At 31.9% G+C, this 62477-nt stretch overlaps 5 protein-coding genes and 1 pseudogene across 7 annotated transcripts in view; 5 read left to right on the forward strand and 1 right to left on the reverse strand.

Moving 5' to 3' along the window:
- LOC118042551 (protein DETOXIFICATION 40) overlaps positions 1-2794 on the forward strand; it is a 19916-nt gene extending 17122 nt beyond the window's left edge. The window contains exons 5-7 of the mRNA XM_073412559.1: positions 1319-1437; positions 1807-1893; positions 2720-2794. Coding sequence (XP_073268660.1) covers positions 1319-1437; positions 1807-1893; positions 2720-2779 — 266 coding nt within the window. The 3' untranslated portion in view covers positions 2780-2794. The remainder of the gene's footprint in view (positions 1-1318; positions 1438-1806; positions 1894-2719) is intronic.
- Positions 2795-9797: 7003 nt separating this feature from the next.
- On the forward strand, positions 9798-16169 carry LOC118031258 (protein DETOXIFICATION 40). 2 transcript variants are annotated; one of them, XM_035035613.2, is made up of 7 exons: positions 9798-10248; positions 10361-10992; positions 12078-12134; positions 12333-12571; positions 13878-13996; positions 14224-14288; positions 15706-16169. In XM_035035613.2, exons 1-7 carry the CDS (start codon positions 9844-9846, stop codon positions 15728-15730), a joined length of 1542 nt encoding a protein of 513 aa, XP_034891504.1. In that variant the 5' UTR covers positions 9798-9843; the 3' UTR covers positions 15731-16169. The 2 variants fall into 2 exon arrangements, with proteins under 2 accessions (XP_034891504.1, XP_034891503.1); XM_035035612.2 differs by having other exon boundaries at positions 9801-10248; positions 14202-14288.
- A 12923-nt stretch (positions 16170-29092) lies between these two features.
- On the forward strand, positions 29093-32748 carry LOC118031264 (protein DETOXIFICATION 40). The gene is made up of 7 exons (XM_035035619.2): positions 29093-29485; positions 29645-30276; positions 30594-30650; positions 31045-31283; positions 31518-31636; positions 31811-31897; positions 32530-32748. The coding sequence occupies exons 1-7, from the start codon at positions 29144-29146 to the stop codon at positions 32593-32595; spliced, it is 1542 nt and encodes a 513-aa protein (XP_034891510.1). The 5' UTR covers positions 29093-29143; the 3' UTR covers positions 32596-32748.
- A 6964-nt stretch (positions 32749-39712) lies between these two features.
- LOC118031263 (protein DETOXIFICATION 40) lies at positions 39713-43147 on the forward strand. Of its 2 annotated transcripts, XM_035035618.2 has the most exons (8): positions 39713-39852; positions 39952-40361; positions 40561-41192; positions 41342-41398; positions 41916-42154; positions 42402-42520; positions 42617-42703; positions 42805-43147. In XM_035035618.2, the coding sequence occupies exons 2-8, from the start codon at positions 40020-40022 to the stop codon at positions 42868-42870; spliced, it is 1542 nt and encodes a 513-aa protein (XP_034891509.1). In that variant the 5' UTR covers positions 39713-39852; positions 39952-40019; the 3' UTR covers positions 42871-43147. The 2 variants fall into 2 exon arrangements, with proteins under 2 accessions (XP_034891509.1, XP_034891508.1); XM_035035617.2 differs by lacking the exon at positions 39713-39852 and having other exon boundaries at positions 39859-40361.
- A 3433-nt stretch (positions 43148-46580) lies between these two features.
- Positions 46581-50751, forward strand: LOC118031259 (protein DETOXIFICATION 36-like; annotated as a pseudogene).
- A 5870-nt stretch (positions 50752-56621) lies between these two features.
- LOC118031248 (uncharacterized) lies at positions 56622-56963 on the reverse strand. The gene has a single exon (XM_035035600.1). It carries the CDS (start codon positions 56961-56963, stop codon positions 56622-56624), a length of 342 nt encoding a protein of 113 aa, XP_034891491.1.
- Between the last annotated feature and the right edge of the window lie 5514 nt (positions 56964-62477).

The raw sequence follows: 62477 nt of genomic DNA on the forward strand, positions 1-62477 counted from the left end.
TAATAAAATTTCAGTAATACACGCAAGCCATTGTTGTGCTGATATTTCGAGACTCCATTAGCGTTAATTCTTCACTGAAGGTGAAGTTGATTGCTAAAAGCTGCCTCTGACCCTCTCCCCATTCCTTATGCTGTTACATAAATCATACTAATGTGTTCAGAAGCCTGTTCTATCTGGTAAGTTCAAATGGCGGCAAGGCTCTGACCTCAATCATTGTACATAAGAGTAGAACTCACTTGCTCTTTTGTTTCTCAAGTCTTATGTACTAGGAATTAAAACCTTTGCTATACCTCACATTGTCATTAGCAAACAAATTGTGTCTCTCAGGACAAAAAAATCTTTTAAGTGTCTTTTCATAAAAAGAACAAGTAATTGCATGATTCGGACTTTGATAACCACGAAGCGGAGGTAGCATATAGAATCGCTATTGACATAAATCGAGGAAAGAAGAAGGAACATCAATGTTGTCATTAACAGGCAAATAAGCTTTGACGCACTAGTACGGTGTCGAGATGAAAAAATATCCACTTTCAAATCCTAAAATTGTATAGTATCATGAGAAAAATCAGGAAAAAAATAAAGAGAAGTAATAATTTTTGTTTTTTATTAGTGAAAAAATGAAATTGAAAGTGTAATTTAATATATTTGATCATTAAGAACGTAAGCCAGGTCTATAAATTAGGTACGAGAATGTGGTTCGTAAAGTATTCCAAGTTACGTCATAATTTAAGGTAAGAGCTTCCAATTGTTTTATTGTATGATAATATTTTAAGATCTTGTCGTGTTTTCTGTTGTTGGTTCGTCACTATTATGGTTTTAGAAAAGTTTCTCAATATCGATAAAAAGGAGATCCTTACTATTATTTAGATAAAACCTAAATCGTTCTGACTTCAAACAAAAAACTTAATACCCAGAATATAAGTCTTACATTATAAGGTCGTAACACTAGATTATAAAAGAAACAAAATAATTTTTTTTTAAATTTTTTAAAATAGTGGACTTAAGTTAGCATTATTAATAAACTATTTATTAAACTAAATGCATGAAACAAATAGTTTTTTTTAAAAATGTTTTGATGAAAACTAAAAAATATCTTTATTTTTATGTACAATAATACAAGTAATTTGCATGATTCGGAAACCAATAGGGAGGTAGATGTTGGACAAAATCGAGGAAAGAAGAAAGGGTAAACATCAAATGGTTGTCATTACCGCAAATCAAGCTTAAGTGTTCCGTCGAAGATGGAACTTCACGTGGTCTTCATTATGATATATAGTACAAAATCTAACTGTTTTCTTAAATTTTGTGTGTGCTGAAGGGGTGGCCGTTGGATGTGGATGGCAAGCATTTGTTGCATATGTCAACGTAGGATGCTACTACCTTATTGGTATTCCACTAGGGGTGCTTCTTGGTTTTAAATTTGACCTCGGTGCCAAGGTAATAATATATTATTCCCTTGGTACATTTCTGGATTAGTTTTTTCCATATGAAATTAAATTTATTTTTGTTTTTTATATTAATTCTCATTACATTCATCTTATTCCTTTTGAAAATCTCTAAGAAAAGATGTATATGTATATAAGTATTCTTGAAAAGTTAGTTTTTAAAATTATTTTTTCTAGGTGTAGTAAAAGTAAATGAGGTGACTTTTAATTTATTTTTTGTATCATTTTTAGAGGATTGATATCCATTTAAAATTCAATTTTTTACATTCAAAATGATTCTAAGTATAATGTTTTTTTATATTAAAACCCTCTGAATTAAATTTATCATGAATGTTTGTTATATAGTTATTGTTTTCTACAGGGCATATGGTCAGGCATGTTGGGGGGCACAGTTTTGCAAACTTTGATTTTGCTCTGGGTTACTTGGAGAACAGACTGGAATAAAGAGGTACACTGTTTAATTATAAAAAAAAAAACTAAAACGCATGGGGTTTTTAGTGTAGCTTCTCCCTCGCTAGTATGAACCAGGGCATAGAACATGGTGTGTCATTTTTTTCTAATTTTTTTTACAGGTCTAAATTAATGCGCAGTTTAAATTAATTTCTTGAGAAAGGGCAAGTTTTAAAGTCGGCATGAAAAGTTAGCTTTAGTTCTTCTACTTTTTAATTGATAAATTTTTGATCTTTTTAATTTTGAAAATTCTATTTTCGTACAAATTAAATTTTATTTTTATTATTTTTTAATTTTTAATTTGAGAGATAAGATAGAAATTTGTTGGATTTTAATTGGAAAAAAAAAGGTTCTCAATTGACACCACCATGAATAGGTGGATTTTTATGTCAACAACTTCCTTTCAATAAAAAGAGTTATACTGGGTATTATTTAGCCTTTCCATCATCTAAGATGATATATCTAAGCAAAAGAAGTTGTTGATTTTGGATTTTTAGATAATTTTAGAGTTATTTGAGGTTATAAATCATTATCTCTATAGGATGTTTTTAATAAAAAATGATTGAAAAATAAATTTTTTAATTACTCTTCGGTCACTGAATTCTAGGAATATAGATGACTTGTTTGTTTTTTTTTATTTTAAAAAAAATAATATAAAAATGAATACTGTTTTGATCTTCTATATTCTTTTCATGAAATTTTTATAGCATTATTTTATAATATTATTCAGCGTTTTTTTTCGAGCCCTCCACAAATGGTTTTTACCCATGATATAAAAAATAAATTTGACTAAAAAACATATTTTATGTTGCTGTAACTTTCAGGTGGAGGTTGCGAAAAACCGGGTGAGTTCATGGGATGACAAAAGGCAGCCTCTTCAATAGAATTGAATGGATTTTGGGAAGTCTGAGCTTGTGATTTTTAGACTTTGGACACATTAACGCATGAATAGTCTTGCCTCAACTATATGCTAATGAGTTTCAAGCTATTTTGAGCACTCTTGGACCCAATCAATGTCACTCTTATTTTTTCTTTTGTTATATTACATTTTGGTTAGTTTCATATTTGTTATATTGTATTGTTTTATATTGTGAGTTGAAATTAGTATTATAAATTTTTTATTATTTTTTCAGTGTGTTTTTAAAACCTGTATATTTATCATAACTCAATTTTTGATTACCAGTTTTTTATATATATTTTGAAAAAATAGAAAAAAAATCCAAAAAATATCTTTTCAACAATCTTAGTTAATATTAATCATTTCTTTATTTTCTTTGTTATTATTTAATTTTTGTGTGTTAAAAAAATCTTGAAAATCATAAAATATACAAAATTGAAAAAAAAAATACAAAACAAATGTAAAAATAACAAAAAAAAAATAGTTGGGGTTGAGATTGGACCGATAATTGATTATCATGAGCAAAAATAAAGTTTGAGAATTTTTGAGCCATGATCAAGGTTTCAATCAGCAATTTAGAAAAAAAAGGGGTTCAATCTGATTTAATTTTGCTAAGAGTGAAGGAGATTTGAAGTTCAAGGATGATTTTGAAATAAATTAAAAACTGAAAAGTTGATTGAGGATTTAATTAAAAAAAAATTGAAATTAAAAGTCAATCTAGCTTAAAAAAATGAAGGTTTGAAGAATCAAAGACTAATATGAGAGGGCACATTGTAATTCAATCATGGGAAAAATTGAAAGAAATTAAGAGAAAGAGTTGAAAATTGACCGGAAATAAAAGAATTGGAAGCCTAAAGACCAAAACACAAAAGATGCTAAAATATATAGACAAAGATTAAGTTTGGCATGATTTGAAATTGAAAAACCTTATTTCAATTAAGGTCAAAAAATGATATCGTTTCACATTATTAGAAATGACGCGTTTTGATCAAAAGCAGGAAGAATAGAGGCTAAAAATTGGAATGAAGCATCACTCTATGAAAAATCTCCATTTCGAGATATTCTATTCAAATCTCTAAATCTTTATGCGACATTCTCCTTAAACAATACTTTAACAATAAAAAATCAAAAGAATAGAGGATGAAGATTGGAATGAAACATCACTGAAACAAGTAAATCAATAAAAATCATCATTACCATAATGTATTTTTTTTCATGCATTTTTGTTTGTTAAAGTCTTCTAAACATGTTTTTTTGAAAAGATATAAAAATTATTTTTTAACCCCTTGTTTTTCTAAATCATTTTCAAAAATACTTATGATCATTATTAATTAGACTTAATAGAATTTGATCAATCCTTTATTTTTTTCTTAAGATGGAGAATTGGATCGAATCATTTTTCATGACCAAAGATTTAGTTTTATAATCAATGTAATCACTTTTCATTTTTTTTTTTATCAGTGAATAAATATCTTCACTTATATAACTTAGATGTCTTGTATTTCTTGAAAAGTGATTCGATTTCTAGGATTTTGTATGATACTTATGAGATCGATTATATTTATCGCACGTGTGCAGCATCACAACGAATGAGTCCACTCTTGGTATCTGGAAATCGAGAAATGAGGGAGACAAGGATTTCTTGTATTATCAGTGGGAATAAGGAATGAAAATTGCCACCTAGTATTTTAATAACTAGAAACCCTAATTGGTTTAAGAGATCGGGCACAAGGACTAGTTGTGTAAAGGAAATATATTAACACTTTAAATATGCCCTGTCTAAGGTAAGCTCTATGATTAATTGTCTGATACAAAGGTATTCTAGTGTTTTTTAATTCTTAGTTTGTCTAAGGTTTAAGAAAAGTCATTCTCGGTAAGGAGATCCTTATTTTATTGGGTAAAACCTAACTATTCAAATGTCAACAAAAAGAACAACTACCTCTTATTTAATATTAGAAATACATTTTACGTATAAGTTCATAATCTCATATATTAAAAGAAAACAAAATAATTTTTTGGTATTTTAGAAATATTGGCCTAGTTCTCATGGATTTAATAAACCAGTTATTAAAGCAAAAAAATACATGCTAATACATATATAAAATTTTTTTTTTTTGTTATATGAAAATTCGATATGATTTTTGTACCTTGAGAGACTTATCCATATGTATGAAAACAAGATATTTTTTTGTTGTTTTCTCATATAATTTTTTTTTGCAATGTTTAGAAGAAAACCGATTATTTTATTACCAGATTTGTATCTTTAGAACATAAAAATACAAACCAATATTAAGCAAAATTGATAGAAAAAATATATAGAAAAATCACAAATTTCTTAAATGAATTTTTGTATTTTTTGGTTGCTTTTTTTGTTTAATATATAATATAATATTTATATATTATTATATAATAAAATAATTGTTGAGCCCAACCCAATTATGTGGGCTGAGCCCACCCTGCTTGGGTTGAGGTCAAACCCAAAAAGAAACCCACATTCTTTCTCTTTTTTTTTTTTTATATTCTTTAGCACATAAAACATGGAGAAAACTCTCTACATATGAACTGAGAGAATTAATTTACTCTCACATTTCATTTATAGAACCAATCACTACAAGATTTAACAGTTTTACCGACGGACTTTTTCCGTCGGCGTAAGACACATATTCCATCGGTAATTAATTTACCGTAAATCACCGACAGAATTTTTGTCGGTGAATCTTTTGTCGTAATTTTTTGTCCTTCAGTAAAACGGATTTACCGGGACGCCGGTTTTTATTACCTTTACCAACGGATTTACCGAAAAGCATAAATCAAACATTGTATAATATATACTCAAAATGCTTGGAAAATCAACTCAAACAAATTTGCATATGAAAAAAATGAATGCAATGCTAAAAATTTAAAAATCTATAAATAAATCAACTAAAAATTGATCTCATATGAAAAAAAAAAAAAACTAACATTTATACAATTATTAAATCTTTCATGAAAAAATAAGAGAAAAAGAAAGACTTTGAAGCTAAGGAAAAAAAAAAATTCGTGAAGCATATTTTTTTTAAGGAAGAAGAAGACATACCGAGCATGGAGAAAGAGAAGGAGATTACATTTTTTTTTAGTGAAGAAGAAGAAGAACAAGTAGAAGTAAAGTAGTAAGAAGAAGAAGAAGAAGAAGAAGAAGAAGAAGGACGGATTCTTGAATTACCAGTTTTTTACTATTTTTTGGTCTGAAATCGCCAAAAATTACCGATGATTTTTTCAACGGTGATTCGTCTGTAATATTTAAATAAAACAGTGTAATATTAATGAAAAAAAAACGCATTTTCTCCTCGGTGATTTTGTCCTAAAACAATTACCGACATTGGAAGTGAACAGTTCAGCTCTCTGTAAAATACGACGGAAAAAGTCGGTAATTCCCTTTGATTGACATGATGAACAATGTTCACTACGGATTTCCCGACTACCTCCACATTTCATTCCCTTGGTATATAGAATAGTAAATCCCTCGGAAAATTTATCGACAGCGGTATTTCCGTTTGTATTTATTGATTTTCTGGTAGTGAATCACGAAGTAGAAGAGGAGCAGGAAGCTGATCTGCGGTGGCTCACGATTGTGTTCACTGGTGGCGGCGGCAAGGAAAGCAGGTGGTGGCTCATGATGTTCATCCCTTTTTTTTTTTTTCTTTTCTTCTCTTTGTTTCTTTTTCTTTATGTTTTTTTATTCTCTCTTCCTCCTCTCCTCTCTTGTTTTGGTTTGTTTCTCTGTCTTTTTTTTTTTTCCTGTTTCCTTTCTTCTATGTTTTTTTCTCTTTTTCACCTCTGTTGTTTTTCTTTTTCTCCTCTCTATTTTCCTCTGTTATTTCTCTCTTTTTTTTCACTTATGTTTCTCTTTTTTCCTTTCTCTCTCTCTCTTATTTTCTTTGTCTTTTTCTCTACTTTTCAACTCTTAAATCACCCCTTTTTTTTCTTTTCTTTTTTTCCATTGTCTCATTTTTTTTCCTCTCTCAAAATCCTCTAAAATTTCATCTCTCTCTCCCCTCTCCTTTGCTTCTCTTGTCCCCTGGTATTTATAAGGGGGAGACAGAGCTACTACCCCTGTCCAGTCATGGCACATGGAATGGGTGGTTGAGGCGGCCTCTGTGCAGTTGCCCGCAGGGTATGACTCTTATGGTTTTTTCATTATGAGGGTCTGCCATGAGGGGGTGTGGGTTATGTTAAGTTTTTTGGCAAGTGGAAAGGAGAGGGGGAGAGAGATAAACAAACATACGCTATAAAGGAGGGGAAGGAAAACCTTCTTCCCCTGCCTTTACGCGTTAAGGGAAGAAGATTGCGTATAATGCCATTTAAAACGACATCGTTTCATCTGTTTTTTTTTTTTTTAATGAACAGTGCATGAAATGATGTTTTTTGTACAAAAAAATGACTTATCATTTAAAAGGAAAATGGTGCCAAAAAATCTAATTTTCAAAGCAGTCCTTAATTTTTGATTTGTTCAATCAAGTCCTCAATTGCAATTTTGATTTTAATAATCAATTCAATTGCATCCCTGTGAAATTCAAATCTTAGCTCTAAAGTTAGCAGCCTTTTTTATTTTGATCCTTGGTCTCAGATTTATGTAATTTAATCTCTAATTGACCATCAAGCTTTTAAATATTTTCAATTTAGCCCCTGATTCTTATCAATTTTGTCCTCAGAGTTTGACGCCTTTTATAAAATTGTCCATTGAATGTAAATTTCTTCAATTTAACCCTTAATTCGACCTAAAAAACTTTGATTTTTTTGCAATTGTACCCATGATTTCAACCTATTCACTTGGTAAAAATTAAATTAAATTTTTTAAAATTCAATCTTTTCAATGAAGCCCAAATTAGGCTCTCAAACTTAAATTTTTACCAATTAAGCCCCTAGTAAAATTAATTTGATCTATTTAAAGGATAACTAAGTCTTTGTACTTGATTAAATCCTTCAATCGGACTCAAATTAATTCTCAAATATAATTAAACTTCAATTTGGCCTATAATTAAATTAAATTAGCCTATTAGAAATATAATTATGCCATTGGAATTAATTTCTATGAAGATTTCATCCAATAATAATTTAATTTGACCTTGAATCTGTATTGTTTTTTCAGTCTTGGGTATAATAAGGTACAATTAGGCTTTGAATTTCATCCAAAATTATAGTTTGATTTTCCCATATGTTTGAGATCTTCCTTGGTCTGCTTTCTCTGCTTTGTCAGTTTTTATTTTTTTTTAATTTTTGTTTTAGAAGAAAAAGGAGTGAATTTGGGGAATAATAAAAAAAATATGTTATGACAGTTGCCCTATCTTTATAATGCTTACGATAGAGAAAAAAAATGGGCAATTTCTTCTCCTGATTTTCAGAGGATATTAGGACTTGAAAATGATGAAATTAGGGTTAAGTTCTTTCATAAAAGTTGTAGTTAGATATGTTGAGCTTTCAATAATCATAATCGTAATAATTGGTTTCACTTTTTATGATAATGATATTTTGTGTAAATTAGAACTTGCAGAATTTTAGATAATAATATAAATCATAACCTGATACCTCACTTGCTAGTTTAAGTTATTGAGTTGAACTGATTTATTGATATAATATGAAAACATTATTAACGAAATAATCACGAGTTTGAGTTTTACTATCCTCATTCTCTTTTTTAATTAAATTAAACTATTGAGTTGAAAGATAATTCTTTGCAAGTTTCAAGTAAAAAAAAAAAAAACTGGATTTTACCTAACAACTTATAAAATTATTGGGTTGAAATGATTTTTGACATAAAATAAAAATAAAAATTAAGATATGAAGTTATAATGAAATGAAAATATAAATAATATATGATTTTTCTATATATATATATATATATATTAAAAAACATATTAGATTTTGAGAATATTTTTTGAGAAGAAATATTAAGGTTAATTGATAATGAATATACTAATGGAGAGATTCACTAATGTTAAAAATATTTTTTGGATTATATTTTCAGTCTTCGATTATATTTTTTGGAGAGTTACATCTATTAATGTTAAAAATAAAGAAAACATGATAAAAATATTTTAAGAATATATGAGCCCTTAATTGAATCATGATTTAACGTAGGATCAATTTGTAGGTTTTATTAATATAACGATGTATATACTTTTTTAGATTTTCTCTTACCATAATTTTTTTTGTTATTATGTATATAGAATGAATCTGGTTACAAAATGGTTATAATATTAAGGAGTAAACTATAACTTAATTTGTCTCTATAATTTAATGAAATTAATTAATTTCTCTTTATGGTTTCAAGTATTGTATATATTTGATCCTTTGTGTTTTTAAATTTGTATAAAAGTCCTTCTGTCAAGTTTATATACATTATTTTTCAAGTGCCTTTTTTTTTTTTTGAGAAAAAGAAGGTTATTTTTGAGGAAAAAAAAAGAAAAAAACAAAGAAGCAAAAGGGAGTAGATGAGTTGGAAACTTTTTATTAGAAAATGTTAGAGATAATATAAATTATATCTTGCAATCTTACTTAACAATTTAAATTATTGGTTAAGATGGTTTTTTGATATAATATCATAATCTTGATAACCAAGTGGTTACAAGTTTAAATTTCAACCATCCTTATTTATTTGATAAAAATTAAGCACAAGGTAGTGAAAGTTTATAAGTTTCAAGCTCAAAAAGCTTTCACTTGAAAAGGTTTGTTAGAGAATAATATAAATCATATCTTGAAACCATATAATAGTTTAGCCTATTAGATTGAGATGGTTATTTGACAGAAAAAAATATACTGTATTTTGAATCAAGACCTTGAAAACATTATAATATGTTAATCAACATTATTCATATCTATAATAAATTTTTCTTCGTTATTATATAGTCCTCAAATTTTCACATCACATTTGAGCAAGATTCCGAGTTATTATATTTAATAAAAATCATCATGAATTTGTTAGATGGATATTCCTACACACATCTTTTTTCTAGTGGTCATCCTACATCCACCAGCACACTCCACTCTCATTTTAAGCTAAGCCTTCAGTATATGTACTTAGCCACCCATACAAAATCCTATAACAAAGAGTGTGAAACACAAATCATGTCCTCCAACAGTATTGAAAACACAGTAGATGACTCCAGTACTGGAAATGATGAGATTCATCAACCCATGTTGCTAGACAAGCAACCATCCCAGGAGCCAGTAATCAGTTCTGAACTCGAAGATGTACTATCAGATACAAGTTTGTCATACTTTAAGCGACTCCAAAGAGCCACCTTAATTGAGTTAAAGATACTCTTCAAGCTAGCAGGACCAGCAGTTGTGGTTTACTTGCTCAACAATGTGATTTCCATGTCAACCCAGATCTTATGTGGTCATCTTGGCAATCTTGAGCTTGCTGCTTCCTCACTTGGCAACAACGGAATCCAAATTTTTGCCTATGGCCTTATGGTAACTAAACAATCTCAAGAAAGAAAAAACTTGGTTTGGTGTTTGTCTTTTTCTTTCTTTCCTCGTAAAACCTTGAGTTCGATGATCTGATAAAATTAAAAACGGCATGCAGTTAGGGATGGGAAGCGCGGTGGAGACACTATGTGGCCAAGCATACGGGGCACACAAGTATGAAATGTTGGGGATATATCTTCAGAGATCAACAGTACTCCTCATGGCAACTGGGATTCCACTTATGATGATATACATATTTTCTAAGTCTCTCTTGATCTTACTAGGTGAATCAGACACCATTGCATCAGCAGCTGCAGTATTTGTGTATGGCCTTATTCCACAGATATTTGCTTATGCTGCCAATTTTCCCATACAAAAGTTCTTACAAGCTCAAAGCATAATTTTCCCTAGCGCATACATATCAGCTGGTGTCCTTGTGGTGCACCTTTTACTGAGTTGGATTGCAATTTACAAATTGGGATGGGGGTTGCTTGGTGCCTCATTGGTTTTGAGCTTGTCATGGTGGGTTTTAGTGGGGGCACAGTTTGCTTACGTTCTAGCAAGCCGAAATTTCAAGCACACATGGAAGGGGTTTAGTTTACAGGCCTTTTCTGGCTTATGGGAATTCTTCAAGTTATCGATCGCATCAGCTGTTATGTTATGCCTTGAGACTTGGTACTACCAGATTCTTGTTTTGATTGCTGGTCTACTCAAAGATGCTGAAATTGCCTTGGACTCTCTGACAGTTTGGTAAGAAAGGAGGCTCTTATACTACCTTAATAATTAAGTAATGTCGGTTTGTGAGTGAGTTTGAGGAGATGTCTAGGATTGCTCTTTTTTTTTTTAAAAAAAAAAAAAAAAAACTTTCGACACAACAAATTCAACGTTCTTTTTCAAATTATTTTTTGTTTTACGAAAGTTTTTTTAATAGTTTTCATGTGTTGTGTTGATATATAGAATAAAAATAAAAATTTTAAAAAATTATTTTAATATATTTTTAATAAAAAAACATCATGTTATCCAACCCACCAAGCATACAGTACCATTTATCTCCGGAGATATCTTCATGATCGTATCCATGTCAAAGTCGAAGCTCTGCAAATAGGGTTATATCACAAAGAGTCGTCAACGACAGAGGCAGAACACCTCTACATAAAACTTAAGATTTTTGATGAGGTGTACCAGTTCTCTCACCACTTGGTCGATCTTATGTTCACAATTAATGGCTACCACGATCGACGATTATTAAGTTTTTGTCTCGAGGCTCTTGGGTCAATTCCAAGTGGCCAAGTAATTATATCTTTATGCGTACACACTCACAGTTCTTGTCGCGCATGCATGCCTAATTTCTCTATGAAGAACAAACGTTCACCATGTACGCTTGAGCTACCATTCCATGTAGGGACGACTCTGCACTATCACGTTTAATTCGAGGGCCGGATCATAGTACTTATTCAAAATAAGTAGGTTGCATTATTAGATAGCACATGAACTTTAAGCACTTCGCATAGAATCATTGTATAGTTGATTGATTGACATGGAAGTATGAAATGATCATATTTTTCTAGAGAAAGTTTTTAAATATATGAATGTTTATCCATAAAAAAAACATTCGTTTGTTAATTAAAGCAAACTCTGCAACATATATATAATTATGCTCCCACTATTAATTAATTTGTTAGTGTAGAAATTTCTCTATCAACTTAATTTAGCTAAAAAATTTCGAAGGAAAATCATAAAATCTAGCCTGATTATGTTTCAAATTCCTTGATTAAGTCACTTTTTATGTGTGCATGATTCACACTATTTTGAGTATTTGCTTTATTTGAACGCAGCATGACAATATCAGGATGGGTGTTCATGATCTCAGTTGGTTTCAACGCAGCAGCAAGGTTAGCTTTACTTGTTATAACTACTAGCTACTAGCAAAATGATCAATGAGGTTTGGTTTTTTTTATTTTATTTTAAAAATCATTCGGACGAAGAAGTTAGCATAGTGATTGACATACAAGTTGACATAGAAGAAAATAATTTGTAGGTGGGAGAATTGTTTTTCAGAAACATTAAATTTAGTTAATTGTTAAATGCAGTGTAAGAGTAAGCAATGAATTAGGAGCTGGACATCCCAAATCAGCATCATTTGCTGTAGTGGCTGTAACTTTAAGCTCCTTCATTATAGCTCTGGCCCTAGCTATTGTTCTGCTCTTCCTTCGCCATGTGATCAGCTACGCCTTCACTGGTGGTTCCACAGTTGCCGACGCTGTCGCAGAACTCTCTCCTTTCTTGGCCATCTCTATTTTACTGAATGGAGTCCAGCCTGTTTTATCTGGTAAGATGTTCGTAACCAGTAACCTAAGTAGTAGCATCTGCTTTCTATGACCTTGGTTTTAAATTATGCAGGGGACAATCGCATAAAAGTAAGCATAATGGTTTTGTTCTTATAACATAAGGCTCCCTTTGCTCTCTGTGTGTTTTTTGCTGCTGCGAAAGAGTTATAAATTATAATTTTTTTAATCTATATTTTAATAGAAAGCTTTAATTAGGATCCTTATAGTATATTAATTAATTAAATATTTTTAAAATTATCAACCCAGTTTCAATTAAAACTATAGTTATTAAATCTAGTTCGGGGGTTGATCCGACCAAGAAGCCGGGTCCCGGGTTTCATGGATCAATCCAGAAAAATTAAAGTTTTAATATTTTATATGAAAAAAATCAAGAAAAAAATCCATATAAATATAGGTTATACATATTGTAAATAATAAAATTTAAAAGAATATTTTAAAAAGTTTTTTATTCCATATTAAAAAGATATTATATTAACCTTTTAAGTTGAAGTATTTAAACCAAAAAAGTTTTTTTTATCTCAAATAAAAAAAAAACATAACTTTTTTTCTTGAAAACATAGAGTATTTATACTGATGGGTTTCAAATCCCACATTGAAAAAAGATAAAATCCCATATTAAAAAAACATAGTTTTTTTTTTCTTGTGAACATAGAGTATCTATATTGATTGGTTTCAAATCCCACATTGAAAAAAGATAAAATTTTATATTGAAAAAACATAGTTTTTTTTTTTATAAACATAAAGTATATATATTAATGGGTTTCAAATCTCATATTTTAAAAAAAAAAGAGGTTTAACTCTCGAGTTGACCTACTAGATCAATCTGGGTTTAATAACTATGATTAGAAGTACCTATGCTACCAAACCGACTCAAAGTTTATAGGTTCAAGATAGGGGTGTGATGCAAGGTATTACCGATGAGAAATATTTTTGTTTTTTAACTTCATAAGGAAATCTGTCTTCTTGGTTTCTATGATTTTATTTTGTGAATGCCAACTTCAAAATCACTTTATTTAATTAAAAAATAACTAGCTGTCTAATCTGATTGTTCAAGACTCTCTCTCTCTCTCTCTCTCTAATATTTTAACCCAACATTTATCAAAAGCAATTAACCTCCTCCATATGTTATATGGGCGATCCTTTTCTGAAAAGGATTTATGTTTTTGTCCAAAGAAGTAGCAATCAATTCTTACAATCACAATCATAGGCCAGTAGTTATACATTTCTTTCTTTCATTTGAGTATTATTCTTCCTAAAATTGAATTTATTTTGAGTTCTTATATAAAGGTGTAGCTGTTGGATGTGGATGGCAAGCATTTGTTGCATACGTCAATGTTGGATGCTATTATTTTATTGGTATCCCGTTGGGATGTGTTCTTGGCTTCAAGTTGGACTTTGGTGTTAAGGTACCTAGCTTGAACCATACCTCATGTGATGGCCTGAGAGAGAAATCGAATCAAGATTGAATTAGCAAAATAATGTTTAATATTGCCGTATATATAACTCATCACTCGTTAATAGGAAAACAATTCGATTTGCTTATGGAGAATATGGTTTCTATTTTATGATTATATATATATGTGTGTGTGTGTGTATATTGATATATAACAGGGAATATGGTCTGGGATGATAGGAGGCACGCTTATTCAAACTATCATATTATTATGGGTTACCTTTCGTACGGACTGGAATAAAGAGGTAAATTTAATATTTCTTTTTCTCATTTTCTTTTTTAATATATACATTTTTTTCCCTTTTCTTTTCTTTTTGGGATATTAAGTGGGACATTTCTTCGATAACGAATCAACTATCAAGCAAACTCACATACATACAAAAAGTGTAGATAAAAAAAAAGAAAAAAAGAATAGAAAACTTGAGAGAAAACTAGTAAAAATTGAATAATACAATTTATCAATGATTAGGGGATGAGTCTTTTCATATGCATCATTTTATATCTATCAAAATCATTTAAATTTATTTAAAATTATATCAAATTAATAATTTTTTAATTAAAATCCTTATATAAAGATTATCTTGATGATTATTTGATGTTAGAATATTAAAAAAATCTAAAAAACTTCAACTTGACGCTTTTTAATAATTAGACAAAAAACACTAAAAAAACACTTTTAAACACATTATCAAACACATGTTAAGATCCAATCTAAAACAAACTTAATTTTAATGTATGAAAAACTAGCTCAAGTATAATAATAATAATAATAATAATAATAAGTTGTGTTGATACATATAGAAACAATTAATTAGGCACAGGGAGATGACAAATAACACATAATAATTGAGAAGCGGAAATATACAAGGACAATTCGAAAGTTGGATAAATAATAGGCAACAAGCCTAACATTCTTATTGGACTTTGCTCACTGCTAGAGCGTGTTAGCCTTTTGAAATGCCTTAGGTTATTGTAGCATATTGTACGTACTAGATATAATTCTCGCGTTAAGCTGTCATGAGATCAAATTTTATTTACATGTAGAAAAATAATATTAAAATTACAATAAACTCATAAAAAATAAATTAAAATAAATTATAAAATATAATTTTCAATAATTATATTTTTTAAAAATATTTTATTTAATAATATAATAAAAAATAGATGCTAAAAAAATCGAGCACCAACCTCTTACTGGTACATTTTTATAATATAATAATAATCCATAAAAAATAAATCAAAATAAATTAAGAAATTTAATTCATAATAATTAAGTTTTTTTTTTCAAAACAATTTTTTATTTAACAATAAATAGACCATTTTTTTTTTAATATTATGATAGAAAAAAATAATAATAGTAAAACTAATTAATAATCCCATGTTGAGATATTTTTCCTATAAAAAAACCAAAATAAATAATAAATTTTAATTTTCAATAAATTGAATATTAAAATACGAAAAAAAAAACATATATTATTCTAATAAACAGTGAGGAGGGAAACTCCTTGATTAGTTCTTTTCAATAATAATTAATGATATATGCTATCTACCAATTTAATTTTATTGTGCGTATGATCATTGGGCTGGCAGATGGATAATTTTATTGAACAGTTTTGGAATGTTTCGTAAGAACATATGAATGTTGAATTTTGGATTGTTCAGGTTGAGAAAGCAACAAATCGGTTGAATATATGGGACAACATCAAGCAGCCTCTTTTGAAGGATTAAATCAATTTGTCGTTTCATTAGCTAAAAACTGTTATGGGAACATTAGCATCCGGCAATTCTACGAGTTGAAGATTCCTGATCACAATGATCGGTGCCTCCATTGTGACAAGGTGCTAGTTAATGTCATTTCTTGTGCTATTTTTGTGTAATAGCAACATCTCGAACAATATCAGCAGCTGTTGCCATTTATTTTCTTTAATTTTCTCCCAAATCAAATAAAAAGTGAAATGTGATTTTTTTGTTTTTGTTTTTGGTTTTACGATGATAAAAGAGTGATGTCTATTGTGATGTATAGTTTGAAGTTTGAACGGCGATGTCTGATGAGGGAGCACACCTCAATATTTCCTTGTTCTAATACACTTTCAAGAATAAAAAACGGAGTACTTGTTTTGTTTTAATTATGTGCTTCTTTAAGCTACAGTTCATTAGTCTTAATTAATAACGCATAGAATTAATATGATTTGTGAATAATATATGAGGAAGTTATGTTACTTATTTTTTTTGTATGCTTGTTTTTTATGCGTAGATCTTAAACAAAGTCTCCAACCTGTACATAGAACTTCAACTCATTTCTAGTCTCAATTAGATCCCCAACATATTTTTAGATTCGCAGTCCTTTTGTTAATTTAAATTAACATAATGGATAAGGAATCATGTAAAAATTCTTTTGATTTCTCTTTCTCTCATTAAAAACCAGAACGAATTTACTAAAAACTATCACATCTTGCATGCTGTAGAACAGATCATATAAAAAAAAGAGCTGCATTTTTCTTTATATTACCTGGTATATCTTGTTAGTTTTATGTTATTCAAGCATAGGTTTAAGGAATTCGTTGAAATTCATTGATTTTAAATGCTGGGAAAATTCTGGGTTTTGAGAGTACACAAGATTTGGCGTTATGGAAGCAGATATTAGAAGACAGGTGGATAGGGAGGTGAATGATTGGACTGCAACTCAGTAATTGCAGTTTGCAGCAAAACTGGGTATGTCTATATATGAAGAGGGATTCTATTAGGACTATGTTATTGAATGAGGATATTGATGTCTGTTACTCACTTGAAACTAGGAGGAAAACATGCTCTGATAGCCTTGTCACCGCTTTATGGAATAAGAATTCTGTCAAATGGTTCTCGGTAGATTCTGTAAGCAATGCAGGTGGGATTTTAGTGTTGTGGAATGAAAGTACATTCAAGGTGGATTCAATTGAATATGGAGGGCAATGGTTAGGATCATTTGGGTTGCACGTTCAACTGGACCTCAAATGCGCAGGGAGTTCCATTGCTGAACGCAGGATTTCATGGGAAGAACTTGTAATCCTCCAATCTGCTTTTGAAATCCCGTTGTTTCTTGGTGGGGACTCTAATGAAACACTACATCAAGAGATTCAGTTCTTTCCATTCATCTTGCAACTTACTGGAATACCCTCTCAGTGGTCATCGTTACACAAGGTTCAGTGGACACTCGATGAGTTGTATTGACAGAGCATTTGCCCCTCCTGAATGTCACTTGAAGTTTTCAATGCTGACTCTCACACGTCGTTCAAGGGGTCTATCTGATCACTGTCGAATGATGCTAGGAGTGCAAAATCAGGATTGGGGCTGGAAACCATTTAATTCGGTCCTTTAATTGTTGGTTTCTCAACCCATGTTTATGAAGACAGTAGAATCGTTTTGGCATGAATGCTGTCTAGAACACATTGGCGGATCCAGAATTGTACGAAAGTTGAATCTTATGGCTAATAAGCTTAGGAGGTGGATTTAATAGCACTGACTTTGGGAATCAGGATAATCAGTTGTTACAGCTACAAAGTGCCATTCAAAAACTGGAAAATGATATTAGGAGGGGAAGAAATAATATCACCAGGATTCTTCATCATGGGCTCATCCACACCTCTCCAAAGGGTAGTAAGGAGGCTGCAATATCTTTTTTCTAAAAGGGTCAGCATGGGACAAGCAGCATGTCACGCAATATCTTCCAATCAAGCAAGGTTACTGGAGCAGGAGGTCACAATGGCAGAGGTCAAGAAGCAGTATGGGACTGTGATGGTCCCCCATGGCTTCACATTCAGTTTCTAGGCTTGGCACTTGAATTGAGATGATATCTTTGATATGGTGACTGAATTTTTCAGAGTTGGAAAAATTCCCTAAAGGGACCAACACATCACATGTAGCATTGATCCTTAAAGTCAACGGAGTTCAGACCAATCAGTTTGATGCATGGACTGCATAAGATACTTGGAAAATTACTCTTTATGAGATTGAAAGCTATCTTGCCAAAGCATAATCAGCCCTATTCAAACAGCTTTTATATCAGGATGATAAATATTAGATGGATTCATGATGGCAAATGAAGTACTTCATGGGGTGAAGAAGAGTGGGAAGAATGGGTTTATTATGAAGGTTGATTTTCATGAGGCGTTTGTCGACATCGTTGCTTGGGAATATTTGGAGGAAGTAATGTCTTACATTGGATTTGGCAAGAAGTGGATATGTCTTATTTCATAATGTATTTCTGGATCTAAACCTATTACCATTATTGTTTGATATAGCAGTGGAGGGGCTGACATATTAGAGAAAGCTATACAAGAAAAAGAAAGCTTTGTAAGATATCTAGGTGCGGGCTCTTTACAAGGGAAAAATAAGGCTTTGTTATTTGAGTGGTTATGGTGTCTAGGAGACCCCAATTCTAAAGGGTGGCAGGACATCATTGAACAGCAGTGTAAGCCTTCTTTTGTCCATGGACTTCTAGTTTTCAATGTTGCATTATCTCAGCCTTAGAAAGGAATATACTCCATTTGTTAACTCTGATTCGACAGCTTCAAATATCTTAAAGAATGAGTGCTTTTTCAAGGTTTGAACAGATAAATGGCTAGAAGCAGGGACTTTGCAATGTTGTTTCCCACAACTTTATGAAATTCCACCCTTGAAAACAAAGACACTGGAAATGGGGGATTTCAGGGCAGATTCTTGGCACTGGAACTTTAAATGGAATCGACGATTAAGAACTTTAATAGTCAATCAGCCTGCTCTATTTGCAATACCGATACAGAGACTGTGAATTTGCTATGCAACTTGGTGTTTTTAGCAGCGTTTAATGAATTGGTTGGGCATTAATTGGTGTCAAAGTCTATTGATCATGTTATTTTGCAATGGAGTGTTCAAGTAAAAAGCAAATTCTAACCACGAGCACTTAATTAATATGTTGTCTTATTAGATTTTGTGGAATATTTGGAATGTAAGAAATATACTGATTTTAAAGGATATCATGCGAGTTTGAAATACAATTTTTAAACTTATTTTTCTAGTTGAACGCTACGAATGCAAATTTTTCATATATTGCGAATGATATATTTAGAAGTCCTGATAATATTTTAGAGTGAACAAATAAGTGATGATCCAGTATTTTTACATTTCAATTCTTTTTATGTATATTTTTTGCATTCATCCTTTATATATCTTCGCAAATCACTACTTTTACCTGTATTTTTAATAGTTTTTTGTAACCGGGGTACCATTGTTCCAATGATAGACAGTTCTTTGAAATAAAACACCTTGACTATTATTAAAAAAAGAAAAAAAAAAAAAAAAAAAAAAGAGAGAAGGTCTCTCCACTGTTTTGAGTTAGATGATAATATTCATCCCATAATAATTGACACTTTCTTTTTTATCATACAATAATAATGGACACTTTTCAATCCATAATTAAAAATATGTACAAAAACCTTAATTATTGAAAATAATTATTTTAAATAAAAACTACGATACTATTTGTCAAAGAACCATCTCAATCCAATAACTTAAACTGTTAGATGAGGTACCTTGTGCTTAATTTTTTTATCAAATAAATAAGGATGATGAGATTCAAACATGTGACCGCTTAGTCATCAAGGCTCTGATACCATGTCAAATAACAAATTCAACCCAATAGCTTAAGCTATTCGGTGAGGTTCTAATATATGATTTATATTATTATCTAATACATCCTCTCAAGTGAAAGCGCGTTAGACTTGAAACTTGCAAAGACTCATTTTATCTTGTGCTTGATTTTTTATCAAATAAATAGGGGTAATGAGATTCAAACTTATGACCATTTGATCATCAATATTCTGATACCATGTCAAAGAACCATCTCAACCTAAGAGTTTAAATTGTTAGGTGAGATCCCGGTATATAACTTATATTATTCTATAAGATTGATAAGAATCATTTTAATGAAAAAAACATAAATTTTAGTTTAAACATGCGTTTTATTTTACTTTGTAAAATTACTTTAAACATGTCAAGTAATATCTTTTTATAAATAGAAATGAATAGATTTTTTTTTTTTTTCTTTGGATTAAATTAATTTTCTTAATAAAAATGAAACGGCTTAATTTCAAGGATTGAATCAAAATTCTTTAGAAATAGACTGTAAGACAACATTATTAAACGGTCCTCCAGGATCCGTCAGGATCACACATGAATCATGTAATACCAACACTACCACATTAGAAAAAATGAAAAGGGCCATTAAAGCTGATCTCCGTAGATTTGCCTAGCTCAGAGGTCCTAATTTTGACAGTCACGTACGCACGACTGGTAGCTGGGATCGATGTGCACTTGTTGTTGAGGAAGATTGATTATTTTATAAAAGATACTTTGATATATTTTTAGTTAAATGTTTAGGACAGTGACTAGCCTTAATTTCTTTTTAACTTCAAATAACTATAACTATATCTAGTTTAATTTGTTTTCCTTTTTGTTTTTTTTTTTAAAAAAAAAAACTCAATTATGAAAACATAAACACTTTAATTACTTTTTTATAATAGTAAAAAATGCAATGAAATGATCACATTTACTATAACCTCTTCTCTTTCTTTTTTCTTTTCTTTTTATATAACTCCAATAGGTATCTTAACAACTCAATATGAAAAATTATCAATCTATTGTAGTTTTCACTAGTTTTCAGCCTGCATTAAACTGTGATTTAGATTAAAAAAAAAAAACTTTTCAATAAAAAAAAGTTCACACCCTAAGAAACTATTTATTATTATTATTAAACTTGATCCAACTTGTCAAGATTGTATTCTCCTGACATGACTCCTTGCATAGCCTTGACTTGACTTAAAATTAACCCATGCAAGTTGCCCTAACATGATCCAGTTGACTTTGATAAGTGCAAAGATAACTCGAACGATTAGTTAAAAGCATGGTATGTCATTTAAAAAAAGTTTCAATTGTTGGGTTTCCTGAATATCATAATCACAATATAAATAATAATAAAAAATTATTTGAGAATCTCTAGGATTCTATTAGACATATTTAGAGTTGTTTAGAGATTTATTATTCGAAGATCTGCTTTATTTTTTAAAAAAAATTCTTTAAAGGTTGGTTTGTTACAACCCATAAGTTGTCCAATTATCCAACTTCCAATAATAATGCACATGAACCACCAGTGAGAAATCTCATAAATCTCTATTTATGAGAGATTGATAGATATGTCTAGAGTTCCAGTCTATATTTTTTGACCTATGTAGTTTTTCTATTTAACAAACAATTATACTAAATAAGAAGCATAGCTTATTATTTATAAGGAAATATGAAAAACCCTTAGAAATTAACTAAATCAAGTCTATACTTGATTTTTTTAGGTCTAAAAATATAATCCATATATTAATTATATTCTAGTCCTTAATTTCTAAAATATTTTTTAATCAAGTCATACTCAATTTAATTATCTCAGCTTAATTTTTTACTAATGGTTCTTAATGTATGTGACTCATTAGGTTCCTAACTCTTTTGAAGAAAATACAACTCATTATATTGCTTGTCTAGGCTAATTGTCCTTTTCATAACCATGTCGTGTATAACACATAAATTAGAAAAACAAATATCACAATACATTTTAGTGCATGAGTAAGTTTGCTAACTAATAACAAATTTACTCAAAACTTTGGGATATGCAGGACCCCATCGAGAATAAGATCTAATGTAAGTTTTGTAGAACCAATGGAAACTATTTCAACCTAGTCACTGTTAGACAAGTTCATATAATCATGATCGACGATCTTATTATGTGTTGGTGATGACTTGGTGATATATTTCAAAGGGTAATATTTGTTGTGCAGACTAATGGGAGTGTGCAATCATACCTATCATGTTTACAAAGGATTGGTTATTACTATTTTCTTTTTCTAGTAAAGACATGGTCTTATTATGTTCCTTAACTGTGAACATGGCTTGTTTTGTGGTTAAGTCTTTGGATGGCTATAGCGTGCTAGCTTGCGTATTGTATGTAATTATTTTCTCTCTCTTTGCCTTTATATTCAATTTGTGATCAACTGGAAATCCATGGAAATATATAGAAACATTGATCAATCAAGTGACCATCGCGATTACAATGACTAAATTTAAGGTGTTACCTCATATTGTCATTGTTCCTTGTTGAAGAATGCCTATTGATCTATACAACTTGACATGACCATTGAGAATGGCTTAGCTGCATATCATGGTACCCATTGTTTGTTTCACGATGAGAGGCTTGTTATGTATGGACACTAAATGATTGTTGGCTACCATGTCAAACATGGCTGCATGGTGAAGGTTCAGAGTGGTTGCAATTAGGTAACCAAATATTAAAAATGGTGGTAAGAGTGGTTTCCACAATTGATTAAAATGGGGAGAATTATCTCTCATATCAGCTATAAATAAAGGGAGCTAATGAGAGATGGATAGTATATAAAAACAGAGAGAAACACTGAGAGAGAGCTAAAGAGAGTTGAGTTGAGTGGAGAAAAATTTTCTCCTCCTCTTTGTTTTGTTATTTGTATTGTTCCCAACTTGATTAATACAAACAATTAGCTCTGTGGAGTAGGCAAGTTGCTGAACCATGTAAATTGTGAGTTTGATTTCTAGAATTACTTAACAATTGGTATTAGAGTTAGTTATTAGAAAAAAAAAGGATGTTTGATCCAAACCCAGAAATCAAAGTTTTCAAAATGTGTTTTTGAACATACCATTGTATAGGGGAGGTAGATTGGAGTTCGATGGTGAATCTCTGGCTACGAACCGATGTATTGCATGTCAAAATGCGCCACCCATAAATTTGCTAAAGCGCACAGACACGTTACACCTACCTCATGCTCCTTCTTCATCCATTTCTAATCTGGGTTGCCTTGCCACATCATCAATAGTTAGTTGACACGTTCACGGATATGCACAGTTAACTACCATGTCTAGTGTACAGTTAGAGTAACACGTCATTTGTTAGTATATGCCACATTAGATACTGGGACCCTTTGTTCCTATGTGTCCGCCATGTCATCAAAGCCACATCATTATTGAGTTTTTGATTCGGTGCAGTAAAGCCATCGTTTTACTTGGCACGTGGCTTGATTTGAAATATTCATTGACCCAAACTTTGATTGATTAGATCTAAGTCATCCAAAGTCCAATTTGGGTGATTTCAAAGTCGTCCCTAACATATTTGACCATTCCAGACACAACCGTGAAGTTGGATTTAGAAAATTCAAATTTAAAGATAGTAAAATGACAGATGAAATAAAGGTTGTTGGAATTGAAAAATTTGACGAGATAGATTTTGGATACTAGAAAATACAAATTGAAGACTATCTATATGGAAAGAAACTTCATCTTTCTTTGATGTAGAGCAGACCAGTTAATATGGAAGAAGAATGGTTAATTCTCAAGCTAGCCTTGAAATCCATCATATTATTGAATGAGAACTAAAAAGGATGAGGTTTTGAAAGAAAGTGGATTTGTTAAGAAATTGGCATGTGCAAGAGAGCCTTGGTCCTTGGGTAGTTTTATCCTTTCTGACCTTGAAGAAGGATAATAGTTGGCACATATTAAAAAAAAAAAAAAATAGTGCACCACTAACAAAATAATTATGGGTTACAAGATTTTGATTTTTTGATTATATGACATATTTGATCAATTATATGGAGAGATAATTTGTAAAAAGATTTATTTAAGAAATGGATACCATTAAATTCAAATTTTTATTTGGGAAGGAATGGAAGATGACCTTTAAGATATAAAAGAGATTGTATGATTGACTGATTATTCCTTTTGATTTGTCTAACCATTTTTAATAATTTCATATGAAAAACATAGTTACACCAATTATTGAATGCTTGAATAAAAGGGATTTGAATTGAGGAGAAAAAGAAAAAAAGATATTTGATTTGATAAAAATATAATATCAAGCATTGCTCTATGTTTAGCGCTTTCAAAATTTAACAAACTATAAAGGTCAAATATGATGCTTATGATTAAAGTGGTTCCCATGCAATTAAGAGTTCCATGTTGTTTACTCTGAAAAGGTAAGAGTACTATGTGTCACACCTGGACATCACGGCGGCCTTAAAAATTATAATTCTTTGGAAAGAATGGATTTCTGGCATCCTGTTCTTTAATGTGGATATTCTTTATTTAAGGAGTCGCCACCTAGTATTATGGTCACTAGGAACCCTAACTGGTCAACAGAGATTCTATGGTTCGGGACTGGTTACGTAAAAGGGAAGATATTATCACCCCTTAAACGTCCTGCCTGAGGCAGACTGCATTGCTGGTTTCGTCTTAAATTGCTAAATGTTTATTAATTTATGTTATGAAAATTTGCTTATAATATTCCTGACTCTTGCGTCAGTGAATATTTAACTACGAATATTTCCAACTCTGGCGTTGATAAATATCACGTAGCTATAAAAATAAATTTAAATCATCATTTTTTTATTCCTGACTCTGGCGTCAGTGAATAATCAAATAAAAATCAATTTATTTTTTACGCTTACACATTATTTTTATTTTTTAATGTAGCTAAATAAAAACAAAACAAAAATAAAATAACATAAATTTACATTAGTATTTTTTTTATTCCCGACTCTGGCGTCAGTGAATATACCAAACAAATTTATTTTATTTTATCTTAAGTTATTATTATTTTTTTTGCACGCACATTTTTATATAACCAAGTAAAATACCATGAAATAAATTTAAATTGGTATGTTTATTCTGATTCTACGTCAATGAATAAATAAAAAAACAATAAATTTATTTTATATATTTTTTACCTACACAATTTTTTATTATATATATATATATTTTTTTTTAATTTTTGGGCTGGGCCCGGCTGGCCTGGCCCGGTTATTGGCTCAGGCCAATAACTGGGCCATGCAATAGGCACGCGTGAACTGGTTCACGCGTGCCCCTGCACAGTGCGAAGGTAATTAATTTACCTTCGCACTGTTTCGAACATCATTTTGAAATCTTGAATTCGCAGAGCTTGAGGAAGAGAGTTTACCTGGGTGAAGACAGCGATGGGGAAGCAGACGGCGTGATGATTCTAGCTCCTGCCGAAGAACGTCCTTCTCCTCCTTTTTATTTTCAAACCCACTCCCCTCTGTTTTCTTGTTCTTTTCAGTTTGCCTATTCTGCTTGAATCCGTGGACAAAGACAAGTCTGGGTTTTGCTTGTTCTTTTCAGTTCTGCCTATTCACGCTTGAATCCTTGGACAAAGACAAGTCTGGGTTTTGCTTGTTCTGCCTCCCCTGTTGCTGACCTCCTGCCTCGGTTGTTTTTCGTCCTGGTTTCTTCCTTGTGCTCCTTTTTTACTATGATTTATGCTCTGTTTTCTCTGGGGTTTTTCTCGGTTTCTTCCTGGGTTTAGCTTCGGTTTTTTTTCTGTTTTGTCCCTCCTGTTTATGCTGGGTCTCCCCTTCACTGTTGTAGGCTTGTTCGTCCTCCCCCCTGGTGTGCTTCTACCCTGTTTGTTTTAGCTCTGGATTTTTGCTTTTTGTGTTGATGTTTCTGTTCTTCTCTATTTTTCTGGGTTGTGTTTTGATTGCTCTATTTTTCTAGGTTGATCGCCCTGGCTCCTCTTTCGTCTCTGTTTGTTTTCTCCTTTTATAGCCAAACTCAACCTCCTCCAGTTCTGTTTTTGCAGGACTGTATTATGCATGGTTATCGGCAAACGACTTGGTCCAAGATCAAATTTGTTGCAGATTATCCGCTCCCCTGATGAATCGGAGATTCTCCTGTTGAATCGTGATGGAGAAGAACACACGGCTGTTCCTTAGCAACGGTGCCGTTTTGGCTGGAAACGGGAGTTTTCAATTTGACCCCTGAACTTTGGAAATTTTTGCAATTGGACCTCTCAATTAAATAAAAATTCCTTTTAATTTTGCCCTTTTCTGGATACATTTCAATTAAATCCCTCAATTGGTGCAATGTTTACAAAACATTCCTTAATTCATGGATTATTCAATTTGATCCTTAATTAATTCTTTTAATTTTTGCCCCTTTTGGATAAATTTCAATTAAGTTCCTGAATTTATTTAATTAATTAAATCAAATTTTAATTAAGTCACAAACTTATTAATTCTTATAATTTCATTAATTAAAATAATTCAAATTTTAAGTAAATTTCCAAACTTATTAATTCTTCAATTTCTGACCAATTTATTCTCAAATCTGATAATTTTATCCCTAAACTTCAAGATTTGTTGTCTTAACCCAATTATCAACTATATTTAATTTTTATTATTTGTTCAAAAATTTGGTTATGACACTATGTAATAGGTAAGAGATTTTTTTTGTATTCTAATCAAGAGGGGATAAAATTTTTACATAGTTAGAAGATAATTAGTGATGGTATGCAAGTGAGATGGTTAATTTGTAGCATTTTTTAATCAAAATTATGTACAAGGTTAGAGTTTATAACAAAGTTGTTGATGCTTTAAGTAGAATACCAACTATTGTTACTTTACGAGGACAGATCATTGGGTTTGATTATTTGAAATAAATGTACAAGGATTATAAGGATTTTGATAAGTTATGAGAGAATGTCACAAACTTTAAAGGTTCTTGATGACAGTTAATTAGCTTGACATTCCTCCTTCATTACGAGATAATGTGATTCAAGATTTATATGGAGGAGGCTTGGATGATCATTTATGGCAAAAAAAAGTGTCATTTATGAAGAAGAAAAAAAAGAGTACTAATGTTGTCATTTAAAAGTATAATTTGCCTCACTTGAAATGCTATATTGATAAGTTTGTGCAAAATGTTATATTTTTTAAACAACCAAATGGCAAGCATAAAATAAATGTTTATATATGTCTTTTTCTATTCTTAAAAATACATGTAAGGACTTATCAATGAATTTTATACTTGGATTACCCTACATACAAATGAGAATGGATTGTGTATTTATTATTGTTGATAAGTTCTTAAAGATGGTGTATGTTATATCTTGTAAGAAAACAAATGATGTTCTTTTAATTGCTTAGCTTTTATCGAGTGATGGTTTATTTGCAATAAGTGCCAAAAATAATTATTCCTAATCAAGACAATAAGTATTTTTGTTATTTTTGGTAGACTTTATGGAGGATATATGACTCGTTATTACAATTCATTAGTACAACACATTCATAAAAAAGAAAAAAAAAAGAAAAAGAGAAAATAGAGTTACTAAATCAAACACTTGGCAACTTGATTTAAAGCATATATGATGATAAGCCAAAGTAGTAGGATTGTGTACTTGTATAAATAGAATTTATATATAACAATGTTAAACATAATACCACTGCAAATCACTATTAAAAATTATGTATTTGCAATATTCTAGGCTTATGCGAGATATAACATTGCTACCAAGAATATGGCTATGGGTGAGAAAGCTATGATTGATGATATGTGATATAAATTGTTAAAAGTCAATGCCAAATATAACAAGGCTACCAATAAGCATCATTGTGCTAAAGTATTCAAAGAATGAGATAGGTTATTGTTGTCTTTATTAAAAGAGAGATTTTTGATGGGCTGTATAATAAGATGCAGTAGAAGAAATATGATTTTTATCCCATAAAACAATATTATTGATAAAGCTTATATTATCAATTAGCCAGATAATATGAGTATTTCCAAGATCATTAATGCTTTCGATAGTTATCTCTATTGTGATGATGAGCCATTATATTCAAAATTTGATATTTACTCGAGGTCAAGTCTTTCACAAGTGAAGGTGAGTGACATAGAACATGTTGTGGGTACATGTATTGACTAAATAAAAAAGGCAAAGCCTAAGAAGAAGTTTGGATGCGTCAATCACCTAGTCTAACAAAAGTTGCCATAAATTAATGGGAGCATGTTCCCATTAATTTGCTTTTGCTGGATGTTGGCGGAGTTTATTTTGCTTTTGCTATTAGGGTAGCAATTAATGGCCCTTGTGTGTTTCAGTAGCCGTTGATGGTTATCTTATGTTTCAGTTGCAAATTGCGTTAGCTATTGGATTTTCTTTTGGATGGTATTCTTTTTGGTTGGTTATCTTTGGCACCTGCTGGATCCCGGGTTCCTTAGCTAACCAATGTGATACTTTTGGTTCTCTCTCTAGATAGTTGTCTCCTTGTATTTTTTATGAATGAGAGCATATTCCCTTTTTCTTTTGATTTTGTATATGTATATATATGACTTGCTAATTTCCTGACCTGTTTCATTTTGATCTTTTATATTTTTACATTTAATATATATATTATATATAAAGCAGCCATAAATTTAAATTAACTATTGAATCAGACTAAAATTTGATTAAGAGATTCTACAAACCTAATTTTTTAGACAAGGTTATAGCTAGCTTTGGTTTGGAAGACCCTCGTATTAGATCCAAAATTTGTTATTTTTTATGTTTTAATTATTTTTCTAATTAGTTTTTAACTTTAATTACCTTTTCTATTTAGTTTCGAATTGTGGGTTTTATCTCTAAATAAATAGTTGATATGCTATATTTTTATTATAATATAGTCTTAGAATTTCACACCTTATTTTTTAGCTGAGTTATGCTTTGCGTGATAACTCAACTACCTTTCATTGAAGCTCACAGATACTAGCGGTTAGACAACACTTTTTGGTAGTGGGTTGTTGACTAAAGGATTTATCTGAATCTTGGATGTGGATGGCAAGCATTTGTTGCTTATGTCAATATTGTTGCTTGTTACTACCCCACTGGGTTGCGTTCTTCCTTTTACGTGAACGTTAACATGGGCACTAAGGGATACCTATTTATTAACCATAATGCATCAGTGTTAATGATGATTGAGAAAAAAAATTATGTCCATTTATGATGATTGTTAATGTGAATATTTTCAATTTGCTCTTGGGAAACAAGAATAATGTAACCAATACCAAATATTTGTCTACTTTTTACAGGGAATATGGATTGGAATGTTAGGTGGCACAGTAATAAAAATAATTATTCGTTTAATAATTTTGATTTTTTAAGACAAATATTTCTCTGTAAGACCAAGATTTTACCTTATAAATAACTCCGCTAAATTAGCTCATATAGAGGGGGGGAAATCAGAGACCAAAGATCATGGCCACCTCCAGCGACGACAACAGGATAATTTATGCTGAAGATGAGTCTTATCAGCCAATATTGCATGCCAAGAGATCATTCTCCGCGGACACAGTGAGTTCTGAACTTGAAGATATATTATGTAACATGGAATTATCCCGCTCTCATCGAATCCTAAGAGCCACCTGGGTTGAACTGAAAATCCTGTTTCCTCTAGCAGCGCCAGCAATCGTGGTTTACTTGCTCAACTTTTTTGTTTCCATATCCACTCAAATGTTTTGTGGTCATCTTGGCAATCTTGAACTTGCTGCTGCCTCTCTTGGCAATAATGGCATCCAAGGTCTTGTCTTTGGAGTTATGGTATGTTCTCAACTGATCCATTCTGAAAATGCGTTGATTACATGTTCTTGTCAGAATTTTCTAAATGTATCAATCACTACTGACACATCTATCTGTTTCAATCCATGAATCAATTGAGATATGTTTTTAAAAGAAAGACTTTTTTTTTCCCCAATGCAGTTGGGAATGGGAAGTGCAGTGGAGACACTATGTGGGCAAGCGTTTGGAGCAAACAAGTACGAAATGCTAGGCGTATACATGCAAAGATCGACGATTCTCCTCACTTTAGCTGGGCTTGTACTTATGTTTATATACATCTTTTGCAAGCCTATCTTAATTGGACTACACGAATCGCCTGCCATTTCATCTGCAGCTGCAATTTTTGTCTATGGTCTAATCCCTCAAATCTTTGCTTACGCTTGCAATTTCCCCATACAAAAATTCTTGCAAGCTCAAAGTGTGATTTTCCCTAGTACATGCATATCAGCTGCTGCTCTTGTGCTTCATCTAATCCTATGTTGGGTTGTGATTTTCAAGCTTGGAGGCGGTTTGTTGGGTGCGGGACTGGTAACGAGTTTTTCATGGTGGGTTATAGTGGTAGCCCAGTTTGTGTACATCCTAGTAAGCAAGAAGTTCAAGCACACGTGGAGGGGATTTAGTATACTGGCCTTCTCTGGGTTGTGGGATTTCTTCAAGCTGTCCCTGGCATCAGGTGTGATGCTCTGCCTTGAGTTTTGGTACTACCAGATATTAACATTGATTGCAGGGTTGCTAAAAAATGCTGAAGTTTCCTTGGACGCCCTGTCCATCTGGTAAGCACACAGCTCTATTATCAATTGCTCGTTTATATCTAGCCATTTGTGATCCAGACTGAGCCAATGAATTAAAGGAAGAGGGTTAGTGTGGAAAAAAGAAATAAAATAAAATATAGAGCCACCTTTTTGAATACTCTCAGTAGCACCTTTGGATTGGAGAAACGCATGCAAGAACGATGGGTATAATATATTTAAATTAAGTAATCAAAAAATAGTTGAGACTATAAATATAATATAGATAGATATCAATTGAAGATCTTGTTTTCTGGGGTCACTTGCTATAAACAGTAATTGCACTTTATGTTTGAATGCAGCATGACTATAAACGGATGGTGTTTTATGGTCTCTGTCGGTTTCCAAGCGGCTGCAAGGTCAGTTTTTGTTTGTAATTGAGACTCTGTTATTGGTATTTCTTTACAGTTATACAAATAATTCATCTAAGAAATGAAAGATAGTTGATGACATGGTTTTTAAAACCCCATTAGGACAAGCTCAAGTGAGAATAGTTAATCCAATTTTTATTAAAATAAAATAAAATATGATATTGTTTGGATGAAATTTCTTAAGAAATTGATTGCTGGGTTTTGATAAGTGAAGCTCAAATCAACCATGTCACCGAATCAACTCAATTCTGACAATGGTTGGTAAGGTCCAATTGATTTTTTATTTTGTTGGGACCCAATTTATAACCCCAAGATAGTTTATTGTCTTTTATATAAATAATGACAATTATTTTTTTCAATCGTTTTCTATTGATAATTACAGCGTGAGAGTAAGCAACGAGTTGGGTGCTGGACATCCCAGAGCAACATCATTTTCTGTCATAGTAGTAAATTTATGCTCACTGCTCCTCTCTGTGATCCTGGCTGTTATTGTGCTCTTACTGCGGCATGTCATAAGCTATGCCTTCACCAGCGGTACAGTGGTTTCCGATGCTGTTTCAGAGCTATCTCCTTTCCTCGCAGCCTCCATCGTGCTAGGAGGAGTCCAACCTGTTTTATCTGGTAAGGCTCCGTGATTTATGTGAGATGGCATTGCGGATGTTCCTGCAGTTCTCCTGCGGTCCCCTCTCTGCTGTCTCTTGCTGCTTGTCGTTTTAAGGGCAAGCCGCTAAATTTAAGCCACACCCGTCACATCTATGTGAACTCAACGAACTTTCTTGATTTGTAGATCATAGAGACCGACGGTTAGACAGCATTTCATTGACTGATTGATTTCTCTAAATTTACCTTTTGAAGGAGTGGCTGTTGGGTGCGGATGGCAAGCCTTTGTTGCTTATGTCAATCTTGCATGTTACTACATCATTGGCATCCCGTTGGGCTGCGTTCTTGGCTTTGCATGCGACATGGGAGCAAAGGTATGCGTGTGCATATATTGTTTTATGAGCCATAACGCATGATCATATATATAATATTTTTTCTTGTCCGTTTACGATGAATTGTTGGTGTTAATGTGGGTGTCTTGTCTTCAATCTGCTTTTGTGAAACAAGACTAGCTTTACCAATACTGAATATGTCTCTGCTTTTTATAGGGAATATGGACCGGAATGTTAGGAGGCACAGCTGTGCAGACTTTAGTCTTGTTATGGGCTACATTTCGAACAAACTGGGACAAAGAGGTAAATTTATTTTGCATATATTTTATATTTTATTTTTATTTTTATATATACTTGTAGAATATATCGACATTTTACCTATATACACACACACACACTCACACAATCTTGGACCAAGTAAAAACAAAGGGGTAAAATGATTTTTATTTAATTTATTAGAAAGTCTAATAGATTTTGAGATATATAATACATAACTTCAAACTAGATTTGTAATTATAAAACCTAGAATGTCTTAGTGGGTTCGACTTGAGACCTTTACCGATCCTGGGTTGAAGAAAAATAAAAAAAAATTAATTTAATCTAATTCAAGTAAAAAACTTGAGTTGATTGCAACTCAATCAACCTACTTAAATTTATAGACTTTTTTTTAAAAAAAAAAACTAAATCATGGTATTTAAAAAATTATCAACTCAAGTTGACTCTTCCGACCTGGGAGTCAGGCTTCATCCTATATCGACATCGTGGCTCAAGTCTTATAACTATACTAAAAACCTTCAAATCTTAGATCTTAATTCTATGAGTTTATCCAACTATCTAATCTTTATAATGTATATATAATGTTTTTTTTTTAAGTTGATGGTAAATTTTAAAATTTATATAATTGTAAAATCACGTTGTAAATATTGATTTTTCAGGTGGAGAAAGCTCAAAGTCGTTTAGATACATGGGATGCTACTAAGGAACCACTTTTAAAAGAGTAAAAAGGACATTGCTGTCGGTGTGGTGAAAATTTTGTTCGCTATTGAGTAACCACTTTTAATAAACAAATTTAAGGAACAAGATGTTTACTCTTTTAAGTATTGTAGTTGTGACATCCTTTTATGTTTGAATTAAAAATAACGATCATGCTTCAAGAGTACTGTATTTAGTAATAAAAATCCTCAAGCCATTTTAGTTATACTAGAGATTGAACCAAGTTTCGATAGTGATAAACCTATTTTTAACAAGCCTACAAAACCCTTATGATCCTTCTCTTTTGGGCACACTAAAAAGAATGAACTCATCCTTCCTTGGTATGCCCAAAAGGATTACCATCCTACCTAGAGCATGCCTAAAGGGATGATCATCCTCCCTTGGATCTAGCCTATGAGAAAAGCTCAGCTTCTATGAGATTCATATACATCTGATGTCTTGGATCCTAATCTCTTTACACTTTTTAGATGTATAAAAATCTTTCAGGGACCCACCCTATTTCTACGAAACATTAATATAAATATAAAAAATATGTATACATCATTAAATGCTATCAGCGTAAAATTACACTCCAGACCCTCATTTTCATAAAAAGACAAGACTCATTAACTATAAATACACCATGAAGCATTCAAATTAATTATTCATAATCTTCATTCTCTACTACATATATATTTTCATGGCATCTTTCTTTACAATATTCTTGTATTTTCTCTTCCTAAAAAAATATTTATTTAAGCATCGAAAAGTCCTCACCTCTACCAAAGAAGATCTTTTATAGGTACTAACCATAAGTCATATTGGTCTACCAAGCACCAAGTATAAGCTATCAACTATCTTGGTTATGGCCTACCAAACACCAAATATAAGCTATCAACTACCTTGGCTAGAGAGAATGGATGAGATTACTATGACCAATCAATTAACTGATTATCCAACCAGGGAGCCATATTCTTATATTATTTGAATTTTTAAGACTTCATCAGATAGTAAAAAAAAAGGGTATTTTTTCATCTATCATTATATTATTATAGTCATATCCTTTCCATATTTAAATATCAAATCTTGCAATAGAAATACCAAATTCTAATAACCAATCCACACCATGGAGATACAAGCCATTGAAAACAAAGTTATATTAGCATACAACTTATTAGTTAAGATGTTGTTTGGTATAGTTTTTATTTTTTATTTTCTACTTAAAAAAAAACAAATTGAAAACAAGGTTTGAAATATGTTTTTTTTTTTTAGTTTCTAAAAGTTATCTTTTACATTATTAATCTATGATCTAAGACTTAGATTGGATACGAGACGCCTCAATGGCTTGACTGGGATTGAATCCAAGATGTTATGGTAAGACTAGGATTGAATCTAAGATGTTAAGGTATGCTAATATTGAATCAAATGTGAACTCGACTAAATCCAAGATTCTTAAGGGTCATGCTGTAACTAGATCTAGAATGATGGGGTCAAGTCTGGATGACATCAGTCCAAGGTATCAAGGGTCAGGTTAGTATCAATTCTAAGGCACCCGATGGTTGGTGGGGTTAAATGTTTAGATTGATAAGGAATTTATGTTCAAATGTGTTGTTTGAAGAATTCAAGAGGTTGATAATAGATTAATTATGAGAAATTAGAAAGAAAATCCCCCCCACCATGAATAAAGATATTGGCCAACATTATATATAAAAGAATTGGATTCATTAGGTTTGGTTGATGTGTAAATTGGTGTAGAGTTGCATTGGTTTACAGGTGAAATGACTTACTAATAGGTGAATTATAGAAATTTGAAGATATTTGGTGCTTTTTTCCATAAAAACTTGTTTGAGCAAAGGGGCTGTGTAGGTAGCTTAAATTGATTAAATTTAATTCATGTTGAATTATGTTAGTTAGATACTAAATGAATGAGTAATGTATGAATTGCAAAGAAATTGAGAAAAACACATGCATTCCTTAAGGAAGGAAGTTTCAGTTACGTGCTAAGTAAAAAGGGATAGGGTTTTTTTTTTTATCTAATTGATGGTTAAATTATGTTCACATATGCTAAAAGTAAAGGATAAAGTTTGACCAAAGTGTTAATTGTAATGAATATGAATGAAACCATAAATCCCTTTTCCATAATAGGTTCAACCAAGACTAAACAAATTAGGGGAATGTGTTGTTGTATTAATTGTTATGGAATTTAAATATTAATGTGTATGATTGATTATTTAATAATTGGGTGGTGCATGGAATTTTAAGAAACTTTAAAGATTTCCTTGTCTTTCTTGTGTAGGTTTGGCCATGGGAGAGTAAAGGGAATAATGGTTAGAATTAATTTAATTGGTGTAAGATTGTGTCATAAGATGTTAAGTAGAATTTGTAATATTATATAAATCATGTGTCAATTTTCTTGGAATTAATGAATAAAAATATTTTTTATTGGACGGTAGTTTCAAGTATAGTAGAATAAAGGAATAATGGATGAGTTTGACTAACTTGATGAGAAAACATTATTTAAAAGTATTAATTGATGAGTTTATTTTAGGGTAAGGAATTTTATTGGAAATAAAATTCATACCTCTTTTATAAGGGATGTTTGGCCAACTTATATATATATATATATATATATATATATATAAAGCAAGGTATTTGAATTGTGCAAAGAAAATATATTTAATGCTACCTATATGAAGTAAAATGGTAAGAAGTGAAATGGTATATTGAAATATATGTTAATGAAAAGTATTTAAGCTTGGAAAAGTTTATATTTTCCTTATCATTAGTTTGAGATTCAAACTTTAAATGAGACATTAAATTGGATTTCCATAGTAATTGAATTGTATATGATGTGTTGCTCATGTTGGTATAAGAGAGGCCGTACGATTCATTCAACAATAGGGGATTTATACTTGAGCACAAGCATCAGGTAGGTACTTTACACCATAATTGTTGATTTCGCTCAAATTTTTTGATGTTGAATAACTCCAATTTCTTTAAATATGTTATGAATTTATATAAATTATGACCTTGGCAATGAAAATATGAAAAATTAACTAGTTACCCTGAATGAGACTAATGATTTTAGCTTGGCTGACAACTAGGATTTTATATTTGATTAGTTACCCTGAATGGAACTAGTGGTGTCAATATATCTGATGACCAGAATTTATATTTGACTAGTTACCCTGAATGGAACTAGTGACGTCAACTTATCTTATGATCAAAACTTTTATTTGACCAATTATCTTCAACAAGACTACTGACATTAGTATGTTTGATGATATTTTATATTTAACTAATTACCCTGAATGAAACTAGTGGTGTTAGTATATTTGACTACCGAGATTAATATTTAACTAATTATTCTAGATAGGGTTAGTGGCGTCAATATACTTGACAAATTAGGAATTCAATTAACTAGTTACCTGGGTAGTGTCACTAATGTCAGTATGATTGATGATTTAGACACCTGAGTTGATGAAATTGTTTAAGTTATAAGCTTGGCTTGAAAGAATACTTTATAGTCGGATTTAGTTGTTGAAAATGTATTCTTGAACTTAATAAAAAAAAGTAAGCTATATGAATTACATGAATTTTGTTAATTATATGGTTGGTTTATTTATAATACATATTATGTGAATTTTCAGATACATCACATCCCTGTGTGGAGTTATAGATGATCTTAATAAATCTTTTTCTTTAGGAAATGAATATGTAATCTTAGATCTTTAATCTATTTTGTAATGAAATTTTGGGATTAATTTTGATGCGTAGACAATAATAGAATGAATGATACATTTAATATTGTTAATAGTATCTACACATTAAACTTTTATAATATTATGAGTTTACTTTTATGTGTGAGTGTAAAGAATGCATGAATTTAATTTATAGAGTTCTGTAAATTGTTTATTTTATTTTCCTTGATTATTATCTTGTTGAGATTATCATAAAAATACAAAGTTATTGAATTGTGGGAATAGATGTATTTTAATCTAGTGATATGATGAAATAGATAAAGAATATGATAGTTATATCCTATCCAATAGATATAATGATTGCAATGATTTATTGATTATGTTATTGATAATATGGTGCTGATATTTTAGGGGAAACTCTCCATGAATTGTAGGAGAATAAAAAAAAAATTCTTTTTATTTTTCATCTAATTGAAAAGTTAATTATGATGAAATTGTGTTTAAAATTTGGGATCATTACATATATTCATTCTAAGGTAACCTATATTATTTATTTACTAAGGTTTTGTTGTGTTTTTCTAACTATTAGTTTACATATTAATTAAAGAAAATCCGCATCAATAAAGTGAATCAAAATTTTATGAGTCTAACATGGCCATTCTAAAAGCTAAAATACATTTTATTAATTTTTTTCTTAATACTAATAATATGTCTTACATATAAATTTATAATTCTTAAATATTAAATGTAAACAAAAAGAGAGAGAATAATGTTATTTTATTTATAATGGGCTTAATTTGCCTTTTTAATATTGAAAAATACATATTACATGTAAATTCATAAATTCTAATATTAAAAATAAATAAATAATTTTTTTAATATTTTTAAAATTCATGCCAAGTTCTAATGAATATTTAGAGACTAGTTGTAAAATTAATTAATTGATTTTTCTTAAAATACAATATTTTTATTTTACAAAAACATGCATGAAAATTATCTTACAATTTGGCTATATGTAATTTTAAACATAAATATGTTTTTTTAAGAAGAATTTGTGTTTTTTTTCTATTTTTAAAATTTTTTTATTTAATACTAGAAAAGTATTTTACATGTAATTTCTCAGTCTCAAATATTAAACATAAAAGGTTTTAAAAAATTATAAAAAACCCAAAATTAATTGCAAAATGATCCTTAAAAAAAAAAAAACTGTGAAAAATGTGTTCAAAAATGTTTTTCAAAACACACTCTTAGTAAACAAAAAAAAAGATTAAGAATTACTTTAAAAACGTGTTTACCAAACATGGCTTAGAAACCTAGAAATATATTTTTTTTTTCATTTGATAACTTTCGGCTTAGCTAAACATGTTCTTAGATTCTAAAAGCATACCCTAATAATGTGGATCGGCTTCTCAGCCTAACTCAAGACCTCTGCTAAAACCTAAGCCCGCATAAGGCATACTTTTTGCCCAAAACCAACGCAGGCCTTTTCCAATGGCAACAAACGGGCTTAAGGAACTCCGAATAGCACAGCCTTTCTTCTTTAAAACAAGTGACTTTGGAAAGCCTAATCCATAAACAAAAACTGAGAAAAACTTTTCCTGTTTAATAGATCAAACCCACCAGTTTGGATGAACGTTACCCAGCATCTTCTTATTTTTCTAGTCATGAAAAACTTTGGCAAGTACCACTTACCATGAACTTTTCTCCTAGGCATCCACATGAACAAGCTTCCGTTTTAGGTCCTGAAGTTTTCAATCGCTTGGAATGGGAAAAGTTGGTTGCCGTTGCGTTGGAGGAGCTCACGGCGTTGATGACGGGTGTGGAAGGTGCAGACAGTTGCGTTACTGTAGCAATAATAAAGATTGGAACTTCTTGTTTTCAAATGGTTGCTAGACTTCTCCCTTGCATGGCCTTGTGTAGTGGTAGTGGAAGTTCTTGAAGAGTACATAATAGCGCGCAACGAGAGTGGACTACAGTGCATGTATTAAATTTCGAGACCCAAGCTCCTTCACCTTAAAACAGATGCCAACTTTAAGAAATCATGTCAATGTTGTATCGCAACGAAGGAGAGGGTTAGAGGTATAGTATTAGTTGTATAGGTCGGGCTATTATCAAGAAAATGCTCGGATCTGAGATGTAGGTGTAATGCTCTTTGTGATGGGAAAATGGTTAAAGGCTAAGTTATTTTATTGAAAGGTGGATGCTGGCCATGTGCTATGGGGCGGAGCTGTGGCTGAGATGATGGTGTTTCGGTGGTTAATGCCAAGGTTTGTAATCTTGCGATGGTTCGAGTGTTTGGAACAGGGTGTAAAGGTTTTTTATATTTTATTTTTTTAGGGTGAAAACCAGGGCTTGATATATGGAAAAAGCATGCAGTATGGTCATGCATGCATGGTCCTCGATCCCCCCCTCCTTCTTGTTAAGGTTTCATGGGGGTTTTGGTGGCCGGAGAGGATGATTCTAGCTAGATGTTGGGAGCTGGTTGAACCTGGACCTTTGATGTTGGAGAGGAGATGACAGCCATCGATTAAAGATGAGGCTCCCTGCTTGTCCTGTTTTAAAGCTGGCAAGGCAGGAACACCAGTTGTTTTTATTCTTTTGGCAGATATGGCTGGTTGAGTAGTCATTTTGTTGTCTAGTGAGAGAGGCTTGGGGACAAAGGAAAAAAATTTGATTGTTGATGGATTTTGGGATGAGGGTGAAATAAATCTTGAAAGGTCATAATCCAACCCTGCATTTCGGGCTTACGAGAAAGAAGATGAATAGTGGTCACATGATAAGTGGTCTAGCCTTAATATTTTTTTCTTCCTCAGAATAAACCGAAACGGCGCTGTTTTGAGCCCATGTAAGGTTTTGTTTTGTTTTGGTTACCCCATGTTAGTTAGGGTTTTAATCTTCCATTTTTTTTTATTGCAACCCTTAATCTTTTGAATCTTTTGCAAGTAGTAAACTCTCAATTGATCTTTATTTTTAGGAATCGTTTTAATTTTACCCCTAGAATCTTTCAATTGGTCCCTCTAATTTCAGTGTCTTATGCAATATGTTCCTTTGCCTTGAAAGTCTTCAATTTTATCCCTAAATGGCCATTCAAACGCTTAATTCTTACAATGTCACCCTTGATCCAATCAATTTTGGTCACTGAATGTACACTTTCATTATTAATTTTGAATTTCTTCAATTAAATATTTAATTGGCCTTTAAACTTTATTTTCTTTTCAATTAAACCCATAACTAAAGTAATTAAGCACTTCCAAAGTTTAATTAGGTCCCTGATCTTTTAATTATTGCAGGTCAACCTGAATTAAGCTTTCAAACTTAATTTTTCTCTGATTAAATCCTTAATTGAGTCAATTAAACTCATTAAAGTTTAATTAATTTTTTTAATTTTAGCCAAATTTTAATTAAACCTATGACTTTAATTGTAAGACGAAATTTTAAGGGTCTACAGCAACCAAATTAAGAAGGAGAAGAGTGAGTCTACGATACTGGATTTTCTCTCTTCTAGAACCAGGAAAGTTAGTTGACTCACTGTTTCCCTGACTAACTGAACGTTTATTTCTCGACTACTTAGGCAAACCATTGAAAGTATGCTCTCATCTCCACTCATTTTCCTGTAAACATACTCCCTATTTGAGAATTAGCTTATCTTTGTGCTTTCTCTAACGTACGATATCCCTTTGTCAGATCAACCTTTTGCTTTATATCAGCATTAGTTATCCTGTGTAGAGCAAAACGATCAGAGATCACAGATCATGGCGACCTCTAGTGACGACAACAGAATAGAGTATGCTGAAGATGAGTCTTATCAGTCAATAATGCATGACAAAAGATCATTCTCCGGGGAGGCAGTGAGTTCTGAACTTGAAGACATATTATCTAATATGGAGTTGTCCAGATCTAAGCGAATCCTAAGAGCCACCTGGGTTGAACTCAAAATCCTCTTTCCTCTAGCAGCACCAGCAATTGTGGTTTACATGCTCAATTATCTTGTTTCCATATCAACTCAAATGTTTTGTGGTCATCTTGGCAATCTTGAACTTGCTGCTGCCTCTCTTGGCAACGTGGGTGTCCAAGGTTTTGTCTTTGGAATTATGGTATAGTCTCGAAAATTAAAGTTCCATGTAAATTAAAACAAATGGTAGCATCAGTTGTGGTTTATACAACAGATACATTCTGATCGTATGTATCTGTCCGAATATAAAATTCATTACAAAGCACGATCTGAATGCATCAATTATACTAGTTGTCTGTTTCAAATAGTTTGTTTCTTACTAAAAACAAATTTACATGCAGTTGGGAATGGGAAGTGCAGTGGAGACACTATGTGGGCAAGCGTTTGGAGCAAACAAGTACGAAATGCTAGGCGTATATATGCAAAGATCGACGATTCTCCTCACTTTAACTGGGCTTGTACTTATGTTCATCTACATCTTTTGCAAGCCTATCTTACTTGGACTACACGAATCACCTGCCATTGCATCTGCAGCTGCACTTTTTGTCTATGGTCTAATCCCTCAAATCTTTGCTTACGCTTGCAATTTCCCCATACAAAAGTTCTTGCAAGCTCAAAGTGTGATTTTCCCTAGTACATGCATATCAGCTGCTGCTCTTGTGCTTCATCTAATCCTATGCTGGGTTGTAATTTTCAAGCTTGGAGGAGGGTTGTTGGGTGCATCATTGGTAACTAGTTTTTCATGGTGGGTTATAGTGGTGGCCCAGTTTGTTTACATTCTAGTAAGCACGAAGTTCAAGCACACATGGAGGGGATTTAGCGTACAGGCCTTCACTGGGTTATGGGATTTCTTCAAGCTGTCCCTTGCATCGGGTGTGATGCTATGCCTTGAGCTTTGGTACTACCAAATACTAACTCTGATCGCTGGATTGCTCAAAAATGCTGAAATTTCCTTGGACGCTCTGTCCATCTGGTAAGCAAGAATCGACTCCATGCATGTGCCTAGCTAGTTTGCACGAGATCATTCTTCGTGTGTGTTTGGAACGGTGAACTTGCTTACTTTCTCTTTTATATCGTTCCCTTCTAAGATGTTTTAATGAATCTCGGATAATTTGAATGCAGCACGACGATAAATGGTTGGTGTATCATGATCTCAGTCGGTTTTCAGGCAGCTGCAAGGTTAGTTTTCCTATATAATTGAGGCTGTGTTATTTAATATTTGTTACAATTCTGATCTTCAAACCAAACAATATACTTATTAATTCATTTCTCAATTAGTTCTGAAATAAAATAAATTCTCAGTTAGATCCCCATCTTAATCAAGGTTTGATGGATAAAGAATCCAATAAAAAACAATTCTTGAGGATTTTTTTTATATAACAGAGTCCCTCCAGCAGGGTTAGACCTTTCACAAGATAGCATCTCGTAAGAAGAGAGCCCTTCTCTCAAGAATTAATATCCATTTGTTGCGGATAAGATCCCTGGAGAGTGTTGGGACCGGGAGAAAAATAAAATCATAATTGTTTTGTACTTGATTTAATTAGAAAGAACTCGATCACTCTTTAATTACAAAGGCTAAAAAATCATCCATGAAATAAAATATTTGAAATTGTGTTTTATAGACAGCTAACAATTAACATAAATATTAACGACAATTAATCAGTTGTTCTTTCCTTTTCTCTGTGGTTAATTACAGTGTGAGAGTAAGCAATGAGCTGGGCGCTGGACATCCGAAAGCAACATCATTTTCTATTGTAATAGTAAATTTATGCTCGCTGCTCATCTCTGCGATCTTGGCTGTTGCTGTGCTCTTACTGCGGCATGTCATAAGCTATGCCTTCACCAGCGGTACAGTAGTTTCCGATGCTGTTGCAGAGCTATCTCCTTTCCTCGCAGCCTCCATCGTGCTTAATGGAGTCCAACCTGTTTTGTCTGGTAAGTAAATGGTGCCATGATTTGTGTGGGATAATTAGTGTACACGTTAACTCCTGCACTTGCCTTGCGGACGGTCTCTTTGTTGTCTTTTAGTGCAATTTCAACCGCACCCGTCACTTGTACATTGTTTACTCAACCACCATTCTTTGAAGATCATATATATAGACTAGAGGTTAGTTAGACAGCACTTTCAGCCATTATAGTTTTCTTGACTTTTTATTTCTTAATTTGAAATCACATTTCAAAGGAGTGGCTGTTGGATGCGGATGGCAAGCATTTGTTGCTTATGTCAATGTTGCATGTTACTACATCATCGGCATCCCGTTGGGTTGCGTTCTTGGCTTTGTATGCGACATGGGGACGAAGGTATGTGCAGAACCGTAATGCATCGATGACATTCTCTCTCAGCTTTTTATTTTGTTATTGGGATAATTAATATATTTTTCTTATTATGGTGCGTAGGGAATATGGACAGGGATGTTAGGAGGCACAATTGTTCAGACTATAGTCTTATTGTGGGCTACAATTCGGACAAACTGGGTAAAAGAGGTAGACTACATAGACACCCATATATATATAATCTTAAAAGTGTATATAACTGTGATATGAGAGAAATGTAAGCTTTGGTTTTTTTTTTTTTTTTTTTCCAGGTGGAGAAAGCTCAGAGTCGATTGGATAAGTGGGATGATAACAAGGAACCGCTTTTGAGGGAGTAAAAATGATATCGGAGCAACTTCAGCAGAAATTTTGTCACGGATTTAGTTGCCATTTTCAATAGACAGCCTTATGAAGCAAGGGGATGGCCTTCTATTTTTGGTTTTTTTTTTTTCTTTGAATAACTATTGGACTAAATGTAATAATTTTCAAAAGACTCGTGTTTGGAAGTAGACTTCGTCAAGCCATTTTAGTCCATTGAATGATTGATTTATATATTATAATTGTTTTTAAAAAAAATCCTTTTACTGATTCACGGGTGCAAAAGTTTTTGTTTTTGTTCTTTGATTAAGTAAAATAGAAATAGATTCTTTTTCTTTTTTTGTTTTATTTTTAATGAATAAATTTTTTTCCGTACCCTAATTCACAAATTGGACCGAGCATCAGACATCGAACATAACACCAATAAAGTACCCTCCTCGATTTTTTCCTCTCCTCTCGATTCAAGGTAATGGACTCTCGGTCTCACTTTTGTTCCCTTGACCAACTCCAAGAAAACTTGGATCATATATGGTTGCAGATATGTACATTCTATAATAATAACTTGCTCAAATATTACATGAAATGCCTTGTTGGATATATAAATAGTTGTATATAACGATTACGCAGCCTAATTTCTCATGTGAAACCTTTCATTTTAGTATTTTTATACCAAGATAAAATCATTTTCTAATTTTCCAACAATATTTTGGCACTCAATTAGGAGGGCAGGTTTTCTTCAACCTTGATGACTATTTTGGCACTCTCCTATGCGTACGCACAAGTTAACGTATCAGAATTATGTAATTCCTGAAGATCAACAGCTTTATTCAATGGTCAAGCGCATTTGGTTCTTCCATTGCTGCTCTCCTTCCTTGACTCTTTTGACTAATATAATTTAACAAAAACCTACAGAATACTAGTTGTCCAAGAAACTATTTTTGAATAATCAGCCTTCACTGTTCTTGATTTAAAACCCACGAACAACCAATCACCTTCAATAGAATTACAAGAAAAAATCAAACCCATTTAAAGCTTCTTGTTATTTTCAGTAACTCTCAGCCTCACCTTCTTCTTCCACCCATCAATTGCCAGTGGAAGAACCAACCTAATCCAACAAGTGTGTACAAAAACCCATAACAAGGGTAATTGTGTTGCAAGCCTCGAATCTAACCCTGGTAGCAAAAACGCCAATTTACAACAACTTGGCATGATTGCATTGAACCTTGCATCATCAAATGCAACAAACACATCCTCGTACATCAAGACAACATTGCATAGTAACAAGACTTTGAACCCTGTCACTGAGCAAGCCCTAGAAGATTGCTTAGACCAATACTACGATGCCATCCAGCAACTTGATGACTCATTGCCTGCTTTGCTAGCCAATGCTACTAATGATGTTCGTGCTTGGGTGAGAACACCAATTGCTGACGTAGAATCGTGCGAGAATGGGTTCAAGAAAAACATTATGGCCAACAAATGTTGCTGTCTTTGAGAAACGCAGTTTTTCGCCAGTTGTGCAACAATGTCTTGGCCATCAACAAACTCTTGAGCCAAACAAATGTTGGAAGAAATTAAGAGCTTCAGTTGATCATGAGAAGGTCTCAATAGTTGGTATGCAAGATAGTTGTAACCACTTATTTTTGTGAGCACGAATTAATTTTTGGTACTCACAAGTGACAACAGCAAACCTCAAGGCCTATTAAAGATTTAATCTAATGTATCAGGGTTCCTAAAGATGTTTATATAATTGTTAATTTTAAAACTTATAAAATTAGTTAAGCTGCACGCAAACTGACCCGAATATCCAAAAATAATAATAATAAAAAAGATTTAATCTCATAGTTTGTATCCTCTTATTTTTAAAAAATTAATTAGCCTCTCTGGTTTACGGTGTTAAAATGGATTCATGGTCCTTCAAATTTCAAAATTTGATTATATTTGTCCTTATAGTTCAATCTTGGTCACATTAGATCTTATAATTTAAGTTAATATCTCTCCATCTATATCCATGACTAATTAATGGTTTGAGAGATTTACTAACAGTGTCAATTACGTGAAATCCAATGTTTTGGTTAACCTCGAGCCACATGGTAAGAGAAAAATAGAAATTAAAAAACTTCGGAACCAAAATTTAATTTTTTTTTTCTAAAAAAAAATGAAAATATCAAAATTAGAAAAGAGAATAGTAGAGAGATATGAAACTTTTGAGTTTATTTTTTAATCATTTTTTATGACTTTGGAATTTTCAGTTCTATAATTATATTTAAAAAAACAATTTTAATTTTGGTTTTCTTTTTTATTATTTTATTCAATTTTGATTCTCAATTATTATTTTTATTCTTTTCTACATGATATCCGCCCATGTGGATAATCCAAGATATATAAATAATATGTTATTTAATTTTTAGGAATAGTAGTTAATCAATATATTTATATATTTTAAATTTTTTTTTTAAGATTAAGGAATTCCAAGCTTGAGTATCTGAAAAACTAGTCTCAATTAGAGGACTTAAAAACTCTTCGATGATAAAATCAGTATATTTATGTAGAGGTAATAAATAGCTTAAAAAAACCTTAAATTCAATGGAAAAAAAATGTTTGTTCTTGAATTTCAAGATGGTTAATGCTCTAAAATTTATATAAGTTTACCTTAAGATATGAAAAATTCTACACCCTTACATGGATGGCTGAGGGGATATTTATACATTTGAATCTTGTTGGTTTTTTAGAAGAGAATGACTTAAAAGTATTTTGCTTTTGGTGACATTAATGGAGAAGAAATATAATTTACATATCATTAATAAGATAGCAAGCATGATAAGTCCCTTAAGAGATCTTGTGTATATTTATGAGAATAGAAAAATCATTACATTGAATATAAAGGCCATATATAATTGTTTAAGATGAATAGTTATAACGGTTTAGCATTCTTATAATATTTTAGACTTAAAGAATTGTTTAAGATCAAACATATAGCCTTAGAACTTAATAATGATTGAATCCAAATGTTTTGGATCTAATATATTTGTCAGATTCCTATTAATTTGCCAAGCCTAATTTTTTTGATTTTATAAGTTTACGAGACCCATTATATTTTTACGATCTATTTCTATTTATAAAAATCTATAACAAAAATATGTTTACTCATCAATATTGAACTACAAGGTTGGTTGGCAAATCTCCCAATTAAATAGGAAAAGAATCCTTTATTTTGAAGAAAACACGTCTCATTAAAGTTAGCCATATGCACCTTATATTTATTCCTATCCCAACCTCCATAATACTTTCGTGCAACTGCCATCCAACTCATGCCACCTTATATCCTATTTAAGCCATATTTAACACGGACGTAATTTGGAACTTATTATCAGTCCAGTTCATTTACCAGAAGGAGTAAATATATTGACAACGGGAGAAAAATTAAATATTAGTAGTTGTTTTTTATGTTTATTTGGAATAAAGCTGATAAAAGAAAAAAAAAATCAAATTTGAGACGCAAAAAAATATATAAGAATATGTTCACCCGGCAAAGTATTTGTTTATTTATTTATTTTTCTCTTTTCTCCTTATATTTCTCTTTTAAAAGTAATTATGCCTAGTCGGAACACCATACTACACTATTTTGGTATGCCCTTGTCCATGAATATATATATGCATCAACCCCTTCTAAGACCCATATGCTCCTTTCTTTTTACACCTTAAATCTAGCTAAATGACCACCGCCAAAATGGACAGTAAGGAGTCTCGAGGTGAACTCCAAGAACCCCTTTAGTCTCATCCACAGAACCTGAAACCAATGATCATTATCATGAAGCGGACTCTAGACTTGAAAATGTTCTAAACGACACCAACTTAAGCTACTTCATGCGCCTCGGGTTGGCATCCTGGATCGAACTTAAACTCCTCTTCCGCTTGGCTGCACCAGCAGTTTTTGTTTACTTGATCAACAACTCCTTGTCCTTATCTACCAGAATCTTCTCCGGCCACCTTGGCAATCTTGAGTTTGCTTCTGTCTCTCTTGCCAATAGTGGTGTCCAACTCTTTGTCTATGGCCTCATGGTAATAAGCTAATATCAACTGCGAAACTCTAGGTTTTCTTACACAGGTAATCTTATTGGTTTGCTTTTGTGTCTTGATCTTGTAGCTAGGAATGGGGAGTGCTGTGGAAACTCTATGTGGCCAATCTTATGGAGCCCAACGATTTGAAATGCTAGGCACATTTCTTCAAAGAGCAACCGTGGTGCTTACTCTAACAGGGATACCACTGGCTGCAGTATATGTTTTCGCAAAACCAATCTTGATCTTACTTGGTGAACCAACAACAGTAGCATCAGCAGCAGCTGTCTTTGTTTATGGTCTATTACCCCAGATTTTTGCTTATGCTGTGAATTTTCCAATACAAAAATTCCTTCAAGCACAAAGCATAGTGACCCCAAGTGCCATAATATCAGCAATTACACTTGTCTTTCACCTATTCTTAACCTGGCTTGCAATGTACAAGTTAGGGTGGGGATTGATAGGAGCATCACTTGTTTTAAGCTTGTCATGGTGGATTGTAGTGGCAGCTCAATTTTTATTTATAGTGATGAGTAGGCGGTGCAAGAAGACGTGGACTGGCTTTACCAGCCAAGCTTTCAATGGGCTATGGGATTTCCTGAAATTGTCAACGGGATCAGCTGTAATGCTTTGCTTGGAGGCATGGTATTTTCAGATCTTAGTCTTGATTGCTGGCCTTCTCAAGAATCCTGAGCTTGCCTTGAACTCTCTTTCTGTGTGGTAAGGAATTGAAATTTGATTCCTTAATCTTGACAAACAACTCATAATATTTGACTCGATCTAGACAAACCACTCATATAAAGATTTGAACTTTCTTCACTAATAATATTTTGCTTGCATATATGTGTACACAGGCTTTTCCTTTAGGATATCACTTTTCAATTTCTTTCCTCATTGAATGATATTTTTCTTTAAAAATTATTATTATTATTTTTTTATGTTGGCCATTCTCTAAACAGCTAGCGTGTTATTAATATATAATACTATTAATTATATATCACAGTACCGATGTTTCAAGCTAACAATTTCATTCAAAAAATTAAAAAACAACTATTCCGAAAAGGAAAAACATGTACACCTAAAAACTTTATGAGAGACATGCAGGAATGTGGCTGGCAATACGCATGCATTTACTATTATTTATGGACCATTAATTATGGTCTAATGGGTGGTTGAACTATGGGTACAAACACACAAGAAAAATTTTAAATTGTGATGTTCAGCTTCGAATCTACTCTAAATTAATAATAAAAAAATAATAATTACATTATATGTCTTTTGCAGTATGTCAATAACAGGGTTTTTGTTTATGATATCAGTCGGTTTCAATGCAGCTGCAAGGTTCGTAATTTTGTTTTATCGCCATTATTATGTACATTAATTTAAAAGTAGCTGTCCATTAAAGTGTCCATTAGTATTAGCTCATTTTTTGAAGTCCTGGTTTGTTTCTAATTGCAAAATTCACATTAAATAAAATTATGTACTTGAATCCTACTGAACAGTGTAAGAGTTAGCAATGAATTGGGAGCTGGAAATCACAAGTCAGCAGCATTTTCAGTTGCCATGGTTACTTTGGTTTCTTTTATAATCGCCCTGATAGAAGCCGGAGCTATTCTTGCTCTGCGCCATGTAATCAGCTATGTCTTCACCGGTGGTGAAACTGTGGCCAATGCAGTCTCAGAACTCTGCCCATTATTGGCTGTCACCCTCATACTTAATGGGGTTCAACCAGTCTTGTCAGGTAATAAAGCTCTTTAATTTAAAACTTTCCATGTTACTTTCTGTTTTCAATTAATTTCTTTATTTTAACTTTCAGGATGCCTAAAGCATCAAATGGTGTTACTACACTCATGATTATTAATCAAAATGAGCAGCGTACGTTAATCATGAACACTGGACAAGAGGAAAAGTACAAAACCTCGTGATTAATAATTTCACATAGATCACGTATTAAACGGTGTAAAAAGGCTCTGCATGCAGTCGTTACAAATGGTTTCCAAAGGGATTGGTCGGACAAATGTTTTTTTTTGTTATGAAATCCGCATGCAAACAACTTATGATCTGTCCAGACATTATTGTTCATTAACTATTGGTGTCCGTTGACAAAGAAAAGGACATGAATTCCTTTTACTAACTAAAAAAGTACTATATATGAATCCTAACCTTCTCCATGATGCGTCAAAATATAGAGAATGTTCAATAAAGAGGAGTTGGGTTTTTATGTTTTTTTCCGTTTCTCCCAATTGCTATGCTCCCCTGTTTTAACGTTTCAGCAGCTTTTGTGCTTTCCCGTTTTCTGTTTCCTTTCATCTAGATTATTATCTCTGTAGTTATTTTCTTAATAAAACTTTTGATTATTACTTAAAAAAAAAAACACATTGTTATGGTAACTTATACATTGTGAAATGGAATGTGATGAAGGGGTGGCCGTTGGCTGTGGATGGCAAGCATTTGTTGCATATGTGAATGTGGGATGTTACTATGTGGTTGGAATTCCATTTGGATGTCTTATGGGCTTTAAGTTTGATCTTGGAGTCAAGGTAATTAATTAAACCTCTCTTTCCCTATAGCAGTTGTTGTGAGGTTAATTCCAATTCAAGTGATTAATGTAACTTTTTTCCTTTTAATATTTATAGGTTTTGCTTCTGACGTGTAGTTAAAGAAACTATGAATCTTTCTATGGAAAAAAATATATTATGCGCATGAACAAAATAAAATATAATTTTTTAAGCAAACATTTGATCTTTGAGCACTACCTAAAAAAATATATAATGTAATGCATATAGTAAAAAACAAAAATGTTGAATTTGAACTTTGAACTTTGAACTTTTCTATATAGGGAATATGGTCTGGGATGATCGGTGGCACACTGTTGCAAACCCTAATCTTACTGTGGGTAACATTTCGAGCAGATTGGAAGGAGGAGGTGAGTGATTTGATGAAAGTCTATTGTTATAAATTACAAAATCTCCTTGATATGTATCGTTCGATGCTTGCACGGAAAATGAATCGTACTGGATAAGGAAGCGGAATTTTTTTTCTCAGTAAACAAAATGAGTGCAAATATGACAATTCATGTAGAAAAAGAACAAAAAATTAAGCAAATTCTACATCAACACATGATTGTCGTCAGGCCAAGACAAGTAAAACCATAGCCAACTAGATGCCCCTCCTGATCTGTCTTCTGTCGTTAAATTTAATGTTGATGATACGACGCGGCACAGGAGTAGCTGCGGTGGGCTATAATCAAGCACTGTTTAATTATGACAGAATGGGGCTAGATGTGCATTTGTTACATTGGTACAAGGGCATCCATCAGAATAGTCTACAGAGTGGTTGTGATTTCTCTTTCACATTAATTGATAGCTACAATTAACAGAAATCAAAGGCATTGACTTTCCTTGGTCGACTGGTTGATGTGAATCCAGCAACTTTGACCAACATGTGCATCTCAGAAGTAATCATTTAATCTATCTAGCTAGCGATGAAGCTCTTGATTCTATAGATGTTCCAATTTCAGGTGGAGAAGGCTAAGAGTCGTCTGCACAAATGGGAAGAAAAGAGGAAATTACCAAGTCTAGGATAGCGTAGGACTGAACATTGGTGTGCATGGAGAACTAGAAGATTCGAAGGATGCAACTCTATGTAGCTATGCATGGCTGCCACCCTTCTTGGCTGGAATGTCAGCCCATCAAGACTGCCATGAACAAAGATGCCATTAATTATTTATTAATTTTAACGACATTTATCTTTCTTGGCTAAGATATATTTGCTTTATGATCCATTGTACTGGGAGGCTTGATTCATGTTTATTAAATTTTATGTGCCATTAGCCATAAAAGGTGACCACATGATATTTCTTTTTGTTTTTCTCAGATTTTTTTCTCTCTTTCCTTCCTTTTTTATTTTTTTATGAAAATCGAGGAAATTAATTAAGTTGGTCATCTAGTGAACCGGAAAATCAGCATAAAAAATAAAAAATAAAACAATAATTAAAATAACATAAGAGCACTCCAAACTACCATAAACTCCCTATTTCTTAGTATAAATGAAACTAGATTTGTAGGAATGAATACAAGATTCAACATTTTTTTCTTATTCTTTTCTTTTGCAAAGTATAATACAAAACCAACATTCCACCTCAGTCTCAGACTGATTAACTTGCAACCCTTTACTAGAAGACCAATGTTGCATGATGGAAAAAAAGTTATGGCGACTGAATATAAAATACCAAATCTCACTTTCGAGTAAAATCAAAAAACCATGCTTGTAGAATATGTAATTATCAATGCAATGGACTGTTTTTCAGGATGAATATTCAATCTGTTTCTTTTTCACTTGGTTTATCAAACAAAGTAAAACAACAACGTGAGTTTGATGGTTTAATTGTAAAATATAAGTCTTCATCCTTTAGGCCAGGTAAATGTTCTCCCTCTCATCCTCATGCTCTTTCTTTAATTTTCCTATGATTTTTTCATAGTGAGTTTTTTTTTTAATTTATTGTTTTGATGATTAATTTAATTGTAAAATACATTAGGATGTCAAGATGTTTTAGAAATTGTTATTTGAATTTCATGAGTTATTGTTTAATTTTAATTATTTAAATATTTAGGTTACATGAGAATAATAATTTTTGGAATGCATTTTTTTTTATAAAAAAAATTGATTTGCAATCTGCAACTTGCAATTGTTCTATTAGATTTCAAAATAACTATAGTAAATATTAATCATAAATAAAACCAATTAGTTTGCGGCATGAGTCATTGATGTGTATTTGCAGATTTTAAAATTTTGAATATTTTTCTTTACAGGGAAGGTGCTGTCAAATTTTTTTTAAATGGAATATATTGATAATGTTATTACTTTTTTTTATTAAATTTGTTTAGATGACGAAGAGAAAATCATTAAAGAGTAGTACAGACATGATAACTGTTGGTTCTTCTTGCAATATTTTTTATGAGCATGAGTCATTAGGTGTCGACAATGACATGACATATCAAGCACAAACATCTTTTCTCGACGTAGGCATATCAAGTGCGACGGCAACTCATAAAGGGGGTTTCCATTCTGAGTAGTATGTATAGATTGCGAAGTATATTGCTTAGTGAAAGCCCGATCACAATATATAAATTTGTTTTATAAAAAAATTACCAGGTAGTGTTGTGGGTGAAAAGAATAAGAAATTATTGTTCTTTATAAGAGAAAAAAAGACAAAGAATAGGAGTTAGCACATAGTATTTTGATTATTAAAAATCTTAATTGTTTTTAGTTTGGATAAGGGAACTAAATGCATAAAGAAAAAGTATTAACACCACTAGTACGCCTTACTTGAGGTAAGTTACATTGTTTATTTTTATGATACAAACTAAGGTACTATATTTTCTAATTGTTAGTTTATCTACAGTTTAAGAAAAGTCATTCTCGATAAAAAGATTTTTATCTTATTAGATTGAAACCTAACCATTTTAATGCAAAAACATAAAAAATAAAAAGAACAATCTTTTTATTTAATATCAGGAATACATATTACATATAAGTTCATAATCTCGTATATTAAAAGAAAAAAAATAAATTATTTGATATTTTTGAAATGTAGGCCAAGTTCTAACGGACAATCATAAATTAGTTATTGTATTTTTTTTCCAAGTATGATAAAAATTTATTTTTTATATAAAAAAAAATATTCAAGAAAATTTTAAAATTTGACCATATGCAAGAAAAAAAAAAATATTTTTTATTATTTTTTAGGCTTTGTTTGACAAAAACTTATTTTTCATTATAATAAAACTACTAAAACTGGTCTAAGAGGGTGTTTACTAAACCCTTAAACCAAAAATCCTTTTAGAAACAATATTGCAAACCAAACAGGGTCTTAACCCTTTGACCCAATGTTGACCCTATTGGGTCGACCCGACTGGGTTGACATGAAATTTTTGGTTTGATTATAAACCACACAAAAAATCTTAGTTTCACCTGAAAGCATCCCAAAAACAAAATCAAAGTAAAAAAATAGATTAAACAAAAAAAGACAAACTCCAAAATTCTTAAACAAAATAAATCAAACACAAAAAAAAAAAAGAACATTGAAACCCAACCCAGCGACGTGAAACCCAAATTAGACTAGATATAGTAAAAAAAAACACATACATATTGAAAATCATGCAATGATCAATAATTTAGTATCTATTCACTTCAATCATCAATTAAGCATCATGATTTTGTCAAAATGAGTTTCGGTTCAAAATAAAAATCCTAATATTAAATTTCATTAAAAATTTATTATTGATGCAAATAAACCCTAAATTATTTACTAATCAAACATAAAAAAGAGTTATGTGCAAAGAAATAGATCAAAATAACTCTGAATCAAGGGTCTAAGGTAATGTTCTTCCCTAAAACACAAAGAACATGCAATTACTTTTAATTGCACCTATAATTTCCTCCAAAATTTTAAATTTATGCAATTATACCATTTCCAAACTCAATTATCAACCCTAAAATTGATAGTCTTTTTAATTTTAGGCCTTGGTTTTGAATTTATACATTTTGATCTTTAATTGAACAACAAACTTTCATTTTCTTCAATTTGGCCTTTGATTTGGTCAATTTAAGCCTCTACATTTACACGTTTTTTCCAGCTTGGTCCATGGTTTTGGATTTTTTCAATTAAGTCCCTAATTGCTAGTCAAACTTTAATATTTATACAATTAAGTCCATGATTTGACTAAATTAACTCTAAAAAATTTCAATTCAACCCCAAACTTTAATTTCTTCAAATAAATTCAATTAGAGCCTAAATTGACATTAAAAATGATTTTTTCTTGCAATTAAACCCTTAATAAATTCAATTAAACCTTGAAAAAATCTAATTGAATCATTAAACATCTAATTTTGAATTTCCCTCCTCAAATTTAATTTTCTTTGCCTACAGGATCTTCATCAGTTGAAAATACATTGTTAAATTTTTGAATGTTGTATATTTTGATCTTCCTGAACCAGCTTTCAACAATTTCCTAAACGTTTTGGTATATATTTTTTACTGATATATTTTTTTATTTTCTTCCAATATTCTTTTCAATTTTTTTTATATTTTCTTTTCTTTTTCTCTCTCTCTTTCTTTTTTAATTTTTTTATTTATATGGGACTCCAAAATAATTAACAACTAATCATATGACTGCCTCTAAGAGAAACAGACAAGCATATTTTAACATCTTGGGTTTGACACACTGAATTTATTCCATACAAAGTATTAAAAAACTTTTCTGGATAAAAAAATTTAAGACATGATGTGTCATACAAGTCAGGTTGTAAGGGTGTGACATGATGTGTCAAGCACGTGGCCATCACACCACAATCAATGGCAGGAAAAAAGCATAAAACATTGACCATATTATCACGAGGCCCTAACTGATCTTATCAGGAGGCCCTAACTGATCACCCCAACCTGTTAATAGAGAGAAGCCGTGCGTGCTGCTAGTGCCATGGTTTTAGTGCCCTTCATGGACCCAACACCAATTTTTTATTATTTTTTTAATATTTAATGAAAAAGCATAAATAGATGGAGTTTATTTTTAGTTATTGCAATCAATTAATGTTATTTCAAACTACTGGCTTGAAAAAACATTATTTTTTATGCTTCTTCAAATCAAATAGTTTGAACCCGTGTAGAAACATAAATTAACGCATAAAACGATCAAAAACATAAAGAAAATAGGGATCAGGCTTCCTAAATCAGAAATTAGAAGGGGGGCAAACACTTTTCTATGGGAAAGTACTAGTTATTTAACCAGTAATTCACCACGGCTCATATATTTTTTTTGCTGCAAAAAAAGTTGTAAACACAAACTTTTTCATTGTATTTTTGCAGTTACAAAAAATAATAATAAGTGAAAATAAAAAACTTATACATACATGTAAGTAAATAATTAAATCGATGGAGGATGAAATCAAAAAAAAAAAAATTTAATTCTATAAACTAATTAAAAAAATTTTAAAAATTAATTAAAATAACATGAACAAAATTAAAAAAAAAAAAAAATTAAAGGGTTGGTGTGAAATGTTACAAGGGTAAACACGGAAACCAAGGAAAAAAAATTAACTGTTATCAAACCATTTTTAATTAAGTCATATACATCATTTAAAAATGCTTATCCTGTCATATTAAATTGAAAAAAATCAAGAAAACCGGTTTTTAACCTTGAATCACTACACGCCCCAACCGAAGACCGCAGGGTAGGGTGGCTCACTTATTAAACATGCTAACAACTTTTCCTTTTATTTATTACTTTTTATTAATTAAATTACCAAATAATTCCTAAAATCACATAAGCATAGCCAAAACACCTACATGAAATAAATAATATGGCCTTCAAATCAAGCCTCAGAATTTTTTGCTTTGAGGGTAATAGAGTAATCAGACTATATGTATTAAAAAGAATTGTCAGAAAAACCCTTAGGCCAAAGTTTTTTTTTTTAATAGTAATAAAGTAATTTAACTATTTAAAAAATTATAAAAAAATTGAGTTATTCCAAAAAACTATTCTAAAATAATAAGTAAATCCTATAAAGAGATTTTTTCTACTCTTTAGGACCTTTTTTTTTTTTTTTCAATGAAGAGCAAAATCATAATTAAACTACATAAAGGAAAGTTTACAGTTAATATAATATAATATAATATATAGTTAATTGTGCCAACTGAATCATATGGCTTGGTGTTGTTAGGCTGATGATGCCCCAACTGCCTACTATCTAGCCAATCAATTAAAAAGAGTGTTGAGCATTTAAGATCTTGGTCTAGTGGTGGAAGGGGCTTGTTCCCTTTCTCTGCACCAGGGTTCAAATCTCATTGTACATGCCTGTCATTTTCGTGATGCCTTACATGCTCACTGAGTTTGCAGGATGTTCAGTGGGCCGTGAGATTAGTCGTTGTGCACACAAGCTGACCCGGACACTCATGTAAATTAAAAAAAATAAATTTAAAAGGAGTGTTGAGGGACAGTACGGCAGAAATGGGAAAGTTCCTAAAGTATTTGGGTTGCTAGTTGCCACTATCTTCGAAAGGCATAAGTTGGTCTTTGGTATCATAGTTAAAATTGTATTTTTATAAAGTTTTCAAATTTTTTTAATTTAAAAATAATTTTATTATTTTTTTTAATTATTTTAATATATTGATATTAAAAATAATTTTTAAAAATAAAAAAATTATTTTAATACATTTCCAAATATAAAATACTTTAAACTATAATTATTACTGTATTTTCAAACTACATGCATTCATGTCATGGAGGGACCTAAGATCTCTTAATTAAACTAATCAAATTATAGAAGATGTGCTAATAAATGAGATTTGCCAGGCTGCAAGATCTTTGATGTTCTCCGCGCAAGACATGGGGTTAATTGGATCTTCGAGAAAGAAAAAGGAACTTATCCAATGATCAATTACAATACTGTTGGGAGAACATGCATTTACTTTTGAGGCATCTGATGTCTCAAGCAAACTAATCTACTGTCTAGAGAATCAGTCCTATAGCAAGACGTACTAAATCCGTTGCCGATCAGATGATTGCAATCACCGGAAATCCTTCATTTTGATACAAACATGCACTGATAACATATAAAGGCTATAACGATGATTTAAACCATAATATGGCTGCACATATGTATTGCTTTTCAATAGGACAAGCAAAAAGACCAGAACCAAAAAACTTGAAACCTAATTTCGAGCCTTCAAGGCCAGCATGGGAGGAAGACTAGCAATGGCCTCTCCATTGCCAAACAAGCGCTTCCAATGACTAGTAACTTTCCTGTAGACTCTAACCCTCGTGGCAGATATAGACAACAACATGCCCTTCCTCAACTTCTTTAGTTTCTTGCCAATCTTTGTCTTTAACCTACACAATCTGATCCTCAAAAAAGATGGCCTCCTTCTAGGAGAATCTGCTTGTTGTAGTGCCTTGTAGATCAAGAACTGTGCTCTTCTATGCATTAACTCTTCTGGGTCTTCTTTATCCAATTTTGAGTAGCCATATGATGATCTTCTCGCTGGAGTACTCATTCTTTGTAAGGAAAAGCAATGTTTTCGCACAATTTGAAGTAAGATACGCTAGAGGAGAAGTATATTTATAGTGTCTAGAAAAGAATTGGTAATTGGAGGAGTGTGTTTCTATGTGCGGCAAGTTGGATGCGGTCATACGGTGATGTAGCGGTGCAGGTGCCCTAATGTTTGGTATAAAAATAATGGGAAAGTTGGCCTGTTGAGTTGGCCTTACATCAGGGTTTGAAAACCACTACTGCTACTTTAGTTTGTCTGTTTGTGTAGCCCTGATGACAAGTTTTCAGTGCAGGCTGCTGCCAAAATCAATAATGGTTCAGGCCAGCAAGAACAATAATATTGTATAGCTAACAGAAGCAAGTGATGAGTAATTAACGAAATTGAGGATTAATGTATTGTACTTGTGGATGGGAATTAACTAGGGGAGAATCATACATGGATTAAGTGATTTAATCCATTGATATTGTCGCACCCCCCCAAAAAAAAAATACAACAAATTTTTTAAAATTTGTTTTGCGACATCCGACTGGCGACTTTCGTTTTGTTCCGTTTTACTGATTTGGTTCTTTGGAGTCGCCACCTAGCATTTTGGTCACTAGGAAACCTAACTGGTCTTTCAGAGATTCTAAGGTAAGGGACTGGTTGCGTAAAGGGAAGGTATTAGCACCCCTAGCACGCCCTACCTAAGGTAAGCTGCTTGGTGTTTGGTTTGCTTTATAATTGCTATGGTGTTGGTATTTTCTAGGCTCGTCAATTGATTTTGGATAGAAATCTAAGGAGATTCCATGTGCTTTCAAAGCTCATTTTTCTCTTAGTATTTCAAAAGTTTGCGACTCGTATATCGTAAAATAAAAAAAATTAAAATTTTGAAATGTCCTCGATTATAATCAAGGCTTCTTTCAAGCATGTGTGGATTTATTATTCCCAATAATATTTTGGATATTCATCCTTCTAAGGATTTCTTTATCCAAATATTAACGGTGAATAATAAATAAATTTTCTCCCAAAAAAAAAAAGATTTTTATAGTTTTTGGAATATTGGCCAATACCCTTTGGAGTTTTACAAACATGTTGTAAAATCCAGAAATGCAAGAAAAATAATTTGTGTTTAAGAAATCTATGCGAAAACACACTTTCGAAGCTTCCAATATATTTTTTTTTAAAAAAAAAGAATATTCAAAACATGTTAGAGTATTGGCCGTATGCAACACGCAAGAAAAATATATTTTTTTTTTAACAATATTTTTTTTTGAAGAAATCGGGTATTTTAATACTGAATTTGTATCTCCACAAAATAAAAATACAAACTAATATTAAGTCATTTTAAAAAAGATGTACAAAAAAATCAACAATATTTTTAAGGAATTTTAGAAAATTTTGAAAGTAAAAAAAATAAATTTATCTTTGAAAATTTCGGATGTCTTGACGAAAATCAGATATTTTAAATACTGAATTTATACCTCCACAGTATATAAAAAAAAAAAACAAACCCCCTTTAAAATATATACATATATATACATATGAAAGGAAAAATAACAACATTTTTTTTTTTAGATTTTTCAGATTTTTTTTTAAAAAAATATTATATATATATATATATAACATATAAACACATATATATTATAATATAATAATATAATATAATTATATATTAATTATTAAGGGGGCTGGGCCGGCCCAAATGAATGGGCCAGGCTCAGCCCCAGAAAGAAAGAAAAAAATAGATTCGGGCCGATCTCGGCCCGAATGACATTGGGCCGACCTCGGCCCGAGAGACAAAAGTTGGGCCGATATCGGCCCGAGAAACTCAAGTGGGCCGATATCGGCCCGAAAACCCCTATGGTCTGGGCCAAGACCGGCCCAGACTTGCAAGGCTGGGCCAGCATCGGGCTGGCCCAGCAGCCCCAGGCCCAGCGGGGGAAGAATTAATTTTCTTCCCCCGCCTCCTGCATGCAGAATGCATGCAGGAGGCAAACCTGCAGAAGACACAAAAATGGGGGGAAGAAAAATGTACCTGGCGTGGAGGAGGTGGTCGCTGGCGGTGGTGTGGCTCGTGCACGGTGGCTCCGTGCGGCGGCGCTGCGGCTGTTTCCAAGTGTTCGGTTCGCTCTCTCTCTCTCTCCTCTCTTTCTCCTCTCTCTCCCGGTCCTCCCTCGGGTCTCTTCGGTTTTCTTCTATATTTATAGGGGCATAACGGGTGGGAGACCATGGTTAGTGCGCCTTCAATCACGCAACGGCTGGTCGGCCATTCGGTGGTGGTGGGGGCGAGGAGAGAGACGCGGGAGAATTTTCGAAATCTTTTCTTCTGTTCTGCTAAAACGGGGGGGAAGGAGATGATGAACAGTGTCGTTCAAAACGACACCGTTCTGCTTTCCTTTTTTTTTTTTTTTTTTTTTTGTATATGAAACGGCGTCGTTTTGGATAAAACGTGCCGTTTCATTTAAATGGGCAAACTTCAAATCAGTCCTCCAAATTCGGTCCCCGCCCCTCTTGTTGGCCGCCTTTTTCACTTTGGTCCTTGGTCTCTGATTTATGCAATTGAGCCCCTAATTCATCAATAAACTTCCAATTTCTTCAATTAGGCCCCTGAACCGAATAATTGCAGCCCCTCCATTTACGCGCCTCTTCCAATTTGGTCCCTGGTTTCGGATTTTCTCAATTAAGTCCTTAATTGGCCCTTAAACTTCAATTTTTATGCAATTGAGCCCCTGATTTGACCCAATAAATTCCTAAAAAATATATTTTGGCCCCAGAACTTAAATTTCTCCAAATTAAAGCCCAAATTGACTTAAAAATCAATTTTTCTTGCAATCAAATCTTCTATAAATTCAAATAAAAATCCAATTAAGTCCATAAAAAATCCAATTAAGCCCATAAAAATCCAAATTTGGGCTTTTCTCCCTAAAATTCAAATTTTTCTTCTCAATAGGGCTTTCATCCTTCAAGAATATACTGTCAAAAATTTAATCCTTGTATTTTTAAATTCCTTGACCATTTTTCTGACTGTTTTCTGGGCGCTTCTGCCTCCGGTTATTTTTCTAACCTCTTTTGGCTATTTATTTTATTTTTTTCAGGGGGACCCAAAAATGGGTTACAACAGATATTGGGATAAGATTGTTGAAGGGGAAAAGGTGGATGTCCGTTTGGCTACGAGGTAGAGATTGCGTTTCTTTACAAACACACTGGCTTAGTATTTGGTTAAATAAAAAAAATTGTTTACTGTGCATAGATCCCTCAATTTATTGTGTTCTAGCCGCAGGAAAATAAAAAGTATCAAATTGCTGCTTTTTGCATGGCAACTCCACTGTTCAGTGAACAGTGGAGCATGCCTCCAATGATAGTGTTAGTTAGTTAGTTAGGTTGTTGTTTTTTTTTTTTTTTTTTTTTTACCGATGTAGTTAATTGATTTCACTCGCACTATTCACGTGAACAACAATTTTTTTTTTAAATTAGTTTAAGGTGAATTAAATTTAATCGTAGTGTAATCTTAATTTTATTTTTGATAATATTTTATCTAATTTTGTAGTTCTTGTCGGATGAATTTTGTACATAATGAAATTGTAGATAATTTTTTGTTAAAGTAATTTTTTTAAGTGTGATTTATTTCATGATGTAATAACAATAGTTAAATCCATAAAATTTAAATTAAAAAACCATCAATATTAAATATATATTTTTAAAAATTATTTAATAACCTCAATTTCAAAAGCATTCTTAACCAAATACATTAAAACTACTTTTTCTTCAACCTCAATTTCAACTACAGTTTTAACCAAACATCTATTTTTTCAAACCAACCTCAATTAAAAGTACTTTTTATAAAACAACTTTTTTCAAATTACAACCACAACAGCTACCGCAATACCCAACACACTCTAAGCAAGCAGGATTACAACATTATAATAGGCATGTGGCTGATTTAATGTGCTGGAGAGCTCATGAATTTGATAAATACATGGATAAACTAGCAAGGGATAGTTAATCTCCCCCTTTTCTTCTTTGTTTTAATAGTTGAAAGTTTTATTAAGAAAATGGCTACAAAAATGATAGTCTAATTTACATTAGATGAACAAGCAAGCAAAAAAAAAAAAAACAAAATGAAAGCATAAAAGTTGTTGCATGAAACATGGGAGCATAACAATTAGGGGGAGTGAAAAAAACATAAGAAACCAATTCCTCCATACTGAACATTCTCTATATTAAGCTCAAAAGAGATGGAATCAAGCCTTAACCATCAAGCAATACCTTGATGCACCATGGAGAAATAAATTTGGAGGTTAGGGGCAGCGTTATTAAAAATGACGTCATTCTAGTGGAGCCAAAGATTCCATACAACACATGAGAAAGAAGCTGTCATGAGAGATTTTGTTGATTGCCTTTAACAATAAAAGACCATGGGTATCACATATCGTCAACAGATTTTTAAAAAACACTGCAAAAGCCTTGATTAGAAAGCAGTTTCATCCATATATTCCAAGTGAAGTGGCACTAAATAAAAAGGTGACTAGAAGATTCTAGGCTTTTATTGCGGAAAGCACATCTTGATTCCTGAAAGGTATGGTACCCATGCTGAAATAAAATATCTCTTACGATTACTTTTTCTTGGATAATGAGCTAGAGGAAAAGTTATATTTTTGGTGGGGTTAATTTTATCTAAATAGAAAATTGTAATGGTTTGGCATTACTGTAGAGCAGCTAGTCCATTATTTTAGAGCAAAATTTTACACTGAAGAGGTTATCGTTGTTGAGAGTCTAGATTTTTTTATCCATCTTGTGGCATAACAAAGGTTCGGAATCTAACAAGAATAATAAAATTAAGTAATAGTTGTTCTTGCTCAAAATAAAATAGAGATATGTGTCATTGTAGGGACTAGAGACACATTCCATTGCTTAATCATGATTTTTTACGATGAGTATGATCCTTTAATCAAACCCTTTATTTTATGAGATTTTGGGTTTGTTTAATAATGTAATGAAGTGTAGTTAAAATTATGTTTTGTCACCGCTAAAATGTTGAAAGTGTTTGATTAATTAATAGAATGATTTTACATGTGTTCTACTAAAATTAACTAGTGTGTTAAAACACACTTCATTATTTTATGATGGACCGTGCATTCACAAGTTATGGTGTAATCTATAAATTGGAATGCATCATAAATATTTTTGATAAGCAGAACAATTTCCTAAATTTCATGCATTTAAACTATTGAACCAAACCAGAATTATTGGCATTTATATATTGAAATGAATAGCACATTATTCACAGACCGGCTGAGCATAAAACGGTGCTTGATATCACACAATTTTTATTTTATATCTGGAGCTCTAAAGTCAAAAAGGAGAAATTAATACGCCAAATTTCCACCGGCGTGAAGCATCTATGACACACAAACTAAAATAAAATTTTGTGTCGACCATGCTTCTGTGGCTGAGGGGACAAAACCATGCCCAAAACTGTTGGCTTTTCAATTTCTGGCGTGTTAGGGTGTGTTTGGTATTGCGGTAGCTTTTGTGGTT

This window comes from Populus alba, chromosome 11 (assembly GCF_005239225.2).
Source record: "Populus alba chromosome 11, ASM523922v2, whole genome shotgun sequence".
Lineage (NCBI taxonomy): Eukaryota > Viridiplantae > Streptophyta > Magnoliopsida > Malpighiales > Salicaceae > Populus > Populus alba.

Bases quoted from the DNA above. Each gene is read 5' to 3' on its own strand.
- LOC118031264 (XM_035035619.2), top strand. From the start codon at position 29,144: ATGGCCACCTCCAGCGACGACAACAGGATAATTTATGCTGAAGATGAG. The intron at 29,486-29,644 runs GTATGTTCTCAA...TCCCCAATGCAG, and splicing joins GTCTTGTCTTTGGAGTTATG to TTGGGAATGGGAAGTGCAGT. The intron at 30,651-31,044 runs GTCAGTTTTTGT...TGATAATTACAG, and splicing joins GGTTTCCAAGCGGCTGCAAG to CGTGAGAGTAAGCAACGAGT.
- LOC118031263 (XM_035035618.2), top strand. From the start codon at position 40,020: ATGGCGACCTCTAGTGACGACAACAGAATAGAGTATGCTGAAGATGAG. The intron at 42,155-42,401 runs GTAAGTAAATGG...CACATTTCAAAG, and splicing joins AGTCCAACCTGTTTTGTCTG to GAGTGGCTGTTGGATGCGGA. The intron at 42,704-42,804 runs GTAGACTACATA...TTTTTTTTCCAG, and splicing joins GGACAAACTGGGTAAAAGAG to GTGGAGAAAGCTCAGAGTCG.
- LOC118031248 (XM_035035600.1), bottom strand. From the start codon at position 56,963: ATGAGTACTCCAGCGAGAAGATCATCATATGGCTACTCAAAATTGGAT.
- LOC118031258 (XM_035035612.2), top strand. From the start codon at position 9,844: ATGTACTTAGCCACCCATACAAAATCCTATAACAAAGAGTGTGAAACA. The intron at 10,993-12,077 runs GTAAGAAAGGAG...ATTTGAACGCAG, and splicing joins TTGGACTCTCTGACAGTTTG to CATGACAATATCAGGATGGG. The intron at 12,135-12,332 runs GTTAGCTTTACT...TGTTAAATGCAG, and splicing joins GGTTTCAACGCAGCAGCAAG to TGTAAGAGTAAGCAATGAAT.